The sequence below is a fragment of the Armigeres subalbatus genome, chromosome 2 (genome assembly GCF_024139115.2).
Source record: "Armigeres subalbatus isolate Guangzhou_Male chromosome 2, GZ_Asu_2, whole genome shotgun sequence".
In the NCBI taxonomy this organism is placed as follows: Eukaryota; Metazoa; Arthropoda; class Insecta; order Diptera; family Culicidae; genus Armigeres; species Armigeres subalbatus.
In genome coordinates this window covers 117911792-117983880 of record NC_085140.1, presented here as the reverse complement: position 1 = coordinate 117983880, position 72089 = coordinate 117911792, and the positions used below count along the sequence as shown (strand labels likewise).

General features: G+C 37.2%; 2 protein-coding genes across 4 annotated transcripts; both read right to left on the bottom strand.

Annotated features, from left to right (window-relative positions):
- Positions 1-22976: 22976 nt before the first annotated feature.
- LOC134210720 (TBC1 domain family member 9) lies at positions 22977-38110 on the bottom strand. The gene is made up of 13 exons (XM_062686960.1): positions 37904-38110; positions 37312-37487; positions 35420-36243; positions 35209-35357; positions 35043-35148; positions 34276-34947; positions 34063-34218; positions 33845-34008; positions 33523-33787; positions 33243-33457; positions 23846-24378; positions 23687-23784; positions 22977-23624 (listed from the first exon to the last, which is right to left on the bottom strand). The coding sequence occupies exons 1-13, from the start codon at positions 37945-37947 to the stop codon at positions 23385-23387; spliced, it is 3642 nt and encodes a 1213-aa protein (XP_062542944.1). The 5' UTR covers positions 37948-38110; the 3' UTR covers positions 22977-23384.
- Positions 38111-50351: 12241 nt separating this feature from the next.
- Positions 50352-71465, bottom strand: LOC134210719 (polycomb group protein Pc). 3 transcript variants are annotated; one of them, XM_062686958.1, is made up of 3 exons: positions 71085-71465; positions 70008-70419; positions 50352-52713 (listed from the first exon to the last, which is right to left on the bottom strand). In XM_062686958.1, exons 2-3 carry the CDS (start codon positions 70068-70070, stop codon positions 51619-51621), a joined length of 1158 nt encoding a protein of 385 aa, XP_062542942.1. In that variant the 5' UTR covers positions 70071-70419; positions 71085-71465; the 3' UTR covers positions 50352-51618. The 3 variants fall into 3 exon arrangements, with proteins under 3 accessions (XP_062542942.1, XP_062542941.1, XP_062542943.1); XM_062686957.1 differs by having other exon boundaries at positions 70008-70307; XM_062686959.1 differs by having other exon boundaries at positions 70008-70307; positions 71220-71465.
- Between the last annotated feature and the right edge of the window lie 624 nt (positions 71466-72089).

The window sequence follows — 72089 nt, the reverse complement described above, 5'->3', positions numbered from 1 at the left end:
GAAAAATGAAGAGCAGGAAAAAAACTGTCATGCCTGTTCAAGGCCTACTTAACTCATTCTTGAGTTGGTGAAACTTCATAGTGGGTGAAAATTCAACACGGGAGTAAAGGCAAAGTACTCACCGGATTTTTTCGCATTAAACTTATTTTTGGCTTCTTCCACGCAAGGGCGGATTTGAGTGAAAGGAACCATGAAGTAAGTTGTTTCGCGGTTCCGTCCTATAGGTCGTCCGGTAGTGCTGGCAGAAACATTGATTTCTTGCATATGGTTTGAACAATCAATTTTCAAAACGTAATAACATTTTTTGTAGACTTTCCAGCTACGTACCTTTCTCGGCAAAGTCCTTCGGCATCTTTCAGACTATATGCTAACGTATTAAGACACGTGATTGATGATAAATTGAAGCCGCTAATATCAAAAATGTGAAAAAGTAAGTTTTCCCATACTAATCCCCATGTAAATTTAAAGACTTTTAGCGCGGTGTCAAGTCACGACGGCATCGAGACCCATATTTTATCCCACGCAACTGGAGCAAATTGAGGCGCTTTTGGCTTTTCATACGCTGTTCATTGTTTGCCACGTTTACCAAAAAAGCCGGAATAGTGATGTGCTTGTGGAACTTACTAGAATAGCACACTGTGAAATTGTCTCGAAGAAATTTTTAGAAGTAGGTACTTTTTCGTTATCCCAGGACTCCAGATTGGGGCCCAGAACCTAATACCAATTTGACGCAACATCAATTATTGCTTATTGACAAAAATGAAAAGTGCCGGGGCTAACATATTTTTAAACATATAATACAGAAGCATTTCTCTATAAAATATGTATACGTAAAAACTATAGATAGTAGAATCTATATATTCCACTATCTATTGCAAAAACCGAGTATTTTTGAAAACTCAGGAAAACGAATTGAATCCAAATGTTTGAGGCCTTGGTTAGGAAGACACAATCATTTCGTTGCATTGCATTGTCCAATTCGCAGACGTAAATGTTCCATAGATTCTTAAGCCCCAAACGCAATACAACGGAACGGAAACGGAAAAATTGACAGTTAGCCCATATATTTTCTGTCAAATTTGTCGTTTCCGTCGCCGTTCCGTTATATTGCGTTTGGGGCTTTACTTTCAAAACTTTTTTTTTAATTTCGAATCGTAATATTGAAAATAGTTTTCACTGGAAAACTCAGCATACAAAAAGTAAACAAACAGTTTACCGAAGAACTCAGTAATGCCGATTACTGGCTTGATCGGTATTTTTTGACAATTCAGGAGCATTTTGTATTACCGATTTTTCAGTAGTTGAACTAATTACCGACTTTAGTCAGCTGTTCAAAAACCCAGTAAAATTTTACTGAGTTCGGTAATCGAAATTCACTGTGTGTGCTGATGCGAATGATCTGGGAGGCGCGGCAAGCAGACCATGTTCACATTCGATTGGCCAACATGCGATTTCGGCGGTGGACGTGTGCAAGTTTCCTCCATTCCATTGAGGTGTATTTCCAGTCTGCTGTTTTGGTGAGGTCGAATCTATTTAACGAAATATCTCTTCTATTGGTCCTTTGAATTTTCTTTTAACTAATGTACTGTGTTGATTCGTTGTAGCTATTTAGAACAAGCTAGAACACTTATAAAAACAAATATCAAAGCGATTATTAATGACAACCAGGCCCGTTTGGGGCCCAACCATTGCATGTTTGGGGAATATTTGTGGCCTGCGCTGACTGTAAAACCGTAATTGAGTTAAAGGCGGGATATTATCGCATTTCGATTATATCTCATAACTATAAAAAAGACCCTTCTCCACTTTGATTTTACTTTTATGGTGGATTATTATTTTTCATAGATCTTGGATTTACTCTAGATATGCAGATAATTGTGTTTCAGCCTCATGGTTACTTGGGTAGTGCCTATTTGGACACAATCGCGTAGCGCAAATACATTCTGTTTTGTAAACATACAACTATTCTGATTTTTGCCCATATAGCCGTCAGTATTGTAAATCATTTTTGCGAGTACCGTCAACTGGGGGGAAGATGATCATTGAGGTGAAGATGATCATTTGATGTGTCAGTCAAAACTGCCAATATTTTTTATGAAACGGTAGTCAACAATATTCTCCGTTCAAGTAATGTTACCGCTAGGTAAAAATCCGAGTTTTTCGATTATAATCATGAAAATGTATTTTGTGGAAGAAAGACAGAGATAGTCATAAATGACGCTATTTTCGTTTCAAATATTGACTTCTTAGACTTCTTTACGTAGTAAATTCAATATTCATACAAATAACCTAGTGTATTTTGACTACTAGGTCATAATGGTTTTAGTAGAGCTGTCTTGATCAACTTCACCCCAAACCAGATTATTCAAAAAATGTGTGATAATTTAATTTATTTTAATAAATGCGAACGCACTTCAGAAAACTAAAGTTGTTGATTATTGAAACGTATAGCAGTACATGTTTTAAGAATATTTGTTTCGATTTAAAATGTAAACACACATTGTTATTGCATGTTTTGTCTTAAAAATGATCATCTTCCCCCCAGTTGACGGTACTTGGGGAGATAAAGTAAGGCGAGGAAATTGATGCTTTTTAGGTAATTGTCAAAGTTCAATCAGCACCAAGCACTCGCCAGAAAACATTGAAGCATATTTTGTATGGCAGCTTTTCAAAGATCGACGATTAAATTAACCTGGTTTGTTTGTGCTTTAAATGTCAATATACTGCCGTTAATCGCATATATGTCCCATCTTTGCTGGGTTTCCTATTCATATGTGATAGATATGTGATTAACGGCAGTATAGGCACAATCAACATTTTTTCAAAAACAATGTTTTTAGTTTAAACCCAAAATAGAAACTTATGTATTCTTCTGGGGGGAAGGGGAATTTAATTTCTTTTTGTTCTTTTTTCGTTTCAGAGAGCGAGCAAAGGCGCTTAAACCTAGGCTATTAGCCAGGGCAAGGCTAATACCTTCGTCCCATCCGAGGAAAATCATCGGCAAGGATAATGGAGTGACATAAATTTCTTAGCAAAGTCACTCCCAACGTATTTCCACAAATTTTCTATCATTTGCTTATAATGATACTCCTAAACCACATACCCTACCCACCATCCAATTCCTTGACATCTATGAGGGCGTCGGTGAGTCGCTGGCCTCTCGTTAAGTAGATGTCATATCATCATTTCCTTCCCTTTCCTAGTAACGGAGAAGATGGGCGTGGCCGGCAATGATAGCTTTCATGTTTTATCATTTTGGACCCCCAATTGGATTTCCATTGAATCCCAAATGGAAATCCATAAGCAATTGGGGTAAGAAAGGTAAAGAATGTACATGACAACTATCAGTATGCAATCTACGAAATACTCCGTTACAACGCAACGCAACGCAACGCAACTAATCTCCATGTAAATTTAAAACTCGATGCGGCATGCGAGGTCGCAACCAATCGAGCCCATATTTTGCACAGTTGATTGGGGTCCTAAAACGATTCAGAAAAAACCTTGATCTCACTTGATCGGACGAAGTTTGCGTTTTTCCATACAACTGCGCCTCACTTTAGTACACACGCAAAAAAATGTTGCGGTCGAAACTACCATTCCGAGGGTTAATTTAAGAATACGCACCGACGATTTTCAGCAGACATCAAACCTGTAAAAATCAACTGTGGTCCTGATGGAATGTTGTTACATGAACTGAATCAGTGGTGAATTTGTCCGAATGCATGGTTAATTTAACTGAAAATTTGTGATTGTTTTAAAAACATGGCGCTGGGACGGGACTTGCAAAGAGGAAAAAATGTAACTTCAACTGTAACCAGCAAGCGCTGTCACGAATTGTCAGATGCAACCAGCACCTTTTTGTGTGAAAGTATTAGTATCCCTCGAAAAGTATTCCGAATGATTTTATTTTACGAGTACTTTTTCACATTGAAAAGTATTCTACAATAGCCGGACAGATTATTATTGAACAGTTAAAAATACATGTTTTATTTCCGATAGGAAAATCTTTATAAAAATAAGTTTACAAATTCGTAACTTGCAAACACGTTTATTGTGCTCAGAGGATTCTACCCGGCATTTAGGTGAAACACTCAAGGAAACAGTTGAGAATTGATGATCAACTGTTATGAAAAGAAGAACAAGTGTCAAAACAAGGAAAAAGAAGCCGTCTTTGCAGGTCTCGTCTCAGACATGGCGTAGTCTACAAAATAGTAACTGTTACCATGGAATTTTTTTCTGTGCATGGTATTGGTCATGTCGAATACAGTAGCCGTTCGATAACTGCAAAATGTTTACTTTTCAGTCAACGAATGCCGTTCTAGACGTCAAACGGTTGTCAATCGACGTCAGATGCAATAAAAGTGCATCTAAATGTGCAGCGCAATGCAGCTGTCATTGAGTCTGACATCAGTTTGATGTTTAGCGGTCCGATAACTGCAAAACTGTTGCAACTATCGAATTGCAGTTAAGGGAGCGTACACAAATTACGTAACGCTTTGAGGGGGGGTGGCCAAAGTGTGACGATCCATACAAAATTTTCAGGCGGTTCAGGCAAAAAGTGTGGCAGAGGGGGGGGGGTTGAAAATTCCCAATTTTTGCGTTACGTAATTAATGGATCTTCCCTAAAAAGCATTGCAGTTATCGAACGTCTACTGTACTGCGATCACGAAATCATTAGAATCATGATTTCAAATAGCAGGTAGCCGGGCTTCTTCTGAGCTATTTTTCAACTCTTTCACGGTTATCTTATTATTTCATCTAGTTTCCTGTAGTTTGTAATGTTTCTATAGACCTTAATTTTTTTTGCTAGAGTACGGATGCTGTCATTTGAAATGTAGAAAATTTCGATTTACAAAATTCAATATGAGTAAAATTTATCCATTCAGAAGAGCTTCATAACGGAAATCGACCCAGCTTGTCCCTGCAAGTCCATCGAAGGATCTTGCGTATTAATTAGATCAGGGCTGGTAGCGATGAATGCCGTTCAAAATAGTAACTTTAGTGACCAGCGATGACGAAAAAGTGACCAAATAGTGACTTTCAATTGTGAAAAAAGTTACCAAATAGTGACTTTCGTATGAAGTTTTGAGTCGGGTATAGATCTACAAGTTGCATTAGCATTGTAACGGTATAATTCGTAGATAACAAACTAGTGTTTGATTTTCGAAATCCTTATCTAGAATCCTATCAGAAATCAAGGTAAAAACAACAAAAGCACGAGGATTACTGCTACTGGCCATGCCCATCTTCGTCGTAAAGAGTATTAATACTTAAATGATTAATTGAAGTTCCTTTGAATTTCCCACATAACTTCGAAAAGCCTAAGTTTTGAGATTTTTTTTTCTTATTCCGTTAGCGAATTTTGCTTCAAATAAAACTCTTGGTGAAATCAAAATTAATTTAGCATCATTATCATTATATTCATTCATACTTTGATCTAATTTTGTTTTTTGTTGGAAAATACAAGATTAGAAGACGAGTTTTTTTTTTACTTTATCTTATTTTATTTAATAGAATAGTACAAAATTATTATGTGGACATATACATTTCTATGGCATGGCATTTCTACAAGACTTGACTACCAAAGCAGCTATTGAATAAAGGTACTCCAACTACGCAATCAAACGGGCACCATTACGCATGCACCCGTTTTTGGCCCTCAGATTTGTGTACTATCTAGGTATTCCGATTCCGATCACAAACACGGACAATCTGCATGTTTATGCCCCAGATACAATTTTGAGCTAAATAATTTAAAGCTAAAGAAAGATTCAATAATAAATTACTTTGATGTTTCTATGTATTTGACTTATGTGTACTTTTGGGTCATCTTTTGCGCGTTTTTTCCTATTTCGAATACTAAGTATACGTAAAGGCTATAGGATCACTTTGAAACTGAACTTTTGATAGAAGGCACGGAGACCCATTAGTGTTATATACCAATCGACTCTGCTCGACGAATTGTGGTGATGTATGTATGTATGTATGTGTGTGCGTGTGTGTATAAAAAAAATTGAGACACACTTTTAGCCTTATCCGATTTGCTTACAACAGGTTTTTCGACGCGGAATCCTGCCTATTTTTGGCTATTGAAAATTGGTTCCTTGGAAAAAAAATCAGAAACTACTGCAATGCATTAAAATGAACGCAAATAGACCTAAATTATAGTAAATATAGTATAAATATGAATATAGTAAAGTCTATCCCCTAAAGTGCTAATTCGACCTCTTTTGTGTTTTTCTAGTTTTTAAAATGCGCAACTATTTTTACGTAGATTTTGGGATACGTTTTTACGCAGATTTAGAATTTTTACGCGGTTTATCGAAATCCTTAAGAAATACGTAACAAGTGAAAAAACCCGATTTTAGTTAAAGTCGTTTTTACGCGGATTTCGGGATAAGTAGAGAATGAATATTATCAGAAACTATAAAAGTAGGTATACTAATGACATTCTTTCCTTCAAGATACAATAATGAAACATTTATTCTCTTCACATACAAAAATAATATTTTAAAAATATAATTGAAAAAAAAACTTTCAGCAAGAAGCTATAAAGCTGACGTGCGTTTTTCATTCGAATTGGTTTTCCAGTGTACTATCGAGTATCCATAACGCCAAAACATCTCGTTATTCTTGTACCTCCTCGAGCATACTCGAACGATGAATCGTTTTCAAGATCGAATCGAAAGCCGTAATGCCAAACATGTTCGACTCGATAGAATTTTGTTCGAACCGGGATGCGCAATGCCACCCCAGGCGTAGTTGACCTGCTAGACCAATGGACCTGAACTCCAAAACAATTTGAAGAGTCTGGAACAACTGCATAAAACTAATTTGAACAGAACATAAGGGAAGATCCATTACTACGTAACGCAAAAAAATTGCCATTTTCAACCTCCCCTCCCCCCTATGTCACACTTTTTGCATGAAGCATTACATTTTTTTGTATGCATTGTCACACTTCGGGCAACCCCCGCTTGGACATCAGGCGTAGTTGAACTGTTGAACCAAATAATCTGAACTCCAGAACAATTTAGAGAACCTAGAACATCTGCATAAAACTAATTTGGACTGCACATAATACACAAGGGCTCTAGGGACTTGTATGGATATGCTGGGTTGATTTTGGTTTGATACCAGGCGAATTTGACCTGGTAGACTAATTGATCTGAATTCCAGAACAATTTGTAAAACCTAGAACATCTGCATCTAACCAATATAATACGCAAGGGCTTGATGGGCTTACAGGGACAAGCTGGGTTTATTTCCGTTATGTAGTTCTTCTGAATCGATAAAATTTACTTATATTGAATTTGGTAAATCGAAATTCTGCATTTTAAATGCCAGCATCCGTACTCCAGCCGATCTAGTAAAAAAAATGAGGATCCCTAGAAACATAACAAACTAGCAAACTACAGGAAACTATAGATGAAATGGATAATGGTAAAAGAATTGCAAAAATCTCTTAGAAGACGCTCATGATTCTAATGATTTCTTGATCGCAGTATTCGCAAGAGCATGTACTTCCTAAAAAGTAATTAGGTTTATATTTCCCATAAAACAACTTCCATACAAATGCTGGCACACTTGTTCATTTATTTGATAAAACGGATGTGATGAAATTTGCATAAAAAGTTTAGTCACAAGATGCATCATTGCACAAATATACCATGCGTCTCCATATGCTTTTATGCTTAAGCCCGATCAGCAATGCATAACACAATTATAACAAGGGGAGTTATTTATTTCAGAAAAATATTGTAACAAAATATGTTATAAATTTGGCTGGTTAGTTGTTAAAATAACAAAAATTATATCAAAAATCCCTCTAGCCATAGCACAATTAAATCAGAGGTTGGTACCTTCATATCAACATTATAGCAAATTAACAAACGTTGATCTAATTATACTGTAAAAAATCTACTTTCAAGGAAATTGCCTATATCACGTATAAAAAATGTGGAACACTACACCGACGGATTTCCATCCATAATGTAGCCAATTAACTTTGTACTAGCTATTAATATCGAACATAGATTCAAATTATACTGGAGGTGATTACCTCCGCTTTTTTTCAATATCTATAAAAAATTATTTTGTGTAAATATACACAACTAATGTTGTTATAATTTTGATATGAAATAAAACTGGCCAAGGACACATTTTTATCGAATTATCTAATCCAGAATTATGAATTTCAGATATCGTATTAACTTAGACCAGTGATCCCTAGAGTGCGGCCCGCGGGCCGTATGCCGCCCTCCAAGACTTTTTCTGTGACCCGCGAATGTTTTCTGAGAATACACTACATGTGGTCCTTTGATAAGCATTATATGACAGGAAAAGCTTTTCATCATTCCCAATATCTCGGTAATACTCGGGAAACTATCAACTTCACATCAGTATGATGTTGAAGCACGATTTATATATCGTGAATAGTTTTATCATTGTGATTCATGAAATTCATAACTTCATACATAGATGATATGCAGGCCGACAGCAAATATACTTCGGTGTTATCGCCCCGGGTTATGATAATAGTAAATTTGTTTTAAATCGCAAATTTAATAGAACTCAATGTTGAACTACAGGTAAAACCAATGTCGCCACACACTGCTCCGTAATAAGAATGCTTTTATTTTTCGAAATAAGTTAGGTTTCGGAGAAATTGAACTGAAATGTGGTGGATTATTACTTCCAGAAAATATGTCAACTATCAACAATGGATTCTGTTCGGAATACCATTTCAGAATCGCAAACAGATTCTGTTCAAAACCTTCAATAGGATTCTGTTCAGAATCTGAAACAGAATCCTAAACAGACGCTATATGAAAATGCAAACAAAAAGATTTTTGCCCCGAATTTCAACCGGAATTCTGTTCAGCATCGCGAAAGGATTCTCTTTAGAATTCCAGACGAATTTTGTTAAAAATTCTGATCGGATTCTGTTCAGATTCCTGAACGAATTCCTTTCAGAATCTCCAAAAGGAATCTGTATAGAATGTCAAACGGATTCTGTTCAGAATTCCTGACGGATTCTGTTTAGAATCGCGATCGAATTTTACTCAGAATCTCGAGCTGATGTTGCTCAAAATCCCAATAAAATTTAGTTTAGTTTAGTTTATTGAGAATAATCACGTTTTTCTCAGAATCGCAAAACACGATACTATAGACCAAAATAATGAAATTCTCAGGTTTAAAATATTTTGTTCAAATATGCAATATTCTGTAATACACAATATGAATCGAAAAACAAATCATGCAAATATACTGTTGCCCATTTCAACAGCTCAAAGGCGCTATGCGATAACGAGCAATAAGCAGGGTTGTGCTGAATCATTCTGGTACGATTTATTTATAATTTTTTTATTCAGACTAAGGCCGAAGTGGTCTGTGCGATATATAAGAGTCTTCTCCATTCAGCTCGGTCCATTGCTGCACGTCGCCAAACACACAGTCTACGGAGGGTCCGCAAGTCTCTTCTGCTTCTTGTGCCCGTCGGATCGTTGTCGAGAACCATTTTCACCGGATTACTGTCCGACATTCTGGCTACGTGCCCGACCCACCGCAATCGTCCGATTTTCGCGGTGTGGATGATGGATGGTTCTCCCAGCAGCTCATGCAACTCGTGGTTCATTCGGGTCTTCCACGAATGGCTGAATTGCATAAGGCTGAAAACTTATAAGGCTGAAAAAGTAAAAATCTCTCTTTTTTTCTTTCTTCTCTTTTCTTCCTTTTTCCTTCTTCTTCAACCCTTCCTAGTTCCTTCTTCCTGTTTCTTTCTTCCTTCTTTCTTCATAGTTCTTCCTTCTTAATGCTTCCTTCCTTGCTCCTATTTTCTTCTTCCTGCCTTCCTTGTTCCTTCTTTCTTCTTCCTACATTTTTCTAGTTTCTTCTTCCTTTATTTTTCTTTGTTCTTCTTCTTCCTTCTTCATTCTTTCTTTTTGCTTCAATATTTCATCCTTCTTCCTTTTCCTTGTTTTTTCTTCTTTCTTTATTCTTTCATTTCCTTGTTTTTTCTTCCTTTCTGTATTTTTTCCTCTACCTTCTTCCTTTTCCTATTTTCTTTTTCCTTTTTTCTTATTCCTTTTTCTCTATTTTTTCTTCATTCTACCTTTCTTCTTCTTTCTTTTCTTCCTTGTCCTTCGTTTCTTCATCTTGTTTTCTTCTTTCGTCCTGTTTTCTTCTTCCTTCATTTTCCTTCTTTCATTTTTTTTCTTCTTCATTCTTTTACCTTCTTCCTTTTCTTTTTCATTCTTGTTCCTTCTTCTTTCTCCCATCTTTATCCTTCCTTCTTTTTTTATTCTTGCTTCATCGTTATTCCTCCTTCCATCTTTATCTTACATTTTCCTTCTTCTATGTTTTTCTTCAACCTATCATCTTTTTTATTTCTTCATTTTTTGTCTTCTTTCTTCCTTTCTCCCATCTACATCTCCTGGGTAAAGACAAAAGTATTTCATATGTAAGAGTTCTATACTGATGAACTTTGAAACGACATTAAAGAGAGTATTCATTCAATGCGAATCGTCCTTTTCTGGTTATAGAACTGGTCCACCACAGTTTTATTGATTATCTGCGAATCAAAATCTTTTTTCTCAAGTATTGATAAAATCATCAGGGTGCATCTTGAGGTGCATATTAGTTTTAATCATCATACTTATGTTATTATGTTTATACTGCCTTCCGTCTTCTCACATCATCTTTTCAGCATTCAAGTATTCTATTTCAATTGAAGCAAAACCTATTTGCTGATTTTATCAAAGATATTCCTCGAAGGACAATTGGTTTTCCCATCTCTGAAGACAACTCTCTGAAAACGAACTGGTATTGAAGAAAGGATCTTGTGGTCAAACCAGGTCAAACGATTTGGAATTTGGTGAGAAAATTCCATTGTATTTATTATTAACGTATATTGAAACTATATGACTATGTATTCAAAATAAACCATCAGGGCACCCAATTGAAGCGATTTGGATAGGAAGAGTGGAATTGCCAACTTCCTATTGTTAACATTTCGTGGATAAAGGGCGGGCTCTTCTCCCCATCTATTGGGTCAATCTGGGAAACGAGGGCTAGGCTATATTATTGTATGTACTAACTTTCTTCTGGAAGGAGATTCTCTATTCATCCCGTGGATTCGCATAAGTGTCTCTGCTTATGGAACCACCCCACCCATTTTTGGCCCTTCATACAGGGGTTTGATGAAATACAAACAATTATATAATCATGATCAAATCGTTTGTCAGATATGGCCAGTGCTATCGGCAGGTGCCTTGCTACAATAGATGGTAGTATCATCATCATCATCATCATCTTTCTCCCTTTCTCCCATCTTTATTCTTCATTCTTCATTCTTCATTCTTCATTCTTCATTTTTCATTCTTCATTCTTTATTCTTTATTCTTTATTCATTATTCTTTATTCTTTATTCTTTATTCTTTATTATTTATTCTTTATTCGTTATACTTTATTCTTTATTCTTTATTCTTTATTCTTTATTCTTTATTCTTTATTCTTTATTTTTTATTCTTTATTTTTTATTCTTTATTCTTTATTCTTTATTCTTTATTCTTTATTCTTTATTCTTTATTCTTTATTCTTTATTTTTTATTCTTTATTCTTTATTCTTTATTCTTTATTCTTTATTCTTTATTCTTTATTCTTTATTCTTTATTCTTTATTCTTTATTCTTTATTCTTTATTCTTTATTCTTTATTCTTTATTCTTTATTCTTTATCCTTTATTCTTTATTCTTTATTCTTTATTCTTTATTCTTTATCCTTTTATTCTTTTATTCTTTATTCTTTATTCTTTATTCTTTATTCTTTATTCTTTATTCTTTATTCTTTATTCTTTTATTCTTTATTCTTTATTCTTTTATTCTTTATTCTTTATTCTTTATTCTTTATTCTTTATTCTTTATTCTTTATTCTTTATTCTTTTATTCTTTATTCTTTATTCTTTATTCTTTATTCTTTATTCTTTATTCTTTATTCTTTATTCTTTATTCTTTATTCTTTATTCTTTATTCTTTTATTCTTTATTCTTTATTCTTTTATTCTTTATTCTTTATTCTTTATTCTTTATTCTTTATTCTTTATTCTTTATTCTTTATTCTTTATTCTTTATTCTTTTATTCTTTATTCTTTATTCTTTATTCTTTATTCTTTTATTCTTTATTCTTTATTCTTTATTCTTTATTCTTTATTCTTTATTCTTTATTCTTTATTCTTTATTCTTTATTCTTTTATTCTTTATTCTTTTATTCTTTATTCTTTATTCTTTATTCTTTATTCTTTATTCTTTTATTCTTTATTCTTTATTCTTTTATTCTTTATTCTTAATTCTTTAATCTTTATTCTTCATTCTTTATTCTTTATTTTTTGTTTTTTATTCTTTATTCTTTGTTTTTTATTATTTTATTATTCTTTATTCTTTATTCTTTATTCTTTTATTCTTTATTCTTTATTCTTTATTCTTTATTCTTTATTCTTTATTCTTTATTCTTTATTCTTTATTCTTTATTCTTTATTCTTTATTCTTTATTCTTTATTCTTTATTCTTTATTCTTTTATTCTTTATTCTTTATTCTTTATTCTTTATTCTTTATTCTTTATTCTTTATTCTTTATTCTTTATTCTTTTATTCTTTATTCTTTATTCTTTTATTCTTTATTCTTTGTTCTTTATTCTTTATTCTTTATTCTTTTATTCTTTATTCTTTATTCTTTATTCTTTATTCTTTATTCTTTATTCTTTATTCTTTATTCTTTATTCTTTATTCTTTATTCTTTATTCTTTATTCTTTATTCTTTATTCTTTTATTCTTTATTCTTTTATTCTTTATTCTTTATTCTTTATTCTTTATTCTTTATTCTTTATTCTTTTATTCTTTATTCTTTATTCTTTATTCTTTTATTCTTTATTCTTTATTCTTTATTCTTTTATTCTTTATTCTTTATTCTTTATTCTTTATTCTTTATTCTTTATTCTTTATTCTTTATTCTTTTATTCTTTATTCTTTTCTTTTATTCTTTATTCTTTATTCTTTATTCTTTATTCTTTATTCTTTTATTCTTTATTCTTTTATTCTTTATTCTTTATTCTTTTATTCTTTATTCTTTATTCTTTTATTCTTTATTCTTTATTCTTTATTCTTTATTCTTTATTCTTTATTCTTTATTCTTTATTCTTTATTCTTTATTCTTTTATTCTTTATTCTTTATTCTTTTATTCTTTATTCTTTTATTCTTTATTCTTTATTCTTTATTCTTTATTCTTTATCTTTATTCTTTATTCTTTATTCTTTATTCTTTATTCTTTATTCTTTATTCTTTATTCTTTTATTCTTTATTCTTTATTCTTTTATTCTTTATTCTTTTATTCTTTATTCTTTATTCTTTATTCTTTATTCTTTATTCTTTATTCTTTTATTCTTTATTCTTTATTCTTTATTCTTTTATTCTTTATTCTTTTATTCTTTATTCTTTTATTCTTTATTCTTTATTCTTTTATTCTTTATTCTTTATTCTTTTATTCTTTTATTCTTTATTCTTTATTCTTTATTCTTTATTCTTTATTCTTTATTCTTTTATTCTTTATTCTTTATTCTTTATTCTTTATTCTTTATTCTTTATTCTTTATTCTTTATTCTTTTATTCTTTATTCTTTATTCTTTATTCTTTATTCTTTATTCTTTATTCTTTTCTTTCTTTATTCTTTATTCTTTATTCTTTTATTCTTTATTCTTTTATTCTTTATTCTTTATTCTTTATTCTTTATTCTTTTATTCTTTATTCTTTATTCTTTATTCTTTATTCTTTATTCTTTATTCTTTATTCTTTATTCTTTATTCTTTTATTCTTTATTCTTTATTCTTTATTCTTTTATTCTTTATTCTTTATTCTTTTATTCTTTATTCTTTATTCTTTATTCTTTATTCTTTTATTCTTTATTCTTTATTCTTTATTCTTTATTCTTTATTCTTTATTCTTTATTCTTTATTCTTTATTCTTTATTCTTTATTCTTTATTCTTTATTCTTTATTCTTTTATTCTTTATTCTTTTATTCTTTATTCTTTATTCTTTATTCTTTATTCTTTATTCTTTTATTCTTTATTCTTTATTCTTTATTCTTTATTCTTTATTCTTTATTCTTTATTCTTTATTCTTTATTCTTTATTCTTTATTCTTTTATTCTTTATTCTTTTATTCTTTATTCTTTATTCTTTATTCTTTTATTCTTTATTCTTTATTCTTTATTCTTTATTCTTTATTCTTTATTCTTTATTCTTTATTCTTTTATTCTTTATTCTTTTATTCTTTATTCTTTATTCTTTATTCTTTATTCTTTATTCTTTATTCTTTTATTCTTTATTCTTTATTCTTTATTCTTTATTCTTTATTCTTTATTCTTTATTCTTTATTCTTTATTCTTTTATTCTTTATTCTTTATTCTTTATTCTTTATTCTTTATTCTTTATTCTTTATTCTTTATTCTTTATTCTTTTATTCTTTATTCTTTTATTCTTTATTCTTTATTCTTTATTCTTTATTCTTTTATTCTTTATTCTTTATTCTTTATTCTTTATTCTTTTATTCTTTATTCTTTATTCTTTATTCTTTTATTCTTTATTCTTTATTCTTTATTCTTTTATTCTTTATTCTTTATTCTTTTATTCTTTATTCTTTATTCTTTATTCTTTATTCTTTATTCTTTATTCTTTATTCTTTATTCTTTATTCTTTATTCTTTATTCTTTATTCTTTATTCTTTATTCTTTATTCTTTATTCTTTATTCTTTATTCTTTATTCTTTATTCTTTATTCTTTTATTCTTTTATTCTTTATTCTTTATTCTTTATTCTTTATTCTTTATTCTTTTATTCTTTATTCTTTATTCTTTATTCTTTTATTCTTTTATTCTTTATTCTTTTATTCTTTATTCTTTATTCTTTATTCTTTATTCTTTATTCTTTATTCTTTATTCTTTATTCTTTATTCTTTTATTCTTTATTCTTTATTCTTTATTCTTTTATTCTTTTATTCTTTATTCTTTATTCTTTATTCTTTTATTCTTTATTCTTTATTCTTTTATTCTTTATTCTTTATTCTTTATTCTTTTATTCTTTATTCTTTATTCTTTATTCTTTATTCTTTATTCTTTATTCTTTATTCTTTTATTCTTTATTCTTTTATTCTTTATTCTTTATTCTTTATTCTTTATTCTTTATTCTTTATTCTTTATTCTTTATTCTTTATTCTTTATTCTTTATTCTTTATTCTTTATTCTTTATTCTTTATTCTTTATTCTTTATTCTTTATTCTTTATTCTTTATTCTTTATTCTTTATTCTTTATTCTTTTTATTCTTTATTCTTTATTCTTTTATTCTTTTATTCTTTATTCTTTATTCTTTATTCTTTATTCTTTATTCTTTATTCTTTTATTCTTTATTCTTTATTCTTTATTCTTTTATTCTTTATTCTTTTATTCTTTATTCTTTATTCTTTGTTCTTTATTCTTTATTCTTTTATTCTTTATTCTTTATTCTTTATTCTTTATTCTTTATTCTTTATTCTTTTATTCTTTATTCTTTATTCTTTATTCTTTATTCTTTTATTCTTTTATTCTTTATTCTTTATTCTTTATTCTTTATTCTTTATTCTTTTATTCTTTTATTCTTTATTCTTTATTCTTTATTCTTTATTCTTTTATTCTTTATTCTTTTATTCTTTATTCTTTATTCTTTATTCTTTTATTCTTTTATTCTTTATTCTTTATTCTTTATTCTTTATTCTTTATTCTTTATTCTTTTATTCTTTATTCTTTATTCTTTATTCTTTATTCTTTATTCTTTATTCTTTATTCTTTTATTCTTTATTCTTTATTCTTTATTCTTTATTCTTTATTCTTTATTCTTTATTCTTTTATTCTTTATTCTTTATTCTTTATTCTTTATTCTTTATTCTTTTATTCTTTATTCTTTATTCTTTTATTCTTTATTCTTTATTCTTTATTCTTTTATTCTTTTATTCTTTATTCTTTATTCTTTATTCTTTATTCTTTATTCTTTTATTCTTTATTCTTTATTCTTTATTCTTTATTCTTTTATTCTTTATTCTTTATTCTTTATTCTTTATTCTTTTATTCTTTTATTCTTTATTCTTTATTCTTTATTCTTTTATTCTTTATTCTTTTATTCTTTATTCTTTATTCTTTATTCTTTATTCTTTATTCTTTATTCTTTATTCTTTATTCTTTATTCTTTATTCTTTATTCTTTATTCTTTATTCTTTATTCTTTATTCTTTATTCTTTATTCTTTATTCTTTATTCTTTATTCTTTATTCTTTATTCTTTATTCTTTATTCTTTATTCTTTATTCTTTATTCTTTATTCTTTATTCTTTATTCTTTATTCTTTAGTCTTTAGTCTTTAGTCTTTACAGGGTGTCGACTCAAATTTGAAAATAAAATTCCCTGACTTTCCAGACCATTCCTGGAAAAACTCTAGGTATGAAAAATGTTTTTTTATTTCTTAGAAGCGCATAAAAATCTCTGCATGTATAAACCCTTGAAGTCCATATAAGTTCCTGAGCTATTGGAAGCCTAATCACCTCTTGGAACAGAACATTAAGGATTTGGAGAATATCGTAGACGATTCTGGTCGTTCATAAAGATTCAAGTTAATGCGCAGAACTCCTGAAATATTTTCATAATTCACATCTTTCACAAATTGGCTCCAATTAATGTTATAAGTTTACTGGGGCCTTCATTCACCATTGGGAATTCTCACGGACTCCCTGGAGTCGCAACAGACCTCCAATACTACTGACGGACTTCTTCAAATCGTTGAAATTTTCATTATCTTTCTGGAAATGTATCTTTTGACACGACTTTTGAACTTTTGAACTCTTTCCAAACCATCGTGCAAACTTTTAGAAATCCTTCTAATGCCGTTGAAAAATCTTACGGATTAGGTATTTTCGTGAACATTTAGAAACCTCCATTGCCTCTCAAGTATACTCGAAAGTATGTTTATACACTTTCTGTGGAGTTTATGGACCTTTAAAAATAGTTAAGGACTGCTTGCAATTCTCCAGATAACCATGAATGCAATCCCTAAAAGATCACATAAATCTTTGCAGCAATTATAGTAAGCCCAGCAAAACATTCTAACCACTGCACTACTTGGAAAATGGAAAACTATACAAAAAAATTAGGTGGTTTTTTTTTAAGAAGGGGCATAACTAGTCTCAAATGCTAGGGGAGCTACACCTACTCTATTTATTTTATCGATTATTATCGATATCGATTTTATCGATTTTTAGTTGATTTTTCAAAAATGGTCTTGGAGTTCCAGCATTGTTTTATTTATAGAAAGAGTTTTTTGAATAACTCGTAAAAATATGTTAAAAGATTCCTTTGCATATTTTTTATGTGAATCCCTTCACGAAGACATTCTATTCAAATTTGAGTAACTACCATACCAAGTTTTTGGAGCGGAGCTTTTGAAAAAATCTACTGAACATCCATCGAGGAGCTCCAGGATAAAAACTATCGAGACAGCTTTTTTTTATGTTTCAGTTAGAATTCTGAAGTAATTTCTGGACAAAATTCTCAAAGATCAACCAGAATATTTCCTGATAAAATTGTTTTATAAACATCAAAAGCAGCGAATGTAAAACTGAAACATTACCATTGACAACAACATCATCCTCCTCTTGCGTCCGAGCATAATTATGGAGTATCAAGAAACGTTTAATGTGGTTTAATTAATTGATCCAATTATAGAAAGTAAAAATGTAGGTTTCAAACTTTCGCTCTTGGTTGCAATACCATTGAGCGGGAGTGATTCTTTCCACTTTACCTATCTTCAAATCTTCAAATAAACACCTACCTGAAAATCGTCACATTGCTCGATACAATCATTGCTTAAAGCTGTTAGGTCTGCAGGGATTCATATAAAAAATATGCAAAGGAATCTACTAACATATTTTTACGAGTTCTTCGAAAAACTCTTTCTATAAATAAAACAATGCTAGAACTCCAAGACCAAAAAAAAAAAAAAAATCATTGCTTAAAGCTGTTAATCACCACACAAATAATGCTAAACTCGCGCACTTCAATCTTTCCTATTTGTTCGTATCGCTAGAACTTATATAAACATATTAGAATACATTTAAAAATGTATCGTCAAACCGAACAAAAAATCTCCTCGACCCAAGAACTTCTAGCCGCACCGTGCTGCCAAAAGGCCTTCTTAGTATGAAAATAATTCTTCATCGTTAAGAGGAAAACTGCCTAATACGTTGCCGGTGTCATGTTGTTTCAAATCCTCTCTATTTCAAAAAGTGAAAACAATATTGTTTTTAAGTATTTGGAAGGAATTTGGATGAGTGAATATATTTACTCGACTAATTAAAAATTATTACAAATAATCAGATGGTACCTTGTCGTGGAACGTGTATATTTTTGTTTACGTCGCATTTTCTATCGTCCCGAGAGAGAATGAGAGATTAAGATGTTGAGAGATTGAGTAAAAATCGCTTATGCCGGAAATTGAATTGAAGTATGCCGGAAAAGCAATCGCTGTGACTGAAATACGTGCTACACCTCGTTAATTTAGAGCATATAAAAGCTTTTTCAAACGATGTTCGCGAGGTGAAAAGGCGTATTGCAGCTGCAAATATGGCTTATTACAGACTTCATAACCAGCTTATGTCCCGTAGTCTGCAAATGATGACAAAATTCGCTGCATACTTCCAGTGGCTTTATACGGCCATGAAACATGGACGTTAAAGTAGGCTGAGCGGAGAGCTTTCGTAGTGTTTCGTTTGTCGTAGTCGTTTGCGGACAATACTCGGCGGTAAACATGAGAACGGTATCTGTCGGCGTCGCATGAATCACGAGTTGTACCAGGTGTATGAAGGGCTGGATATTGTTAAACTTATACAACACGGCAGACTACGGTGGGCGTGTCCATTTTTCGTATGCCGGAAGAACGTCAAGCGAATATAATATTTAACCCGGAAGAGGCCGCGGGCTTCGTGGAAGGCCGCGTACACGATGGCTTTTTGCAGTTGAAGAGGACCTGAGGGCGCTCAATGTTCAGGGCGACTGGAAGCGATTGGTCCAGGATCAAGTCCAGTGGAGAAGGATACTCCATTCGGCGTAGGTTCATCGAAGAGCTGTAGCCCATCAAGTATCAAGTAAGTAAGAACCCCATTGCAGTATTACACGGCCCACAAAATTCAGGAAAAGTTGCTTTCTGTCATAAATATAAATTAAATAATGCAGTCGTACGCATGTTAGGCCGGAAATGGGGTAAGAAACCCTAATCTTAAATATGAAAGGGAACTATTTGGATCAGGTCTCAACAGTGACCATTTAAGCAACATTGCTTTGGAAACTCTACTATTGTTTAGTGATTAATAGAAACAAACTCGATTACCATGGAAGACATGAAAAGAGCTCGGAATAGACTCTGAGTCTAGAGACTGCCAACGGCCACACAAAAAATAAGCTTTATAGCTTGATAGTGGAGGTGGTTGTCGACTGTAGCTGCCTCGGACCCGAGCAGAAGCGACGACCTCGATAACAGAAATTGGTATGAACTAGGCTGGCATCAGAGGTAAAATCTTCTTCTTATTGGCATTACATCCCCACACTGGGACAGAGCCGCCTCGCAGCTTAGTGTTCATTAAGCGGTTATTAACTGCGAGGTTTCTAAGCCAGGTGACCATTTTTGCATTCGTATATCATGAGGCTAACACGATGATACTTTTATGCCCAGGGAAGTCGAGACAATTTCCAATCCGAAAATTGCCTAGACCGGCACCGGGAATCGAACCCAGCCACCCTCAGCATGGTCTTGCTTTGTAGCCACGCGTTTTACCGCACGGCTAAGGAGGGCTAAGGTAAAATACCAAACAATAATACCAAAAAATAATTTGCAAAATACTTTAGCCATAACCCCATAACATGCTTAGTAGGGTGGTTCAAAAAATCGATTTTGCTCCACAGTGCTCATCTGATTCTTTACCATGTTCTGAGTGTCCTCTGAAAATTTGAGCTCATTTGGATTAAAACTGATTTAGCACAAGCCGTTGCAAGTTTGCATGCAAATTAGTATGGGGAAATTTATTTTTTCATTATACTGTTAATGACGCTTCCCCATCAAGCGCATGTTAAAAGAAAACCTACATAGCTAAAAGGAATACTCAACAGCTTTCACTCAGTGAAAACCGCGTCTTAATTAATCGTTCCAATAATTAGTAATCGAATTTAATCTATACCGTGGTTTTCTGGAGCTAAATGCATAACTCATCAACAGGCAACATTGCTGATCGTGGCGCGAAAGATAGCAGACACAAATTCGGGCTACTATGTTGCACTGCACATTTCAGTGATGCCCTCAATAAAGTTTTATGATCATGACTAAAGATTCGCAACCTGTCTTAAAATCGATTATTAATTATTGGGACGATTAATCAACATGCGGTTTTCGTTGGGTGAAAGCTGTTGAGTATCCCTTTTAGCTATGTAGGTTTTCTTTTAACCTGCACTTAATGGGGAAACGTCATTAACAGTATAATGAAAAAATAAATTTCCCCATACTAATTTGCATGCAAACTTGAAACGGCTTGTGCTAAATCAGTTTTAATCCAAATGAGCTCAAATTTTCAGAGGACCCTCAGAACATGGTAAAGAATCAGATGAGCACTGTGGAGCGAAATCGATTTTTTGAACCACCCTATTGCTTAGGTCACAGAGAAACAGACGTCTCACTCAACATATGTTCCTGTGTTCACCTTTTTAACGGTAAATTAATTTTTTTGTAGGTGGTCAATCGACCACCAATAGCGCTTCCATCGGATTCGCTTGTGTTTGACGTTTGCACACTACCGCCATCTGGTTGCCGCTTGTCCACTTACAGTGAATTTAGCATTGCGCGATAATGATTCCGTGACGATGATTTTGATTGCATTTTGTTCACAGTGAGACGTCTGTTTCCAAACCAAACGCATCACAAAATATTATTAGTTTGGTATTGAAATACCTAAGCATGTTATGCCTAAAGTATTTTGCATATTAGCTTTTAGTATTATTTTTTGGTATGTTACCTCTTATGCAAGGCTAGTTCATAACAGAGTATGGTATCAATAAAGGAATAAGGTTTTATTGCGGTAATTTCTCCTGCTCGTGGAGTATTGTTTTTCGTCTATCCAGTCTGATGACCAGCAGTTATATTAATTCTGATTCGACGCGTCGTTTCAGTACCTTTATTGGTCCTTTTTCAATGGATTAAAATTGGTTCAGAGTTTGATTGTCATAAGTATCCTTAGTTTAGTATAACGCTCGAATTAAAAAAAAAATCACTATCAATTTTCAATATTGGGTTTTGTGATTTTTTTTCTTGACCTCAATCAAATTTCCCTGACTTTCCCTGATATTCCAGGTCCAAAATGAAATTCCCTGACTTTCCAGGTTTTTCCAGGTAGTCGACACCCTGCTTTAGTCTTTAGTCTTTAGCTTTTAGTCTTTAGTCTTTATTCTTTATTCTTCATTCTTTATTCTTTATTCATCATTCTCTATTCATTGTTCACTATCTAACCACTCAACATAGTTGGTATAATATATCGTATGGTTATTGGTTGGGATTCATTTCATCCCATCAATTTCAGCCTCTCGGGATTTCAGCCTTATGAGTATTTAGCCTTTCGTAGGATACCCGGTTCATTCGCCTCCTCCACGTACCGTCCGCCATCTGCACCCCACCATAGATGGTACGCAGCACTTTACTTTCGAAAACCCCAAGTGCGCGTTAGTCCTCCACAAGCATCGTCCAGGTTTCGTGTCTGTAGAGGACTCGGCGATAACTTTTCAAATTTTGGAATTGATTGATAATAAACAAAAAAATATCAATTAAATGTAAACCTTACCAATACAAAATTTAATGTCAATAATGAATTCAATCTGATGTTTGGCATTATGTTTTTAGTGTTATGTAGAGAAATAAGTTCAATAAGTAACGGTAAGTGTTTAAATCTCACTCGCGTCGCTAGCGAGTTTTTTATCAATTGATAATTTGGATATGTGATTGCATGAGAGTGTTGCTCATCCTCAATTATTGGAAAATTTGATTTTTCCCATCCCTGCATGTAAGTGACTTCAACGCCATTGAAGTTGTGGTGCCGCTGCAAAGGTAGTCATACATTCGAACACCCCCCGGCGTTTTGGATCGCCGTGACCTTTCAAAATGCAGTCATGTTTTCGTCCGGATTGATGCTGTGAAAAAGCCATTAGTTCAGCCATACGAAGGCCCCTTCGAAGTTATCGAGCGTCACGACAAATACATGGATATAAGAATCAACTCCAAAATTCAGCGAATTTCTATCGACCGGATCAAGCCAGCGTACATATGTGATGAAGAGGAAAGTTTAATATCAAATGAAAAGACCAAAATTACACCATCAGGACACAGGGTCCGATTTCTGGTGTAACTGGGGGGGGCTATGTGGTGCCGCTGCAAAGGTAGTCATACATTCGAACACCCCCCGGCGTTTTGGATCGCCGTGAGAAAAGAGATGCAAATATACAGTACTGTACCTTTCCATGTTTTTCAGTTTGAATCGGGTGCGGAAATAAACAAGTTCATTTTTATCAAAGTTCTTTATTTCTCGTGCTGTAAGGAATCCCACAAAGTGATGAGCCCTTTTCTACTTTGTGACCAAATAATTTCGAAAAAAAAAATCAATCAAGTAACCAGTCGATTTTAGAGATCGAGAACTACAATACAAAACATGAGCAACGCGAAAACAAATTTACCGTCGACCAGTGTAGTTTTCAATAACCTTAATGTGCAATGTTTTATAACATTCGGCTAGAAATAAGCAAGATTACAAAATTACTCACAGCATGTGTTAAAACGTGCTATCGGCTTTCGGATTCAACAAGAACAAAGGTTAATAGATACGTTAAAAATATGGCTTCAACTATAATCGGTAATCATCTCTGATATAAACCATAACAATAATATGCCGCACGATGATTACAAGAATATTTGTGTGTTCGAATTTAAAAGGTACACTTTACGGACCGATTATTTAGTAATTGTCTTGTCCCCTTTTGATGCTGGGGATATTGAGTTCTACGTTAGTGTGTGTGTGTTGTATAATGTAAATATTATCATGTTGCTTTCTTTTTTTGTACAATATCGCAGCTGATTACAATATATTCAATAGGAGCCATCTTTACGCAAGAGCACTTTGCCGAATTCCAAACTGAAGCAGAAGAACAAGCCGCCGATTACAAGCCCACTTAGCCATTCCTTCGGTTACGTATATTCCACCTACGCGCGGACAAGCTCAAGCCTACCTTTCTAACTTTTGCACTTCCGTCGATTCTTCTGAAGCATTTCCACCCTTGAATTGATAGAAAACGATTGCGTGAAATGCTCTTCGATGGATCCGACCGAGACCGTCGTTGCGATGAACTGATTTAGCGTAATCTCCCATCCGTCATCATCCGATGAGCGATCCTCTGACGAGTGATGCTTCGGCGTGGAAGTTGACGACGACTCCGCTGCGTTGGAACCAGATGGGTTTCCATTTGGATCCGTCTGCAAACGAAAAAAAAATGTATGAGGGATTTTATCATCACATGTGCCATTAGAACACTTACCTCGCTTTGATTCGGGAATGAAAACTGAGTTAAACTATCGATGCTATCATCACTTTTGTCGATTAATGCAAATTTACCCAGCTCGATTAGTTTGATATCTGAAAGAGAAGACCAGTTTTGAAGACATCCGGGATGATTAGCATACTGACGGTAACTTACAAGCTTGCTGCACTTCACTGTCGGCCACTCTCCTGCCCTTGTTCAGAATCTCCAGCAGCGTAGTCCACAGCACCATGAAGTTCTTCTGCGTCATGTTGGGAATGGTTTTGTTCGTGAAGTTCGAATCCGGTTCGTCGAGGAATATCCGCAGACTGCTGATACTCCTCGACTCATTGCCGTGCCTCCGCCGTCCGTTGGTCGTCGTACTGCTGCTGGCATCTTCGAAGCTGATCCGGTTGAAGCCCAGATCGCTGAGGTCCGATCGCGAACCGTAGGATTCGCCTTCGCCCAGGTTGGCATTGCTCGTGGAGGCCCGATCGGCGTTGCTTCCGGAAGCGGCACCCAAACCGGAACTGCCGGGTAGATCGACGTAGAAAATCGATGACGTTTCGGCGTTGGTGGATGACTCGTCAATCGATAGGTTCGGCGTCCCGGCGTTGAAGTGTGACAGCGAGAGATTTTCCACGTCCGTAGCTTCCAGACTGATGTCGATCGGTGACGGTAGGGACTTGATCGTTTCAATAGGGTTATCGCTGAGATGGAAAAATGATACCAGAATTCCGGATGTGTTAGAAAAAAGCAACTATTAACAACTCAAAATATTCCGCCGTTGAATTGGATTTGGATTCGTTTTATAAAGGATTTTAATTGGATTATGATTAAAAATAGATTAGATTAGGATTAAATTTGGATTGGATTTGAATTGAACTTGGATTCGACTTGGATTGAATTTGAATTGGATTTGGATTGAAGTTACATTGTACTTGGATTGGATTTTGGATTAAGTTTTGATTGGATTGGATTTGAATTGAATTTGGAATGAATTACGTTGGATTGGACTTGGATTGAATTTGAAAAGGATTTGGATGGGAATCAAATTGTGATGGGTTTTGATCGTATTTAAATTGGTTTTGGAATGGATTTGAATTTGATTTGAATTGGATTTAGTTTGGATTTGAATTTGATATAAATTGGATTTGGTTTCATTTTAGAAAAGGATTTGGATTTGAATTACGATCGTATTTGGATTGGAAACGGATTGGACTTAGATTAGATTTGGATGTGGATTGGATTTGGAATGGATTTGGATTAGATTTCGACTAGATTTGGATTGGTTTTGGGAACGATTTAGATTGGAAATTGATTGGATTTGGATTGAATTTGGATTACACAATAATTGGATTTGGATTTATTCTTGATTGTATCTGGATCGTATCTGGATTTGGATTGGATTTGGATTGGATTTGGATTGGATTTGGATTGGATTTGGATTTGGTTTGAATTGGATTTGGATTGTATTAGATTTCGATTGGATTTTGATTGAATTTGGATTGTATTTGGATTAAGTTTGAATTGGATTGGATTCAAATTGTGTTGGGCTCGATCGGATTTGAATTGGTTTTGGTATGGATTTGAATTGGATTTGGATTGTATTTGAATTTAATTTGGATATGATTCGGATTGGATTTGTAATGAATTTGGATTGAATTTGGATTAGATTTGGATTGGATTTGGATTGGATTTGGATTGGATTTGGATTGGATTTGGATTGGATTTGGATTGGATTTGGATTCGATTTGGATTGGATTTGGATTGGATTTGGATTGGTTTGGATTGGTTGGATTGGTTTGGATTGGTTTGGATTGGTTTGGATTGGTTTGGATTGGTTTGGATTGGTTTGGATTGGTTTGGATTGGTTTGGATTGGTTTGGATTGGTTTGGATTGGTTTGGATTGGTTTGGATTGGTTTGGTTGGTTTGGATTGGATTTGGATTGGATTTGGATTGGATTTGGATTTGGTATGAATTGGATTTGGATTGTATTAGATTTCGATTGGATTTTGATTGAATTTGGATTGTATTTGGATTAAGTTTGAATTGGATTGGATTCAAATTGTGTTGGGCTCGATCGGTTTGAATTGGTTTTGGTATGGATTTGAATTGGTTTGGATTGTTTGGTTTAATTTGGATATGATTCGGATTGGTTGTAATTTGTGAATTTGGATTGAATTTGGATTGGTTTGGATTGGTTTGGATTGGTTTGGATTGGATTAGGATTGGTTTGGATTGGTTTGGATTGGTTTGGTTCGATTTGGATTGGTTTGGATTGGTTTGGATTGGTTTGGATGGTTTGGATTGGTTTGGATTGGTTTGGATTGGTTTGGATTGGTTTGGATTGGTTTGGATTGGTTTGGTTGGTTTGGATTGGTTTGGATTGGTTTGGTTGGTTTGGATTGGTTTGGATTGGTTTGGATTGGTTTGGATTGGTTTGGATTGGTTTGGATTGGTTTGGATTGGTTTGGATTGGTTTGGATTGGTTTGGATTGGTTTGGATTGGTTTGGTTGGTTTGGATTGGTTTGGATTGGTTTGGATTGGTTTGGATTGGTTTGGTTGGTTTGGATTGGTTTGGATTGGTTTGGATTGGTTTGGATTGGTTTGGATTGGTTTGGATTGGTTTGGATTGGTTTGGATTGGTTTGGTTTGGTTTGGTTGGTTTGGATTGTATTAGATTTCGATTGGATTTTGATTGAATTTGGATTGTGTTTGGATTAAGTTTGGTTGGATTGGATTCAGGTTGTGTTTGGCTCGATCGGTTTGGATTGGTTTTGGTATGGATTTGAATTGGTTTGGATTGTGTTTGGATTTAATTTGGATATGATTCGGATTGGTTGTGTAATTTGGATTGAATTTGGATTAGATTGGGATTGGTTTGGATTGGTTTGGATTGGTTTGGATTGGTTTGGATTGGTTGGATTCGATTTGGAATGGTTTGGATTGGTTTGGATTGGTTTGGATTGGTTTGGTTGGTTTGGATTGGTTTGGATTGGTTTGGATTGGTTTGGATTGGTTTGGTTGGTTTGGATTGGTTTGGTTGGTTTGGTTGGTTTGGATTGGTTTGGATTGGTTTGGATTGGTTTGGATTGGTTTGGATTGGTTGGATTGGTTTGGTTGGTTTGGATTGGTTTGGATTGGTTTGGATTGGTTTGGATTGGTTTGGATTGGTTTGGTTGGTTTGGTTGGTTTGGATTGGTTTGGTTGGTTTGGTTGGTTTGGATTGGTTTGGATTGGTTTGGATTGGTTTGGTTGGTTTGGATTGGTTTGGATTGGTTTGGTTGGTTTGGATTGGTTTGGATTGGTTTGGATTGGTTTGGTTGGTTTGGATTGGTTTGGATTGGTTTGGATTGGTTTGGATTGGTTTGGATTGGTTTGGATTGGTTTGGTTGGTTTGGTTGGTTTGGATTGGTTTGGTTGGTTTGGTTGGTTTGGATTGGTTTGGATTGGTTTGGTTGGTTTGGATTGGTTTGGATTGGTTTGGATTGGTTTGGTTGGTTTGGATTGGTTTGGATTGGTTTGGATTGGTTTGGATTGGTTTGGATTGGTTTGGATTGGTTTGGATTGGTTTGGATTGGTTTGGTTGGTTTGGATTGGTTTGGTTGGTTTGGTTGGTTTGGATTGGTTTGGTTGGTTTGGTTGGTTGGATTGGTTTGGATTGGTTTGGTTGGTTTGGATTGGTTTGGATTGGTTTGGATTGGTTTGGTTGGTTTGGATTGGTTTGGATTGGTTTGGATTGGTTTGGATTGGTTTGGTTGGTTTGGTTGGTTTGGATTGGTTTGGATTGGTTTGGATTGGTTTGGTTGGTTTGGATTGGATCTGGATTGGTTTGGATTGGTTTGATTTGGTTGGTTTGATTGGTTTGGATTGGTTTGGATTGGTTTGGATTGGTTTGGGTGAATTCGGATTCGATTTGGATTGGTTTGGAATGGTTGGAATGGTTTGGATTCGATTTGGATTGGTTTGGTTTGATTGGTTTGCATTTTGGATTGGTTTGGATTGGTTTGGGTGAATTCGGTTCGATTTGGATTGGTTTGGATTGGTTGGATTCGGATGGTTTGGATTCGATTTGGATTGGTTTGGTTTTGATTTGGATTGGTTTGGATTGGTTTGGATTGGTTTGGATTGGTTTGGATTGGTTTGGATTGGTTTGGATTGGTTTGGATTGGTTTGGATTGGTTTGGATTGGTTGGATTGGTTTGGATTGGTTTGGATTGGTTTGGTTGGTTTGGTTGGTTTGGATTGGTTTGGCTTGGTTTGGATTGGTTTGGATTGGTTTGGATTGGTTTGGATTGGTTTGGATTGGTTTGGATTGGTTTGGATTGGTTTGGATTGGTTCGGTTCGGTTTGGATTGGACTTGGAATGGTTGGATTCGATTTGGATTGGTTTGGATTTTGATTGGTTTGGATTGGTTTGCGTTTGGATTGGATTTGGTTTGGTTTGGTTTGGATTGGTTTGGTTGGTTTGGTTGGTTTGGATTGGTTGGATTGGTTTGGATTGGTTTGGGATTGGTTTGGATTGGTTTGGATTGGTTTGGTTTGGATTGGTTTGGATTGGTTTGGATTGGTTTGGATTGGTTTGGATTGGTTTGGATTGGTTTGGATTGGTTTGGATTGGTTTGGATTGGTTTGGATTGGTTTGGATTGGTTTGGATTGGTTTGGTTGGTTTGGATTGGTTTGGTTTGGATTGGTTTGGATTGGTTTGGATTGGTTTGGATTGGTTTGGATTGGTTTGGTTGGTTTGGATTGGTTTGGATTGGTTTGGATTGGTTTGGATTGGTTTGGATTGGTTTGGATTGGTTTGGTTTGGATTGGTTTGGATTGGTTTGGATTGGTTTGGATTGGTTTGGTTGGTTTGGATTGGTTTGGATTGGTTTGGTTGGTTTGGATTGGTTTGGATTGGTTTGGATTGGTTTGGATTGGTTTGGATTGGTTTGGATTGGTTTGGATTGGTTTGGATTGGTTTGGATTGGTTTGGATTGGTTTGGATTGGTTTGGATTGGTTTGGATTGGTTTGGATTGGTTTGGATTGGTTTGGATTGGTTTGGTTGGTTTGGATTGGTTTGGTTGGTTTGGATTGGTTTGGATTGGTTTGGATTGGTTTGGATTGGTTTGGATTGGTTTGGATTGGTTTGGATTGGTTTGGATTGGTTTGGTTGGTTTGGATTGGTTTGGATTGGTTTGGTTGGTTTGGGATTGGTTTGGATTGGTTTGGTTGGTTTGGATTGGTTTGGATTGGTTTGGATTGGTTTGGATTGGTTTGGATTGGTTTGGATTGGTTTGGATTGGTTTGGATTGGTTTGGTTGGTTTGGATTGGTTTGGATTGGTTTGGATTGGTTTGGATTGGTTTGGATTGGTTTGGTTGGTTTGGATTGGTTTGGATTGGTTTGGATTGGTTTGGATTGGTTTGGATTGGTTTGGATTGGTTTGGATTGGTTTGGATTGGTTTGGATTGGTTTGGATTGGTTTGGATTGGTTTGGATTGGATCTGGATTGGTTTGGATTGGTTTTGATTGGTTTGATTGGTTTGGTTGGTTTGGATTGGTTTGGATTGGTTTGGGTGAATTCGGTTCGGTTTGGATTGGTTGGAATGGTTTGGAATGGTTTGGTTCGATTTGGATTGGTTTGGTTTGATTGGTTGCATTTGGATTGGTTTGGATTGGTTGGGTGAATTCGGTTCGATTTGGATTGGTTGGATTGGATTCGGAATGGTTGGATTCGATTTGGATTGGTTTGGTTTTGATTTGGATTGGTTTGGATTGGTTTGGATTGGTTTGGATTGGTTTGGATTGGTTTGGATTGGTTTGGATTGGTTTGGTTGGTTTGGATTGGTTTGGATTGGTTTGGATTGGTTTGGATTGGTTTGGATTGGTTTGGATTGGTTTGGATTGGTTTGGATTGGTTTGGTTGGTTTGGCTTGGTTTGGATTGGTTTGGATTGGTTGGTTTGGATTGGTTTGGATTGGTTTGGATTGGTTTGGATTGGTTTGGTTGGTTTGGATTGGTTTGGATTGGTTCGGTTCGGTTTGGATTGGACTTGGAATGGTTTGGATTCGGTTTGGATTGGTTTGGTTTGATTGGTTTGGATTGGTTTGCGTTTGGTTGGTTTGGTTTGGTTTGGTTTGGATTTGGTTTGGATTGGTTTGGATTGGTTTGGATTGGTTTGGATTGGTTTGGATTGGTTTGGTTGGTTTGGATTGGTTTGGATTGGTTTGGATTGGATTGGTTTGGATTGGTTTGGTTGGTTTGGATTGGTTTGGATTGGTTTGGATTGGTTTGGATTGGTTTGGATTGGTTTGGATTGGTTTGGATTGGTTTGGATTGGTTTGGATTGGTTTGGATTGGTTTGGATTGGTTTGGATTGGTTTGGTTGGTTTGGATTGGTTTGGATTGGTTTGGATTGGTTTGGATTGGTTTGGATTGGTTTGGATTGGTTTGGATTGGTTTGGATTGGTTTGGATTGGTTTGGATTGGTTTGGTTGGTTTGGATTGGTTTGGTTGGATTGGTTTGGATTGGTTTGGATTGGTTTGGATTGGTTTGGATTGGTTTGGTTGGTTTGGATTGGTTTGGATTGGTTTGGATTGGTTTGGATTGGTTTGGATTGGTTTGGATTGGTTTGGTTGGTTTGGATTGGTTTGGATTGGTTTGGTTGGTTTGGATTGGTTTGGATTGGTTTGGTTGGTTTGGATTGGTTTGGATTGGTTTGGATTGGTTTGGTTGGTTTGGATTGGTTTGGATTGGTTTGGATTGGTTTGGATTGGTTTGGATTGGTTTGGATTGGTTTGGATTGGTTTGGATTGGTTTGGATTGGTTTGGATTGGTTTGGATTGGTTTGGATTGGTTTGGATTGGTTTGGATTGGTTTGGATTGGTTTGGATTGGTTTGGATTGGTTTGGATTGGTTTGGATTGGTTTGGTTGGTTTGGATTGGTTTGGATTGGTTTGGATTGGTTTGGTTGGATTGGTTTGGATTGGTTTGGATTGGTTGGATTGGTTTGGATTGGTTTGGATTGGTTTGGATTGGTTTGGATTGGTTTGGTTGGTTTGGATTGGTTTGGATTGGTTTGGATTGGTTTGGATTGGTTGGATTGGTTGGATTGGATTGGTTTGGATTGGTTTGGATTGGATTTGATTGGTTTGGATTGGTTTGGATTGGTTTGGATTGGTTTGGATTGGTTTGGTTGGTTTGGATTGGTTTGGATTGGTTTGGATTGGTTTGGATTGGTTTGGATTGGTTTGGATTGGTTTGGATTGGTTTGGATTGGATTTGGATTGGTTTGGATTGGTTTGGATTGGTTTGGATTGGTTTGGATTGGTTTGGATTGGTTTGGATTGGTTTGGATTGGTTTGGATTGGTTTGGTTCGGTTCGGTTCGGTTTGGATTGGTTGGATTGGTTTGGATGGTTTGGAATGGTTTGGATTCGATTTGGATTGGTTTGGTTTGATTGGTTGCATTTGGATTGGTTGGTTTGGATTGGTTTGGATTGGTTTGGTTGGTTTGGATTGGTTTGGATTGGTTTGGATTGGTTTGGTTGGTTTGGATTGGTTTGGATTGGTTTGGATTGGTTTGGATTGGTTTGGATTGGTTTGGTTGGTTTGGATTGGTTTGGATTGGTTTGGGTTGGTTTGGTTGGTTTGGATTGGTTTGGTTGGTTTGGATTGGTTTGGATTGGTTTGGTTGGTTTGGATTGGTTTGGATTGGTTTGGATTGGTTTGGATTGGTTTGGATTGGTTTGGTTGGTTTGGATTGGTTTGGATTGGTTTGGATTGGTTTGGATTGGTTTGGTTGGTTTGGTTGGTTTGGATTGGTTTGGTTGGTTTGGATTGGTTTGGATTGGTTTGGATTGGTTTGGATTGGTTTGGATTGGTTTGGATTGGTTTGGATTGGTTTGGATTGGTTTGGTTGGTTTGGATTGGTTTGGATTGGTTTGGATTGGTTTGGATTGGTTTGGATTGGTTTGGATTGGTTTGGATTGGTTTGGATTGGTTTGGTTGGTTTGGATTGGTTTGGTTGGTTTGGATTGGTTTGGATTGGTTTGGATTGGTTTGGTTGGTTTGGATTGGTTTGGATTGGTTTGGATTGGTTTGGATTGGTTTGGATTGGTTTGGTTGGTTTGGATTGGTTTGGATTGGTTTGGTTGGTTTGGATTGGTTTGGATTGGATTGGTTCGGATGGTTTGGATTCGATTTGGATTGGTTTGGTTTGATTTGGATTGGTTTGGTTGGTTTGGATTGGTTTGGATTGGTTTGGATTGGTTTGGATTGGTTTGGATTGGTTTGGATTGGTTTGGATTGGTTTGGATTGGTTTGGATTGGTTTGGTTGGTTTGGATTGGTTTGGATTGGTTTGGATTGGTTTGGATTGGTTTGGATTGGTTTGGATTGGTTTGGATTGGTTTGGATTGGTTTGGATTGGTTTGGATTGGTTTGGCTTGGTTTGGATTGGATTTGGATTGGTTTGGATTGGTTTGGATTGGTTTGGATTGGTTCGGTTCGATTTGGATTGGTTGGAATGGTTTGGATTCGATTTGGTTTTGATTGGTTTGGATTGGTTTGGATTGGTTTGCGTTTGGATTGGTTTGGTTTGGTTTGGATTGGTTTGGATTGGTTTGGTTGGTTTGGTTGGTTTGGATTGGTTTGGATTGGTTTGGATTGGTTTGGATTGGTTTGGATTGGTTTGGATTGGTTTGGATTGGTTTGGATTGGTTTGGTTGGTTTGGATTGGTTTGGATTGGTTTGGTTGGTTTGGATTGGTTTGGATTGGTTTGGATTGGTTTGGATTGGTTTGGATTGGTTTGGATTGGTTTGGTTGGTTTGGATTGGTTTGGATTGGTTTGGATTGGTTTGGATTGGTTTGGATTGGTTTGGATTGGTTTGGATTGGTTTGGATTGGTTTGGTTGGTTTGGATTGGTTTGGATTGGTTTGGTTTGGTTGGTTTGGATTGGTTTGGATTGGTTTGGATTGGTTTGGTTGGTTTGGATTGGTTTGGTTGGTTTGGTTGGTTTGGATTGGTTTGGATTGGTTTGGATTGGTTTGGTTGGTTTGGTTGGTTTGGATTGGTTTGGATTGGTTTGGATTGGTTTGGATTGGTTTGGTTTGGATTGGTTTGGTTGGTTTGGATTGGTTTGGTTGGTTTGGTTGGTTTGGTTGGTTTGGATTGGTTTGGATTGGTTTGGATTGGTTTGGTTGGTTTGGATTGGATTGGTTTGGATTGGTTTGGATTGGTTTGGATTGGTTGGATTGGTTGGTTGGTTTGGTTGGTTTGGATTGGTTGGATTGGTTTGGTTGGTTTGGTTGGTTTGGATTGGATTTGGAGTGAATTCGGTTCGATTTGGATTGGTTTGGAATGGTTTGGGTGGAATTCGGATTGGATTTGGATTGGATTTGGAATGGATTTGGAATGGATTTGGATTCGATTTGGATTGGATTTGGATTTTGATTTGGATTGGATTTGGATTAGATTTGGATTGGATTTGGATTGGATTTTGGATTGGATTTGGATTGGATGCGCATTGCATTTGGATTGGATTTGGATTTGGATTAGATGTGGGTGTGATTACTCACCTAAAGAAACTCTCCGCCTCTGTTGCCACCTCCGTGTCGGAATCCTTCAAATCCGTCTGACTGCTGCTCTCAATCTCCTTCGTCGATAGCAGCGGCGGCAAATGCAGAATGTAAAGCAGTTTCAATTTCTCGGTGGCACGTTTTGAGCAAATAATTCCCAGCGCAAAAATCAGCTGCTTGAATTCCAGATATCCAACGACCTGTTTGTCCATTAGCTTAAGTTTGAAAAGGAAAACCGTCAGGTGGAACGTTTCCAAAGGATTAAAACGAAAAACCTCACCCTAAACAATTTCTCCGCCACGTCAATGGTCTGGACGTGACCCCACGGCGTCAGATCCACAAATAGCTTCCGGAACGTTTCAAAATCCACCCGGAAGCAGTCGTACCGACTGTCCCGGAATCGTTTCTTGGCGTCGTACAGGACGGCTGCATCGTAGACCGGTTCGCTGCCGGCCACCGACGACTGGCGACTAGAATTTTTGAGATTCTGCTTCTCGTCCTTGGTGTAGCAGAGCAGCATGCGCAGTTCTTCGGCGTCGAAATAACTGGAAATAGGATAATGTTCTGGAAGGGAACTTTGAGGAAAGGCGATGGAGACTCACCCATTCTCTTTGAAGTTCTTAACGAAGCTATTTTCCAGATCTTTCTCCAACTGATGCACGGTTATTCGCCTATGTTTGTTTCTTAACTCTTCTATCTTCTGTGAAGTTATTGCTTTTCCAAATCGCATATATGCTTCATAAATCAGTGTCTGCACTGATTGACTCTGAAAAGAAGTTTTTTGTGAGAATCAAAAAAAAATACGCTGAATTTTGATTACCCTCGACTGAATTCGTTCCTTGTCCAACGATTTGAGTTGTTGCGGGTCGTCATTGTAAATTCCTATCAGATAGCTGGACAACAGTTGCATGGCTTCGCCATCGTCGTTACAGTTTAAAAGTTTCTCCTGGTTCCATTCCAGGATTTTTAAAGCTACCTGTGAGGAAGACATCGTTCGTAAAACTAATAGCAACAAGATTTCGGTTTAACCTACTATGAATATCACTTTTGCCCCGTCACAAAGGAAGCAGTCAATTATGTGCAGCGCACTCTCGTACGGCATAACGCTGAGGAAAATGGTCAAGAACCAGGACAGTGAAATCATGCGGATCATGCCCAAGGTGGCCAGCTTCACTTGCAAAGCCGGTATGTGGCTTGCGATCAGCTCGTCCAGCAAGCCCTGATCGATCTGCGCTCCTACCACCTTGTCGTTGTAGTAATCCGGCAGCAGCGATTCGCACATGCAGGTCAGTATCCAAAATGCGTCCTCCTCGTCGCAGTAGATGAGAAACACCGACGAGACGATGTTCATCGCCTGACAGTACCCAATTTCCGGATTGCGCAGAGCATAGGCCTGCAGAACCCGCCTCAGAGCCATGATGCCGATGTTCGTCTGGAATGCCGGATGTTCGGGCAGCGACCGGTGGAGGTCCCGCTCGATTTCTTCGAACGTCGACGACGATGGATTGTCCTTGGCACGCTGGACCAAGTCCTTGTAGAGGCCTGGGTTGGCCAGCTTCATGTGAATGGCACCGGAGAATATCATCCACACTTCGCGACGCAGATGGTCGGGAATGCCGTCAATCACCAGATTGATGGTTTCCGTCGTTCGGAACATCGAAATTCCTCGACCGTAGATGGAGAAATGGTCGTCCCACTTCTTGAGCTGGAAAATAAGAAATAATTTGCTCGATCAATCAGCAATTAAAGTGCTACTTTGTCTAATGGTAATGAAGTATTAAACCTTGAAACAGAACAAACCTTTTCAGCCTGCAGATCATCGAAGGCTTTGTTATCCGGATCCTTGAAAAGATGCATCAACGGTTCTTGCTTCGTCCAATCAATATCGTCTATCGGTTTGGTTGGACTGAAATAAAACAACAGTAATATAGAGAATGGCTAATACCCGTACTATTATAGAACTCACGTGACTGTCTTTGACAACAAATCTGAGATTCTGCCAATCAGGAAATCACGATCCAAAATGTGTGAAAACAGGAATATATTGGCATCCGATGTAGTCACAATGATACGATTACTGAACCGATCGTAATTTTCTTCCTTTTTCTCCACGCTCTGAAAAAATAGTCAACAGTTAACCTGGCTACAATTTTCCATTCCCAGATCAAAATACTCACCACAATCTTATTCAAAGGAATAACAAGCCCAACCAGATCGTAGACGTCACTCCTGAAACACAAATAACCTTGCGACAAATAAATCATCCCATTGGCGTGTTTCTTGGTGTAAGGCGTCCACAGCGAGCTCGTGATCCGCCCGTCCAGTATTTCCGATGCCGGCAGCCGAAAATGCGCTCGATACTCATCTGACCACTGCCGGGTCGTCAAATCCCGCAACAGCACCGTTTTGAAGCCGACATTTTTCTCCGCCTTACGACCCACCACCGGATCATGGTCAACAATAGGCCGATCCGGGTCCTGGATCAACTTCTGCATTGTGATTTTGCTCAGCTGTTCAATCAGATTGTACACCTCCCCAGGCGGATATAGGAACGCAAACGTGTATTCCTTGCTCTGCGATGTCTTGATTGTGATCATCGTCCCGGACTTTTTGATATCGGTCAGCTCGTTGTAGCGAAACCTGAGCTTGCTCTCCGCACCGAAAATGTACGAATAGAAGCAGAGGTGGTTCAGAGACAGGTACATCTGGCCCTGCCGGGGTACCCGTTTGATGTAACTGCACGAGTAGTAGCTGACTAGCTTCTCGTCCTCGGGCATTTTGAACTTGTCCCGAAACTTGTTGACCACGACCTGGAAACTGCTCGGGTCCACCATTTCCTCCGTGGTGCGGGAATTATGAGCCAACAGGGATTGGATTTTGCAGATGGTAAAGTTGGTGATTTCCTCTTCGGTTTCCATTTCGTTGATCACTCGGAACAGGTTCTTGGAGAGCCATTCCCAATCCTTGAGAATCGCTTCCAGTGTGATATCCGAAGCGATTTCTGCGTTACAGAAAATAAAATTAATTGATAGACAAGTACTGTAATGTAACATCTGGACATGTTTTGCCTTTCTCGTATAAAAAGTTGTACCGAACTTTTTATATGACGCTCAGACACCCATACCCAACAAAGCCTTGCTGATCAGTATTGAATTTATAAAGGTAATATATCATTGCGTTTAAAAATTATGAAGAATATGTTCAATAATTGAACCAGAAAAGATAGTGCAGAAATTCACTCGTTTAAGAAAATTTCACTTGAATATTTCGATTTTTTGGTTTTGAATGAACATTTCGAACAATTTTTCATTTTTTTTTTTTTTTTTTTTTTAAATCAAAACGAAAATCCTAAATAACTTTGTTCGAAAGTGATTTGTACGTGAACAAGAATGGAAGACACGCGAGCCAAGCGAGGATGCCATTTCATAAATAAAGGCAAGAGTAACAGAGTAACAAAAGCCATCATTTTTGTTTGAGTTTTATTTTCTCAGAAACTGAAATGTTCTAAACTCAGAACGTTAGCTTTTATTGTTATCTCTCTAACAACTTGGGCCCTTTTTCGTTCAAGAGCTTGATATGAGTAAGAAGATTTTATAATAGGAAACTAATTATGATGATAAGAATAATTTTTCACTTTTGTTTGACGCCCATCTGATAAGCTAGAATGTGTATATGTAGAGCGTAAAATGAAGTCGTTCAGAAAAAATCATCACAACTAATCATAAAATGGTAACAACGCAGTAGAAAATAAAGTGACTCACTTTTATCATTGATCTGTTATCTGTCTGTGCTTCCATTTCACCAGATACAAACACTACTGCTGGTAGGTTGTTGTTAAATTCATATTTTTTGTTGCTTTGTATGTGATAACGCTCACAGTTCTTCAAGCAAAAAATATTAATTGTCGGATAAATTCCCCCGGAATCATATTACAGTTCATCTTCTTCTCAAATAATGCATTACTTTGAACTCTAATTACCGAGCCAGAAAACTGGTCAAGTACTAATACTGCATAGACCCCCCACACTCCATTCAATTAACTTTCACTTACAGACCGTTGCTCACTCACCATAATACAGCCCCGTCGATGGTTGTACATGCAAGATCCGATAGGGCGATGGCTTCGTGTCCAAAACATTGTCCAACGTTCCCACCAGCATCGACGAAAATCCTCGCTGGCTGCCATGGCCTTTTCGGTGTTGCAGCAGGAAGTAGTTCGAGGTGGTCAACGTACTCTCGGTGACCCTAGAACCGGAAAAGCCCCATCATAATGACATAAAAATCGTAAACCGAAGCACAGATCAAGGCAAAAAAAAAATCAATCCTCGTCGCACCATACCCCGTGAAAGTAGAACACAAAGATCGATAATCGCTGATGCCATCGGGTGCATATAGGGTAAGACACCCAGAAATCGCCCTCCCCCCAGTTTTCGCCCACCCATTTTAAAATCTTCATTTCTCGTAAACTAGTTGTTGAAAACAGTTACAGTTAAGGGTTTCCCATACAAGCATCAATCAATCACGAAAAAACCTGAACTTTAACTGTTTGCAACAACTAGTTTTCGAGAAATGAAGATTTTAAAATAGGTGGGCGAAAACTGGGGGGAGGGCGATTTCTGGGTGTCTTACCCTAATACAGCATGAAAATGATCTGCACTTACCACAATGCGAACGGCATAGCACATTCCCGCGGAGGTATCCACATGTTGGCGTGTATTTTCCGAATCGGGAATCAACTACAATTGTAATCAGCTAGTTTTTCTCACTATGTTATGAGTATATTAGCATTTTAATCACTTTAAAAAAAATACAAGATTGAACTCCTATCGAGAAAACGACGAGATGGTGTTTGTTGATAATTTTTGACGTTTTGTCTTTTCTCTCTCGCTTCCCACAGCTGATGATGACGATGATGGCGATGATGGGCAAACAGAGCAAAGATTTTAAAATTAGAAGGTAAACAAACAAACCGGGTCGGGATCAGAGATGCCAGATTTGAAGACATGTCTTCAATTTGAAGACATTTGAATCTCTGTGAAGACATTTATTTCGTGAAGACATTTTGAAGACTTTTCAAAATATATGAAGACTTACCTACTTATTTGAAGACACTTGAAGACATTCAATAAGCCAGCGAATATAAAATACAATTGTATTACTTACTTATAAATTCAGCGATCACTATATGTAAACTAGGTATATGAATATTACAAAAGTTATTGCTTTTTGCATTGAAACTTTTCGTTTCGTCACTGAAACCATTGACACTTGTCTTCAGCGACTGCTTCCGCGATGGAGCATTTGCACATTTTATTCACTCATACATCTATATTGCTGTCAAAATGTGCATTTGACAATTAAATTTTCAGCTAAAAGCTCTATTTTTTGACACCAGTGCACTCACACAACCAATCGACATCAGTTGTCAAAAAATCAGGAGTACCAACTTGACCACTATCTCCTTGTCGCCGAGTTTGGCGCTGAGTGCTCGGCGCGGAAACCCAAAGGTGGGAATAAAATTTTGGGGCTTATGCGCAATATAATAGTCTTTGTCTCAGGCTTAGATTTTTTTCGTGGTTTAAAATTCAGTTTATTTTGTCAAGTGTTGATACACAGCTACACAGTTCACGGTTTTACGAAGTATTTACAATTTAAAAATCTAAATCTAGGTGGAATTTTAATGCATTCACATCGATCCTGTCGTTACACAGTTGATGTAATTTATAAAAATCCTAAGAATTTTCACTCGCATAAGTTTTCCTATACCAGCCAGTACAGGTTTAGAAAGTTCTTCGAAGGAAAATCGTCTCCACCCATTCGTTGTACTTGTTAGCCTTCGTTGCAAAACTGTCCATGCCTGGACGACACGAGCGCAGGAACGAAATTTGTGATGAACCTAAACCCTAATACGGACCTAAACCCTAATAATAAACCCTCATACGCACTTAACTTTGAGCTGTGCGCTGGTGAAAAAATTCCCGATGGTAGCATTTGTTTGAATTTTTCTTGGCGGCGGCGGCGTTTTGACTTGTCTGTAAAAAGGTATTTCGATCATTACATCGGAACGCAATGACCTATCTAATTTTCGGCAAACATAGACTGAATTCTTCTATGACTAGATTTAATCTTTTCAACCGTTGAGCTAGAACCAGTTTTTTCTCAATTTCTTCTGAATGGCATATGCATACCATCATCCCACATTCCTCTAAATATCCGTCGGGTAACTCTTTGAATTTCCCGTGGATTTTTAAAAGACTTTTCAGTGAAAATTTAAAAGAATTTTTCGTGAATTTTTTAAGGAGAATTTCCGATGAGGAATTTCTTGTCTAAATTTAAAAGAATTGAAATTGAAAATTCATTTAAAATTATCGTGGAAATTTATAATAATTTCCGTCAAGATGAAATAAAGGAAATACTCCAAATATTAAAGGAGAAATTCTTCTTAATTTCCACAAGTTCTACTGAGCTCCCACAAAAAATCCCTTTTAATTTCCACAAGAAATTTGCCTCAATTAATTCCCATATAGAAAATTCTTACGAATGTTGAAATGAAACAAGAAATTGAAATAGTTTTGGTGTTAAATAGATATTTCTCGGATCTTCCATGGTAAATTACTACAGGAACATGTTCTTAAAAGAAATCCGGAGGACACTTAATTACACACCATCGCTAAATTCTTCCTTGAATTCCTTTGGTAATTCTTCAAAAAATATCTGATAATTCCTCTATGAATTTCCCCAAAAAACCGTTCTAGTATTGTTTTTGAAATTCCTCCTAAATTTCCACCGCGAATTTGTCCGAAAGTTTCAGGAATTTCTCCGAAAAATCCGCCAGGAATACTTTGGAATTTCTTTTAGGAGCTCCTCCGTAAGGTCGTCCGAGAATTCCATGCGAAAGTATATCCAAGATCCTCCCTAACTACTCCGGTAGTTCCTCCACGAATTCCTCCAGCAATTCTTTCAGGAATTTCTCCGGAAGTTTTTCCAGAAATTCCTTTGGAAGTTTTTCCAAGAATTTGTCTGAAAGATTCTCCAAGAATGCCTCCGAAAATATACTATGGAATTTCTTTGGTATTTCCTCCAGGGTTTATTTCGGAAATTTCTGCAGCAATATCTCAAGAAGCTCCTCCAAGAATTCATCCAGAGCTACTTCCAAGAATTCCTCCGGAAGTTTCTTTAGAAATTTCGTCAGGAATTCCACCGGAAATTTCTTCAGTAATTCCTCAGGAATATCCTTCAGAAATTTCTCCACAAAATTCCTCCGGAATTTATCCTAAAGTTCCTATAGGAATTCTTTTTTAAGTTTCCCCAAGAATTCCTTCTGCAAATCCTCCTGCAATTCCTCCGGAAGTTCCTTCAGAAATTTCTCCAGAAGTTTCTTCACTAAATCCTTTGGGTGTTCCAACAGGAATTCTTCGGAAAATTTCGTCTGAATGTTTTTCAAGTATTTCACGGTAAATTTTGAATCCTTACAGGGTATTCTTGATTAATAAATTTGGAAGTATGGAAATGGAAATGGGAATTCAGTTAAAAATCCGGTGAAATTTTAACCAGACTCCGTATAAAATTCAGGGGAAACTTGTTATACACTATCTCGTAAAAAAATTATAGAATATTCTCTTGAATTCTATCAATTTCACTGTTAAAAAAAAATTATTCCACATCAATAAAACAAGGACATGATTGAATTTACAAACCTATTGGGTTTTGAAATTTCTCGCTGATAATCATAATTTTTATATTGAAGACATTTGAAGACATATTTAAACGCCTGTGAAGACATTTGAAAATATTCTCTGGCATCCCTGGTTGGGATTCTGGACCAGCGATGCCAGATTTGTAGACATGTCATCATTTTGAAGACATTTGAATCTCCGTGAATACATTTTTTTAAGATTTTTCAACACTGACAAAAATCCAATCATATCCATTATGTGTGGCACACATAAATTATGACTATTGGCCCTGGCGGCAGCGCGAAAACAAAATGGGGGCTGGGTGATGCTTTTTTATTTCACCCGGCAAGGCATATACGACGTCAATTTTAAAATGCTTATTAAAACTCTTAAACAATTTTTAACTAAACATAGTTTGATTTTTCGGATTAGAAATTCGATTTACTTTTAGATTGGCAACACGAAAGTTGAATTATTTCGATTAAAGAAACATGTGTTGATAAGTAGCCCATAACATGTAGTTTTCCAAAATTTTAACCCTACGTATTCAAAAGTTTTCAGTATAACTCTATTAAACACATTTTAAAAGCATTTACAAAAATAATTCCTATATTCACCATGTCGAAATACAGTGATTTCACGCGTACGTCCATATCCGCGAGATGGCAGCAGCGCGGCTTCGTCAAGGCGAATAGCATTTCCCACATAAACGGCTATGTGAATCACACATGGCCGGGGTTCTGCCAAATCGCACCAAGCGCCAACAAAAAAATACCCGTTTTTCTAACCAAACTTCCGGTTAGCAGATTTAATTGATAAAAAATCGTATCGGATGTCCCTCAACCTCATAACTGTGGATATCCTTCAACACATGTACGAATGAGTTGATATGAAATGACGTCCGTTTTCTTTTTGCAAGCAAAATACTGGCAGTCAGTCAAAAAGCCGCTTGATGCGTTTTGGCTGAACCCCGACCACATAACCCTTATTAACTAGTAACCTTTATGTGAATTTTTCCATAGCGGGTGGTTATTAGCGCACACATAAAATTTGTTTGTAAATTTCTTTAGATTTTTGCCAATAAAAATGTGTGGATTTTTATTAGTGAAGATGTGAAAATATTTGAAGAGTAATGAACATATTTGAAGATACTTGAAGACCATTAATTAACCTGCGAATAGATAATATTTACATATACAGGGTGATTAGAGTTGCTTGTCAGTGTTTGAAAACAATGGGATTTTTTAATGTTCGCAAAGTTACGTCTAGGGTAAATGTCCTATTTTGGACCCCTAGGAAGTGCTTATCGATATCTGCTTATATCTATCAAATGACACGTTTGATCTTTGATGCAAGCGAATATCACACCATGTCAAGATGGCAGTCTCATTTATGAAATAGAAATTTGAAAGTGGCATCAAGTGTTGATAAATCTCCAAGGATTGCAACTTTCTGAAATGAAAATAATCTTCTTTTTGGACGGTGCAACATATTTTGGAGCCTTAAATGTACACATTTTGGACATCCCTAATTTAGCCTGTTCAGAGTCGAATTTCCAATTTACGCTAGTGAATTGAGCTGAAGCAAAGTCTTATCAATTGGTATGCATTAATGAAAATATTCCTGCGTTTTAAATTCACAATTTCGACATGAACTTATTGTGTGCTTTCTGAGATTTTAATCCAACTAGTAGAGTTTATTCCCACTAGTAGGGTTTTTTATTTATTACCAGACTAAGGTCGGAGTGGCCTGTGCAATACATAAAAGTCTTCTCCAATCAGCTCGGTCCATGGCTGCACTTCGCCAACCACGCAGTCTGCGAAGGGATCGCAAATCGTCCTCCACCTGATCTATCCACCTTGCCCGCTGTGCACCTCGCCTTCTTGTGCCCGTCGGATCGTTGTCGAGAACCAACTTCCGATTTTCACGGTGTGAATGGTGGATGGTTTTCCCAACAGCTGACGCAACTCGTGGTTCATTCGCCTCCTCCACGTACCGTCGGCCATCTGCACGCCACCATAGATGGTACGCAGCACTTTCCTTTCGAAAACTCCCAGTGCCCGTTGGTCCTCCACGAGCATCGTCCAGGTCTCGTGTCCGCAGAGAACTACCGTTTGTAGATAGTCAGTTTGGAACGGCGGCGAACTCTATTCGATCGAAGCGTTTTGCGGAGTCCAAAGTACGTACGATTTCCTGCCATGATGCGTCTCTGAATTTCTCTGCTGGTATCGTTATCGGAGGTCACCAGTGGGCCCAAGTACACGAATTCTTGAACAACCTCGATTTCGTCACCACCAATACAAACTCGTGGTGGGTGGCTTACGTTGTCCTCTCTTGAGCCTCTTTTTATCATGTACTTCGTCTTCGACTGCGACTATCATGTAGGGTAAAGTGCCCAATAGTGGACCCCTAACCAGTAGTGGACCCTCCAGTCTTTTTTACATTATTACAGCACAATGTAAAAGTTTTGCTATCAAATTCCATCGGGAGAACCTACCTAACAGTCTAATGATTTAATTACATGCATTGGAGATGCTATGGAAAGTAAAATTAGAAGATTTTTTACAATTCTGTAAAAAATAAACACGAGAGTGTCCATTATAGGAATATTTTGGGGGTCCATAATAGGGAAGAAGAACGTTCCGAAACGGAACATAAAAATCAAATGAAGTGTCGACTATAGGGAAGCAATTTCCTATTATGGACCCCCAGGGGGTCTACTATAGGACGAGTTCAGTCAGACTTTAAAATGTTAATTTGAACGAATAACGTCGCTTTCCACGCTCGCCATAATGGCGGCTGCTATAATGTTTTTGACAGTAACTGCTTCCGACGCTAGTCGACGCTCAACTGCTTTGGACGCTGTTCGTATCCCAGCAACCATTTTTCATACTGTTTATTTATTACCGCCCGCATAATAAAAAACAACATGTTATATGGTCAGAATCATTATTACGATGTAAGATATAGCTTCACAGTTTACGTTGCGGTTATCGAATACTTTTCGATCGATTCAACCATAACTGCTCGACATCATCACTAAATGTCAACATATAACATGCTGTCTCTAAAATGTTCTTTATTTCCTGCATTATATGTCAACATTTTATCATACTGTTGAGCGAAAATTTTGCACGCGAAAACAGACGATTTTTTATGGTGACATAACTTAACAACCCATTCAACATATTGTTATTTGTCAAATAACCGTACCACAAACTGTTAAAACTTTATATGAGATTGTTCATTTACAGTTGTCAACAGTAAAGAATACTGTTGTCGACCGCACGGGAAAATATCCATGTACAGTTTCTAATTATGCGGGCGTCGAAGAAAAGATTTGCTCCCGTAATTTCGGACAACAATTCGGTTTTAAATTATTATTTTTGAATATCGCTTTAACTTTTCCAATATTTTCAGCAAAGAAATATTTGAATATTATTGTTCTACAAACAGCCCTGCCTTGAGCTAGGCAAATCTCGAAGAAAATATAGTTTTCCTCTTCAAAACTCTCTTGCCTGCAAGGAAGGCCAAGTTGTTCTGTTTCATTAGATTTTTTGCGTATTCAAGACATCTATAATTCCGAGTTTGGCTGCTTTTGAATATATTCGATGTATATATTGAACTGTAAGCTGATTCTTCCGATTGGTAGACATCTGATATAGCTAAGCTCAACCGTGTTAAATTTTAGACTCATACGAGGATGAAAGTATAATGTTCCAGAACTAGCTGTTGTTGCTATCGTGTCTTGGATTTATAAAAAGTGTCCGACATATAAATTACTGAAATCTGAAACTAATAATTGGTAGTATATTTCTCGCCTTGAATAAACTACATGTTTCTTAATTAACAAAGATTTTAGATTTAGAACGTTTTGCAATGTTCAGTGCGCACAATGATACATTCGGAAGATAAAATCTGTCTTATATCTTTCACTTTTAACTGCATAAAGACCCACAAGCTTTATAAAAAAAATCGTTAACATTATGCATGCCTTCTGCCTCCGCAACACCGTATAAACGCCATGGCATATGGCATCGTCCAGTACAAGCGTATAATCCCAATCTCTGATCCCAAAGTCATCGTCGTTGCCGGCCCTTAGCAATTATTCAGGCATCAGAATTTGAATAAAATAGATTTGGATAAGTATAAAAATGTCACATTCAGGTGCATTACTGGATAAGAGTTGTGAATTTTGAAACTTCGTAAATTAGTAAGCATCAGAAAACTATTGATAAATATTCTTCCGAACATATTGGTTGCGGGCGCTATTGCAATTTCTTCGCGACATGCAGGAGCTAATACGAACATTTCTTGTACTCAGGTGCCAGTTCAGGGGACCCAGAAGCACATCCACATTTGTTTAATTGTATAACATAATATTTGGGTCGATTAATTCGTATTAATTCGGAAGCGAATGCCAAAATTTATCTGAAGCACACCACTGTGTTGTTCCGTTAGTTGCATTAGAAATTGATGTCCATGTAACAAATATGAACCGGTGCACCGCGTTGTTTTCTTCTTCAACTTCAACCTAAAATAAAGAAATAATAAAATTTATCATTAAAAAAAAATTATCCTATTATGAAAATTGAGATTTTTCCATTTCGTGATTATGCCCGAAGAATAAATAAACAATGTGAAATGGTTGCATAGTTACCACAAGCGTCGAAATTAGTTCAGCGTCGGAAGCAGTTACTGTCAGATTAATTTATAGCAACCGCCATTATGGCGATCGTGGAAAGCTGGATTTGAGTGTTTTATTTATGTATCATGAAGATGAGTTGCAGAACTTAGTATCAGATGTCAAGCAGAATTAATATGTCAAAAATTTCTACTCCTTATGGCAGGAAGAGCTAAATTCCGCTACTAGGGGGTCCACTATTGGGCATTTTACCCTACTTCGTCTTCTGCGCGGTTCGAATGGACTCGAGAATGCCCCTGAAACTCGAATTACGCACATCATCCGATCCATCGTCACATTGATCAACCATATCAGTTTATCCGGAACTCCGTTTTCGTGCATTAGCTGCCATACCTGGTCCCGATCGATTGTATCATATGCGGCTTAGAAGTCGATAAATAGATGATGTATGGACACGTTGTATTCGTGACCTTTCTGCAATACCTGACGTACGGCGAACACCTGATCTGTGGTAAAGCGTTCACCCATAAATCCCGCCTGGTACTGCCCCACGAACTCTTTTGCGATTGGTGTTAGTCGGCGGCATACAATTCGAGAGAGTACCTTGTAGGCGGCGTTGAGCAATGTGATTGCGCGTTAGTTGCTACAATCCAGCTTATCGCCCTTTTTGTAGATGGGGCACACGACACCTTCCATCCACTCCTGCGGCAGAACCTCATCCTCCCAAACATATCGTCATTCAGGTGCTCTTCGTAGTGCTGCCGCCACCTTAGGATCACCTCACGCTCATTTGTAAGAAGGTTCCCGTTTATGTCCTTACACATATCGTGCTGTGGCACGTGGCCCTTACGTGAACGGTTCATCTTCTCTGTACAGTTCCTCCGTCTCTTCACGGTCTCGATCTTCCTGCTGGCGCTTTTTCCTCCGAAAAATCAAGTTTTGTCTGTTCCGCGCCCGTTTGTATCGTGCCTCGTTGGCCCTCGTGCGGTGTTGCAGCAACCTCGCCCATGCTGCATTCTTCTCCTCGACTAACTGCTCACATTCGCCGTTATACCAGTCGTTTCTCTGATCCGGAGCCACCGTGCCTAGCGCGGCTTCCAATGAAATTTAAACATTTTTAGTAATACAGGAACAGTTCGCTAACTGAGCGCTTTTTAACTGGGCGTTCGCTAACTAGGCCAAAGCCCGCAGATAAAAAGCAGTTAGGGGAAAGTGGGGCAAGATCTCCATATAAGGCAAGACAGCCAACGTTGATTATGACTTAAATGAGCATTATATTCACATTATTATTACTAGGGATGGTTAACACTAATGTAAGAGGTCTATACAACTGAAAAACGCACTTTGACAACCTCACTTGTTTTTGAAATATTGGTTTTAAGATGTTTCAGTTGAAATTCTAATTTTCTTATAATGTTGTATTATTCAGTTTTTAATGATACTTATGTCAAAGACAGGTCATCATGAAGGTTTTTCATGGACAAATCTCGCTTAACTTTTCAAAAGGACCTAAGTAACATTTTTTTCATGAATTAATTTGACTAGTGCAATCAAAAGCTTTCATATTGGCCTGTTGATTGCGCTATTCAAATTAATTCATGAAAAAAATGTTACTTAGGACCTTTTGAAAAGTTGAGCGAGAAATCAGCACACTCTAAATAATCATCACGTCATATTGACGTGAAAAATCACGTAACTGATTTGTCTTGAACAAACGACTATTGTTACGTGACGTTAGTAATGTTCACCTGAAATTCACGTAACTTTTACTAAAAATTTTGGTGAATATGTTTGTATGTATTCGTAAATAATTTAAGTGAGATTGTATTAGTGTGGTTGCAGCTTCGGCATTTGCGGAAGACCAGCATTGTAAACAATCTTCACGTTAGATTTACCTGAAAACAAATATGGTTCTCATCCACCATACTTTTCCCGTGAGAGTGACTTGACACTCACGTGAGAATGAATGACACATAACCTAAACATAATTAGGCTTCGCAGAGGTAAGCGATATTTCAGGTGCAACTTGACGGGGATATTTCGAACTTGTTCCCTGTTTGGAAAAAAATATCAACGGAAACCGGATGAAATTTGTAAGATTCGTAGGAGAGTAATATGGAAGAAGATAAAGCTACATGATTTCAATTTTCAAGGGTGAACTACTTTTTGATTTAACAGCGAAAATAGCAGTAATTTGTCGAGAAAGAATCTAGTTCCAGCATTTCTCAACAAATCTGATAAATTTCATTCGACATTCGTTAGTAACTTAGATTTGTTTTCCAAAAGTGTGTTTGCGTTAACTCCGAAGCGCAATGGCCGAATGACAGCATTTTCTGTCTAATGATAAAAACATCATTCTGCATCAAATGCATTTAAACGCATCAAGCGCCACAACGCGAAGAGGTCTCCTATTTACGGCTGCTGGCAGTCACTAACTTATTTTGCATTCATTAAAAACAATTTTGCAATATCTTTCGAACCATGTAGTGGTTACCTGATATCATGTAGCTTTCACTAAAAGTTCACGTAACCAGTACGTAGAAATCACGTAAGGTTGACCTTATGAAACATGTAACTATTTTCAAACTTCACGTCATTAGTACTGGAAAATCCAGTCAGATCCACCTGATAAATCACGTAACTCAACGAAGTTAAATTTTGTTCAGGTTACATGCCATACAGGTCACTCTTACGTGAAAAATATGGTGGATGAGAACCACATTTGTTTTCAGGTAAATATGACATGAAGATTTTTCGGAGTGCAGAATTCGAAGGAGCTTCACTATTTTCCAAGGGTGGCCATCTTGCCCCACACCCTAACCGTCAAAAAACAAAAACAAAGACTAGGCTGCGAGGGGAGTCTGGTAATCTTTATTAGTGTATTTTTTTTTTCAATAAATATTAAGTTCATCACTGAACTGGAGCGATGTTCTAGTCCAGGGGTATACCCCGTTAGGCATAAGTACGTTAGACATAATGGGCGTTAGGCATAACGGACGTTCGGCATAATGTACATCAGGCATAATGGACGTTAGGCATAAAATAGCTCATGACCAGGGAATCAATTTTTCTTCGATGCACAAAAAGAAGACAATTTTGTTGCTAGCTTTTCATCCCGTTATTTTGCATTATCTCTACAGCTAATTTCGTTTTTTTTTTGCTATCATAGTTTCTGGTTTTATGAAAATTAGCATCGTATTCTTGGAAAAATCAGAGCATGCAAGGTAAATGATTCTTGTCATATTATGCTTGGGTTCTGATAAAGGCTTGTTGCGAGGTGCGTTTGTCAGTATGTAACAAACTCTGTTGACGACAAAGGGTATATTGTTAGGCGTTGCTCGAATATTGATTCCCTGCTCATGACATAAAATGGCAGAATTATGCCAGACGTCCATCATGCCTAACGTACTTTTGCTTAACGTCTTTATGCTTAAAGTCGCGGACCCCTAGTTTAGTTAGCGAATGATTGCTGTAGTATAGTGAAATTATTATATGTAATGCAAGTGATGTTGTACTGACTGCTTTGAAATAAATAAATGAAGGTAATTTATTTAAAAAGTATATTTTTTGTCTTTGAGAAAGCATACACAGACGGCTTGTATTCAATATTCATAAGAAATTGCAGAAATATTTTTTAAATGTAAGACGATTTTTTCCATCAAAAGCTCAAAAATCCTCAAAGAAATAGAAAGTTAACCATTTTGCCCCTCACAGAGTGTAGGGAGAGAGGGACCGAGTGTATGGGTGAGCACACAAGTAAGACTCGCATGGTACGTATGGTCGGTTGTGTTAGAATGACTGAAGTCTAGTGAGGCCTGGCAGGAGTGTCGGGGGCAGATACCTCTGCGGCACCTCAGAAGTAGGGGACACGAAAGTCTCGCTGCGACTGGCAGGAGTGTCGGGGGGGTTGATGCTTCTGCGGCACCTCAGAAATCGGAGACATGTAAGGTAAGTGGTACCACCCCGTTGCAGGATGGGGAGACCACCACACTGGCTGAGGACTGGCTGGGCTTCGAAATGTCAATAGTTGGGTGCTACATGCAAAGTACCTATTCTCGGAACCTATTGGCCGTATCAAAGCCCGGGTTGGTGAGTGTTAGGCACGCGTGACGTGCCGGGTGCTCCACGCCCAAACGATGCACAGGTGGTGCACAGAGTGGATAAAAATGGGAGATGGGGGTACTACAACCCCCACTGAGTGAGTGACTGAATCTCAAGAGAGTGGTGCACAAGTGGTGCAAGCGATTGGGACTGGATGTATGAGCGAGCACACAAGTCAGACTCGCATGATACGTATGATCAGAGTGGCTGCTTAGGCAGTAGTGTGATCCGGCTGCCAGGGACGGAATGAGTGAAGTCTCGCTAGGCCTGGCAGGAGTGTCGGGGGGCAGATACCTCTGCGGCATCTCAGAAGTAGGGGACACGAAAGTCTCGCTATGACTGGCAGGAGTGTCGGGGGGTTGATGCCCCTGCGGCACCTCAGAAATAGGAGACATGAAAGGGTCTGCCTCGTAGCTGAGATAGGAGCGGCATAGGAGCCACCAACCTAGGGTCGCCAACCTAGTTGTTTTTAGTGGGTCGGGAGTTATAATCCCATTCCCACACTACCTGGGTTCGCCTCCCCAGGTGTCTGGTTGCAGATTTTCATTACCTTCGTTAAAAAAAAAATACCCTTGCCAAACAGATTATAAACTAATTTTATAGAGGGTTCGCCTTAGGCGCCAATAAGGAGTAACAGAGTTTTGGATTGTGATATCCCCTAGCGGACACCAACGCCAAGACACCAGCTTGAAATACTTATGTTCCAGCTTTATTGTTGTGTTGCTGTTATACTGATGTAACAATGCCTCTATAAACTAGGAGAAAATACATACAAGTACTTGCTGTAGAATAAGTAGAATATGAATGCATACTGATTTCATGCTTGCTTTCGTATTTATTCTCTGGGGGTTTGTGTATGTGTTGTAACGATTCTATTTAGTCCGGTATGGGTTGTATTAGGTAGGTAGAAGTATTACTTTAGTTGTGCCTGTAAACTGTGTTCTGTTTTGCTTTCTGTATCAATTTTTCATCCTTTATTATTTTTCGATATTGTTATCTAAATGCTGCATTTTGTATTTGATACGATCCTGATCCAAAAGTAGTTTTTTTGAAGAACTTTCGGAAATTCAAAGTATTCCTTTCGTCGCTTCGGATAATAAATAAGACTATAAGAAACTAGACATTCATTTTTGGTCAGAAGAATAATTTAGTCAATAATTAACGAAAATTACAAAAGTGTACAACTGAGAAGTCGCGTTTGATTCTATCCCAACACATTCTTCCCTCTCGATAGATGCCTTGTAAAGGCAATTCTGGGTTTTCGCGTTACATGCTGTTTGATGAACTGGATGGCGAACGGAATAATTTTCATTGTGTGGGATCTTGTGTTTTGTTATGTAAGAAAGAACGCACAATATCTAAAAGCCTATCTTACATAAAATTTGACGAATATCGAAGCCCGATACATAGCTATCAATTAAAAACAACTTAAAATCTATAAGAGACATCTGATGCTGCAGAATAAATAAATCGTTGATGACTTAAAAAACTAATCTCTAATGCGACAAACTTCCTCCGAATTGAATTCAACCAGCATAATTAATGTTTATGGAATCTATCGTGTCTCACTTGGTTGAATGTGTTTTTTCTTGCCTTGCCTATCCCATAGTCGCAGATCACTATCTTGAAGTCGTCTACAAACTAAACATTTATATATATTCAATATCAATAGCATTTTGTTTGTTGCTTGCTTGTTACCAGTAACTACAAGTTATATCGATTATAGTATTTTGATGTTATTGATTTGTATCACTATCACTAGATCCATTATCTTGTAAGCGCTTTGATTCTGTTCTCTGTAGTTCCAACCCTGCCCCATGCTCACACCGGTCGAGGATACCCAACAAACCGAGGTGACGATGCGCACTAAAAAGCTATTTACAAATGTAGTTCAAATTCAGGTCCTTCCGCTGCAAGATTGCGGAGCAAATTTCTCTCTCCCCGCAAGCCGGGCTCAGTTGACGATGTCACTTTTCAGATCTCGCGCCTTGAAGAAGCCCCGCTCGGTTTTACACTCCCGGATGGTGACCGTTTCCAGGTTGACCGTGACATCGGTAATAAATACCTGGTTGGTGGGCTGCGACCGTGGAAGCCATAACTGTGGGGGAGCGGCCCGGGGCGATAGCGTCAGATGCTGGTGCTTGTTTATCGTATTGTTGTTGCTCACGGGTGGAAAGTCATTCGAGATTGGTTTCTTTGGGGCTTTCTCTTCGGGGGGAACGTTGTTTGCCACTCCTGCAGCGGCCGATTTATCCACCAGTGGAATGTTGGACTCCGGTCGTGATGCAGGCGTGTCGGGTGAGAGGGGAGCCGCGGGTTTGATTTCAGTTTTAGGACCGGACGACACCGGAGTGACCATCGGGGGCGCTTCTAGCCGCTGGTTTTTAGCCGCAGGACTCTCGTCCGGAGAGGTTTTGATTGTGACGCCAACTTTGCCTTCTTTTGACAGCACTTCGGCCTTCCGCTTGGTACCAGCCAAGTCTTTGTGGCTCAATGGCTGATCGTCGCTGCTGTTCGATGCCGTGTCATTGTCGTTGTTCTGACCGGAAATTGATATCTTCAAGCCGGGCGAGGAGTACTTTGTTCCGGAGGAGGACCCTGTTGTGTCACTGCTGACCGTAGGCTTGTCTTTAGGAGTGCTAAGATGTACGTTGCTTGTGCTCGACTTGGAAGCAGCCGACGACAATTTAGAACTGTCCACCGTGTCCTTCTCCTTCTTGCTGTGCTTTTCCTCTTTCTCCTTCTTGATCGTTTCCTTGATGGATAATTTTTCCGGTTCAGGTGCAGGTTCCGGAGTGACAACGACCGGCGTTGTAGATGTAGTGGGTACAGGCGCGGCAGGTACTGGAACGTCATCATCGTCGGAGTCCTCGATGATTGGCTTCGTTGGGGTCCTTGATGATTGATTCTTGCGCTTGCCAGACGAGCCGCCTCGTAGTGACCGTTCGAACATGTCAATGAGCCTTTCATCAAGGATGTTTTCCTCCGGCTCCCAGGTGTTGTGGCGTGTACTCCATCCTTTCCATTTGACCAAGTATTCAACCTTGCCCTGTTGACGGAAAGGAACGAATGATATTTATTATAATTAAGACACTATCTATTGGTTATATATGTTAGAAAAATTTTGTTAGGAAAATATGTTTCTGTTTGTCTGTGATTAAAGTCTTACATGTAGCTTTTTTGTATCTTTATTAAGGCGACTCGACAAGGTATCTCGTCTCCGAGATACATGTAGCTAATGCCGATACATTTTTTAAAATAATGTCTGTCCCCTTGGATTTTCTGTTAAAAAATAAGGAAGAATAATAATATTTTAGACACGTTTCACGGTTTTCAAGTTTTTTTTTCACAAATCTCTTTTGGCGTAAACTAAGTTTAAGGGAAATGCTCGGATACAGGGTGTAAAACAAAAACTTTCAAATTCACGAGCATCACGAAATTGGAGAAATTTCAAACGCTGTTAAGCGTCTTCATCTTTTAATGGATTTTCGAGATTTTGATATCAATCGATTCGGAAGCTCTCGATCAATTTGCCAAATCCATCGATACTATTGATTAGCAATGCTAAGCTATTGAAATTTTTATATATTTATTTATTTTATATATTTTTTATTTAAGTCCAATAAAAAAATCAGAATTAATCAATCCCGTTCATCCAAAAAATGTGACAAAGATGGCGTAGCTTGCCATCCCCTTGGTATGTAGCGATTAAAAACTTGATATTTACATGACGCTACAACTATTATTGCACCAAAAGGTTTTTCGTAGTTTGCGTTGGACGGTCGTGTCTTGTACACAACCCTTCTATTTTTTTTCATTTACCACTCAAAGGGCACTAGAATAAAATTGTATCTTTTTAAAATATATATATGTTTTCGTAAAAACCTAATTTATTGAAATCGTTCTTGAAAGGCTGACAACGGGAATTATATAAAGGCAATTGGATTGAAAGTCACTTTTGCAATTAAGCCATTTAATCAATCTCTACCTACTAAATGAAGAAAACAAAGGAAACGAAAAAACGACAATTATTTTCGAAACGAATCAAATTTCTCATGAAGAGATTGAAAACCGAACCAATCAAATTAGACGATATGCAAAGGAAAGCCCACGCCGCATTATAATCGCATCGTCAATGGGCATAGCAAAAACGAACATAAAACCACAGCACAACAACCCTCTCACAAAACGCAACCGGGTTCGGGACGTGCGGGAGACAGAACCGGAGGCCAGGGCTGAAACAGAACAAACCAGTCAAGGTCAACCGCACGATGCGCGATGCAGGAAAACCAATATCCACATACACATTCACGCGACCTTTCACATTCATCATCGAAAGGTACCTCTGTGACGCTGCGCTCTCAATGATTCCACACCAACAACAACAACAAGTGTCCAATTCCATCACCGGTGTCGGTTTCCCCGCCCCAAAGGAATCAAGCCGGCAAAGAAAAGGTAAACAATTCTACGTCTCTGTTTCACGCGTCGGTCGATCGACCGCAGGTGCCTATACAACTCTGTTTATAATCATAGAATCGCACATTTATTGCGCAATATTTTTAGCCATACTGCTTTCAAGTGTGCACACACCCGCCGGATTCATTGGAATATATTATTGCGTTTCTAATTCTGGAAGAAACCAGGGCTAGTAGGGTTTCTTACCCCATTCCCGGCCTAATATGCGTACGACTGCATTATTTAATTGATATTTATGACAGAAAGCAACTTTTTCTGAAATTTGTAGGCTGTATAATACTGCATTGGGGTTCACTTCTGCTTAAAAAATAGCTATTCGTGCTAAATATCGTTCAAAGAAGCTTTTATTTGATTTAAATTAACGAGGTGCAGCACTCATTTCAGTCATAGCGATTCCCAATCCGGCATACAAAAAACCAATTCCCGGCCTAAGCAAAATTTCACTCAATCTCTCAACATTTTACTCTCATTCTCTCTCGGGACGGTAGAAAATGCGATGTAAACAAAAATATGCACGTGCCACGACAACAAGATGCCAGATGGTATTATTCATAATCATTTTTATTTGGTTGAGAAGATACATAAACTCATTCAAATTTCTTCCAAATACTTTAAAACAATATTTATTTCACCTTTTAAAATCGAGAGAACTATAAATAACATGACAACGTCAACATATTAGACGATTTTCCGTTTAACGACGAAGGATCATTTGTATAATCCTGGCCTTTTGGCAGCACGGTGCAGCTAGAAGTTCTTGGGCCGAGGTGAATTTTTGTTCGGTTTGTGAATACATTTTAAAATGTATTCTAGTATGTTTAAATAAGTTCTAGTGAAACGAACAAATAAGAATAATTGGAGTGCGGGTGTTTAGAATTATGGTGTAGTGATTAACAGTTTCATGCAATGGTTGTATCGAGCACTGTGACGATTTTCAGGTAGGTGTTTATTCGATAATACCGTTTTGTAAAAGTGGAAAGAATCACTCCGGCTCAGTGGTGTGGCATCGGAGAGTGAAATTTTGAATTCTACATTTTATTTTCTACAATTGAATCAATTAGGAGTAAAACAAGTGATAGAAAAATATTGAGTATTGTGAAAAATAAATGGAGACTTTTTAAAATTATCAACCATAAACCTACGACTTCCAAACAGTTTAAATCATTAGTTTTCTGTGCAGTGAGCCGGGAACCGGGTCCATAGGCCCAAGTAGTGATTTACCCTATATCTGCGATCGATACTAGTTTTGCAAACTATTTATTCTGATTTTGACGAAGGACTTGCGTTTTTCTGGTTACTGCGTGGTTACTGCTTCTTGAATTTGTAGGTACCTAATTCAATAACAATCGGAAACAAATAATTGAAGTTCAAATAGCTTCATTTCTTAATTTTGAATATGATTCTATCGTTGGAAAAATCCGTCCGGGAAAAGGACCATTTTAGCAGCACCCCCGCTTCCCGTCCTCAACATTACAGAAATACACATTAAAACAGGACTCAGAGATAAGCCTTTCAAATCTTGCCGCTTCCGTCGCCGTCAATAAGTTTCTAATTAGGCACACAAAAAAAAGTTTGAAAGCGGTTATCTATGGCATCGCGGAACAATAATATGCTTTCAGATCGAAAATTTTGGTAGAGAAATTTGTATTCGCACTATTCGTTACTATTCCTAAAGTTGGCAATATTATGTGTACAATAACAAAAATATGATCCAAAATATATTCTACTTTTACATTGATTGACGATTTATGGGCCAAACACAATTGATACGTTTGTGTGCGTTTTGATAGTTTTCCCATGAGAAAACTGTCAAAACGCACGCAAACGTATCAATTGTGTTTGACCCATTAAACATTCGTTTTGACTCATCTGAAAATAAAGAAAAATAATTTTTCACTGAATTTCGGCAAAGCACTCTACCGATCAACTCGGCAACGCACTACCGAACGGTTCGGTAAATTTTGACAGCTGGGTTGAGGCGAACATTTTACGATCAATCGGTAGTTTGAACTTTCACCGAGATATCAGCTGTTAGATTCTCGGCAATTTATTTCGGCGAAAAAAATTAAGTGTGTAGGATTGCCAATCCGGAGAGGGCGAGTTCGATTCTCGATCCGGTCTAAGATGTTTTTGAGTGGGAAACATTCTTGACTCCCTGGGCATATTGTATCCAATGTACTTGCCACACAAGATACATACTCGTGCAATGGCTGGCATAATAGGCTAATAGAATAGTAAATTGAAAAGCAGGCCAAGTTCGAATTGGAATGTAAATTGAAGAAGAACAACTTATATAAATTTAAAGGGCATTATGCACAGGTATTGCAATATCATCTGAGCACAGGATATTATCTTTGCTTCTACAAATATATTATCCCTAATCAAAGAGCACTCTGGAAAGATATTATCATTTGAGCATTTCGTGATGATCCTGATAGCCAGCGCGGTTCGGGGTTTGTTCACGTTACGAGAGCATTGCTACAACAAAGCAGTAAAAATATGTTTCTCCATGGCGAACATTGCACTTTGTTTACTGAGCAGATAGATAACTAAGATCCATATCTCTTCATATCATAAGTATCTTTGCTCAGAAGATCGAATGATGGGATAAATTGCAATTCCTGATTATGCATACTTTAAACTACAAAACGTCATGCCATCCAAACTGGATCTTAGCCCCATGATACAGCGTCTATTAGCTGTTATAAATTAGGGGTTTCACCCCCTGGTGGATTCCTCCTCTTGTTGATGAATTCCATGCCGTTGTTGCGGCGAATAGCGTTCAACTTGCACCCGTTTGTTTTTTTAGCCAGGTTATAGAACTGATTTAACGCATCTAGCAGCTCAGCTTCCGACTTCTGCCTCAGAAAACACGTAATATCTGTTTCCTGCAATAGACCCTTTTCCAAGAGTTCACATACATCTTCGTGAACCAGATCTAGAATTTCGTTTGCTCGTCGCCCTTGCTTGGGAAAAGGTAGACGAAACATTTTGCCTACCGCACACGCCACGCAATTGTTAATTTCCGATTCCTTGAACTGCACCCACGGAGACCAGCCCATTATGCAACTATTGTTTAAGCTTTGCACATTAAAATTGTCTACCCGTCCATGCCACACATTCATGTTCGCGTGGAGACGCTCACGATAGGAGCTCTGTGATATTCGATCTCGTAGAAGACGATCAACCCGCTATCGAAATCATGGCTGCTGGTCGCGATTACACGAATCTGTTACGGTCACCCTTTGGATTGCGAACATCCCTTCGTGACTACGTCGTACCAACAGCAGGTTGTTTGACATTTTACATTATTAACGGTAACAGGGTTTACAGAATAACACTTCGATTTTAGTTTCACGGTATTAGTAGCTACGATTTTAGCTCCTTTATCTGCCTCCATGACAGTAAGTACAGTGCAAAACGCGGATCGTTCCTTAGAATGGCGCTCCCTGGCAATATGTCCGAATCGATTACATCACTTGCATTTCGGTCCCCTCGGCTGTTCAGCTGACCTTTCCTCGATTACGCCTTTCTTTTGTTTTAACAAGAACGATTTCTTTCCGACTAACGCAGCCTTGTCCAGTGACGCTCCGACTTCTTGCAGCTGCTTGATCTTGATACTGTCTCCAGTGAAGGGGTGAACAAAATTTTCCAATGCCATGATCATCGTCCTGTACTGCTCGTTAGGCCCTACGAGGAGCAGAGTTGCAGTTTATCCAATCCACTCTACGGAGATATCGAGCCCAGCCACGTGTAACTGATGAGCAGTGGAAAGGATTTGATTGACCTAATGGACCACATTGTCGCATGTTCCATCACGAGCACTTTTTGCATCCTTCACATAGGCGTTGTTGATGGGTTCCTCCAACAGCACAATTGCACAATTATTTCAGCTTGCGTCTTGCGGTTTTCCGTTCAGCGATGGTTGGTAGGGTTCCATCAACGTCTGCAACTGGCTTCACAGAAGACTTGCCAAGGATTGGACTTGATACCACACTTGCGGATTTTGATGCTGCGCTCGCGTAACCGCTTGATAATCTCTAACTCCATTGATTACAGACAACTTGAATTTTGTTATTCCTTTGCGTGCAATTTTCGCGCGACGTCACGTAGGCGCGTCTACTCTGGCAGGAGGCACCTTACTCTGGCGGGCTGCTTATGGTTATTATGCCAAAAGGCACATTGTATTTGAAACTATAGTTTCTAATAATTACCACAATGGCCCTTGCACATCCAACTCATCAAGACAAATTTTAATTATGGTCTTGCGATGATTATTGTAAGAAAACAAGAAAATGAAATCATGTTTATTTATATATTCTATTTTCTGGGGAACGGTACATTCTGGGTTATGGTTTTCTGGAGAACGGTTTTCTGGGGAGTAGTATAGAACCCTTGATCGTGTATTTTCTTGTTGCGCAGGGAGCGCAGCAGCGTCTGAAGCATTAGTTACAATTGTTAGCAAAGTCATAATGTTCGTCAGCTGTTTCGTTCGCAATTCTAATTTCGTCTGTACATTCAATTTCATCTTTTGTTTCTTGACTGTCTGCATCAAGAACATCCAGCTTATTCCTATGTAGCTACATTATTAGCTTTAATTCACAGGTGATACTTAGCGTTTTTTTCTGGAGAACCTTCTCGTTTAAAAACTGAAAGGTGTAGCCCAATCGGGTTGTACGCAAAGGTGACGTAGGACTACGTAGCTATACCAAATGGATGGTATATTCCATAATAATTTGTGTCTTCATCAGTGGCGTTTCCCAAACCTCAATCTACCTGTGCACTGGACTTAAATTTAAGAAAATGGTGTGCGGAAACGCATAGAATTAGGGTCATAGGGTCAGTGCACAGGTAAAAAGTGAGGTTGCGCAACGCCACTGGTCTTTATTAACATTGAGCAAACTGCTCGGAGGTCAACTGAATCAAGAAGCCGAATAATTGCTCCCAGTTGGATGGACTTTGAGTCTCCAACCGTAGAATTAACATGACTCATTGGCCACATCGCCACTCGACTGACTTTCTGTGAAGGACATCACAAGAATACAACATCCTCAAAAATGAAAAATAAATCAGCAGAATCAGAAGTGGCGCGAACCCAAGCGCAAATATATTTATTTGCAACGTTCGGTTTTCGCCCGCGATGGAAGCGTACGTGGCAAAGTGAGTAGAACTTCAAGAATTAATTACAAACAGTCTTTTTCAGGACTATTCAAGAAGAGGTATTGGCGTCTTCGTCGATTTGGCTGTCATGGGAGGAAAGTGAAATTTTCTGGCAAGATTATTTGGTTTTGTTTCTGTTAGTCATACACGCAGAAAAATTTACGGTAGACTCAAACATATTTTAGGTAAAATCAAACATAATTTCAGTTTGTTCTGGCATCAAACATAAATATGGTTATGAACAAACATATTGCTGCAATTTAAACAAACGTAAATTATATTTGAATCAAATATACATTTTCAGTTGTTTCAATCAGCGGATTGTTTAAAGCAAACATACATATTATTGTTTTGGTTCGGCCGCTAAAAATATTTCCCTATCAATTCTACCAATATTCATATTCTGGTAGCATTAGTCTACCAGATTTCACATATGCGCACGTTCATACTTCATTTACTTACCTTTTTGTACCTAAATTCATCCTCATCAACAATTTAGAAGCATTGAAAACATGCTTCCACTCTTTTGCTGCTGCTTTGGTGCAGCTTCCGAGTTTTTGTTTACATCTGTAAGAGCTAGCGAGGGGCTGCTCACTAGTGCATGCATAATACAAACAGGAATTTTATTTTGTTTTTAAATTAAATATGTTTGATTTAAATATAGTTATCTGTTTGCAAACAAACATGAATATTTTTTAATTCAAATGGATGAAATTTGTATCCGTGTTGGAAATGAAATCGATAATTTTCTCTCTGTTAATGATTGAAAATACGTTTTGTTCAAAAGAGTAACAAAATAATAAACATAATCGCTTGGCGTCTGTCGGTCTGAACGACGATCGCCTGTGGGTGGATACTGTATAAATTTTCCTCTAAAGTAGCGTCTTTATTGATTTGGCTATCATTCGCAAAAGGTGAATTTTTCTAGCAAGATTCTTTGGTTTTGTTTCCGTTAGTAATTGGAAATCAAATCGATTTTTTCGGTCCGCCATTTTATACAAAAGAAGGTTGATCCGAGATTAATTTTCTTCAAAGTGCAAAACTTAATCGTTTGGCGACTACAGAAAGTTGCCCTGGGTAGCGGAATCACAAGCGCGCGTCACAGGGAAATGAGACAATAAATTTGTTCGAATGGATGAAATCACTAACAGCAACCAAGCTACCACGGCGATGCCACCGAAACAGGCCATTTTTGCAATTAATCCTTTCTGTCCAGAAAATGCTGGTCCTGAGAAGATCAAATTTTCTTTTCACCTGAGAAGATCAAATTTGCTTTTCCAATAACTAACTGCAACCAAACTCGATGACTTTTTAGTAAAACGCCATTTGGAAAAAAAAGTTCAGCATCGCTACTGCATCACGTGGGATCGCAACAGACGGCATTTTTGTAATCAAACCTTTCTTCGCATAAAATGCTGGTTCGTTAAGGCTGAAAATGCTGTCAGTACCATCGTGCTGTCATCGTTTCCGCTCCTATGCGTCCGCTCTGCGTGAAATCTTGTTCGAACTGAGGTTTAGATTCAAAACCACAAGTTGCTTGATTTTGATGTCTGTGCTCGCAATGCATGCACAAGATTGGTTGTTTTACTATTTCTAAATTGTTTATCTGTTGTCAATAATAAATAGTTGAAAATCTGTATTTTTGGAACAATACAATGAAGCGTTAACATCATCATTGATCGAATGGTCCAAAAATATTGGCAATCCACCGAGAAATGGCTGAGATATTAACGATCAAAGTCTATTCATATTTTCGTGGCGGTCTCCGATTTTCGCAATCGCAGAGTGTATAGAAAAGACAGACGTAGTCCTACGTTAAAAATGACATCACGATTTACCACCATTTCGAGGATTAAATACGTATCCTTTAGACTGTCCGCTGTATCCGACGAAGACTCCGGCTTCAGACTTAAGCCCCAAACGCAATACAACGGAACGGCGACGGAAGCGCTTTTCTAGGCCACCACGGGGGCCACCACCATCGAACAAAAGGCAACGGGCTTTCTCCACCACCGTGCGGTTCATCCTTTTCGCAAGACCATTTCTCGCGTAACATATGATTACGGCTTATAAACCAAAACCATGATTTTTTATTTTCTGGCATAAACGATTGCTTTGTAAATCAGGGTGTCTACTCATCTGCAAAAACAAAATTCCATGATTTTTCCAGGTTTTTTCCAGGTGTTTTACATTAATTTCCAGGTAAAAACAAACTTGCCATATATCGATTTTAGCAGCAAAATAATCGATTCAAACAAGTAAATATTGCGAAGAACAATTTTAAAAAAATTTGGTTGCCTCACAAGAACAATGTAGTAAATTACTTAAGAAATTCTTCCAGGAATTCCTTCGCAAGTTCACCCAGATACTTCAGCCATTCAATCAAAAAATCCTTCAGGAATCGCATAGGAAATTCCTCCAGGGATCCTTTGAAAATTTCTTCATAAATTCCATCGGAAAATCCTCCGTGAATGATTACAGAAATTCCTTCAAAGAGGGAACTTTAAGAATTGCATCAGAATTGCAATTTCCCTTAGAACTTCTTCCAGGATTACATTTGAAAATTTCTTTCCAAAAACTTTAGAAAACATCTCAAGGAATGATTCCGGAAATTGCTTTAGAGATTCATTTGGCGATTCCTTTGATTTTTTTTTAAATCCTTCTTTGGAAATTTGGTTAAAAATTCTTTCGGAAATTTCTTTGAATTTTATTTCAGCTATTTTTTTAAAAAAGGAACTTAAGAAATCCTCTTAAAGAATTGTTCTGGAAATATGTTGTCAGGAATATGTCAGGAAATCGTTCAGAACTTCTTGCCAAAACTCCTTCAGGAAATGGGTCGATGCAAGAATATGAGATTGCGGGGTCCATGACGTTAGGCATAAGGACATTAGGCGTAATACTACCTTTTTCATGTCTTGGGCTGTTTTTTTGGGCATTTTATGCTTAACATCATTTATGCCTAACGTACTCATGCCTAACGTCCTTATACCTGACACGGGGTATACCCGAGATTACTATTGTTGCTCTTGTTCGCGTGAACAACATCTAGTTTGTTCTAGTTTGTGACCAACATCTAGTTTGTTTAGACCTAGCAGCCAAGGTACCGGTACTATAAGTATCAAGTGGTCAATTTATAGCTTATTCAGATAACGCCAATTATGATCATAAATATCATGATAAAAAACAACCTGATGCCATCCCCATACACGATATTTATTACGATAAATAATGTAATCGTAATCTGAGTAGGTTATTAAGCATATTTTGGCAGAATAATTTCAATGATTACAGCGCTACTAGCCATGGGCGTAGCCAGAGGGGGGCAGGGGGGGGGGCCTCGCCCCCCCCTAAATGGTGGAGAGATTGAACGGGTACTGAAATGAATTCGCTTAAACATGTGCACTTTACGATCCAATCATATTCAGAAATCGGTTTTTGAAATTCAAAAGATTCCCAAAAAACTTATAAGGGTATCCAGGATCCATACTATATGAAATTTAAAAACAATTCGAAACATTTCGGGCTCAAGAATTCTCCTAGAAATCCTTCTAGAAGCTCCCCTGGGAATTCCGGAAAATTATCCACAAATTTCTCTGAAAATCGTTTGAAAATCCTTCTCCTGTAATTGTAATTTCTTCTTATCTAGAAACCCCCAACTAATTTTGTTTTAGGAAATTCATGTGGAAGTTTCTTGAAGATTTCTTTTCTTCCCTTCAAGTTTTACTCCTAGACATTTCTTCGGCTATTCTTCCAGGAAAATCTGCGACATTTCCTTCAGGAATGCATTCTATAGTTCCTCCAAGAATACATACGAAATTTCCTTCCAAAATTCCACTAGAAGTTTCTTCAGTAATTTATGATGGAAATCCTCCGATTTCGCTCCATAATTTCATCTGCTAATCTATAAGAAACTGCATCGGGCATTCCTCCAGGAACTTTTCCTTAAATTCCTCCGGGATAAAGGTAGCCTCACACTTCGGGAATTTGATCCGCGGATTTTTTCCCCATGTATTTTTGCATATGCGATGTTTTCGGGATTTGGGCACGGAAAATCAAAATCCCGGCCCCATTTAAAATGCACGGGGACCAAAATCCGGCGGAAAATTTTCCCGAGGTGTAAGGTAGCCTTAACTTCCAGGACTTTTTTCGGGAATACCTCTATAAATTCAATAGCGAAATCCTCTAGAATTACATTTTGGAATTCTTTCCGCAATTATTTCAGAATATCCTTCAAGAATTCCTCTAGAAATTTCTTTAAGAATTTCTCCAAGAGTTCGTCCAAGTATTTACCCGGAAATTTTTCTCTTCCTTCAGGAATTTCTCCAGATTTTTTTCCGCGGAATTGTTCTAGAATTCTTTCCGGACTTCACTCGGAATTTACTCCAGAATTTAATTCGGAAATTAATGTTAGAGTTCCTCCAAGATATCTTCCAAGAGTTCTTCCAGGAATTTCTTCAGAACAATCAAAGAACAGCAATTCATCTGGGAATACTTTCTGGATTTCATCTGGTAATTTCTGAATTAATTCCTCCTGGTATTTTTTCGGGAATTCCTTCTGATATTTCTCCAGGAATTCTTTCATGAACTTCTCTAATAATTATTTCAGTACTACCTTGTGAGAATTCCTCTGGAAGTGCTTGTGGGAGTTCCTCCGGGAGCTCCCCCAGGAGTTTTTCCAAAAGTTCCTCTAGTAATCTCTCCAGGAACTTTACAGGGGATTCTTTGAGGATATTTGGCAGGAATTTCAAGGGAAATGGGATTTCGGAAGTTCCATCGGCTGATCCTCTGGAAATTTCTTCAGGAGTTCCACTAGTAGTTCCTCCGGAAATTCATTCAGACTTTCTTTCAGGAGTTCATTAAGGCTTTCTTTGGGAATTTATCTACAAATTCCTTCAGAAGTTCCTCGGAAAATTTCTCTGGGAGCTCCTCCGGGAGGTCCTTTAAGAATTCTTGCAGGAGTTTGTCCTGGATTTCATCCAGAAGTTCTTACGAGAGTTCCTCCAGGATTTCCTCCGGAAATTCTTCCTGTAGTTCTTCAATAAATTCATCTAGAAGTTCCTCTGGCAGTTCTTTCGAAAATTCCTCTGATACTTTCTCCGGGAATTCCTACAGAAATTCCTCTGGGAGTTCCTCCGGAAATTACTCCGGAAGTTCCTTCTCAAAGGAACTGCCGGTGAAACTCCCTGAGAAATGCTCATAAAATTGCTGGTGGATCTCCCGGAGGAACTGCCGGAGGAGCTCCCGTAAGAACTCCCGGAGGAACTGCCAGAAAAACTATCGGAAGAACTTCGGGAGGAATTTCCAGCTAATTTTCTGAAGAAAGCCTAAATGATTTCCTGAAAAAAGCCTGAAAGCCTGAAGCCTGGAAGAGCTACTGGTGGAATACCCGGAGAAATTTCTAAAGAAACTGCCGGGAGATTTTTTAAATGAACCTCCGGAGGATCTGCCAGTGAATCTACCAGAAGACTTCTCGGAAAAAATCTTGGAGAATTCATCTTATAGATAAATCTCATCTAGCTGAAACCTTTGTAGGGGTATGTAGCATCATCATAGGGGTATGTGTAGGGACCATCATCATCATCAGAGGACCTCCCGGAGAATTCCTTGAAGAGGTCCCAGAGAAATTCTCGGAGGAGCTTCTGGAGGGATTTCTGTATAATTCGCGTAGGAAATTCTGGAGAAATTCCCGGAAGAATTTTCATAGAGCCCCCGTAGGAACTGTCGATAGAACTACCGGAATAATTCTCGGAGAAAATCCTGGAGGAATTCTTGGAGGATCTGCAAGTTGAACTCCTGGAAGAATTCCCGGAGGAATTTTCGAATGAACTCCTGCAGGATGTCCAGTGGAAATCTTGAAGTTTCCACCGGAATTCTTTCTGGATATCTTTGGGAATTAATCTAGGAACTCCTCTAAAAATTCCATTGTTGATTTTATTTTCGGTATAATTTCTGTATAAATTTTCGGTGGAATTCCTGGAGAAATTCTTTGAAATTTTCACAAGAAATTATTCGAAACTTTCACGGAAAAAAATATGGAATTTACACAGGAAGTTCGAAGATTTTTCGCGGAATTCTCAGGAATGTTTATTGGCAATTCTGCGGAATTTTCACGGAATATTCTTAGGAATTCCACGGTGCAATTTTTCAGATTTTTTTATGAGAAACAGCACGAAAGATTTATCTGAAGAATTCCCTGCAGAACTTATAAAAGAATTCGTGGAGGATTTCTTGGAGTAAATAATGGTGGAATTTTCGGTCAATTCCCGGCGAAATTGATGGTGGAATTCCTGAAGACATTGCCGAAGAAATTGCTGGAGGCATTCCTGGCATTCCGTCACGTTTATTGGCATTACGTTTTAGTACAAAACGCTGACTTCAACGCTGACGCGCAACGCGCTGTTGAGATTCAGCCTTTACTGTTGGTTGTGGATTTGGTTTCAAAGTGTTTGGAGCTTAGAAGGGAAAAGTATCAAGCACTAATATTCATGTGTTTTTATAAAACTACTATAAAACAACGATTCAGAAGACCTAAAAAATTTGGCCAACCCCTAATCGAAATCCTGGCTACGCCCTACTAGCGTTCTATTACTTATGGCCTTACAGTAAAAACAAAAGATATTTTAGTTCAGAAAAAATATTTTAAGCTCTTTTTAGTGGAATGTATTCAACCGTCTAAGGGTCTGTCTCATTTGGAGAATTAAACTTAAAAGTGACAGTTCGAAAATTAGCAAATAACCCGGTAATAAGAATGGCTGGTGCTGCCCAGCAATTCCAATAAGACATCGATGCAAAATGATTCGATATCTGTCAAAAGTAATCTTGCTCTGCGAGCAGGGTTATTTGATAATTATTGAAATGTCACTTTTAAGTTTAATTTCAGTTTAATTCTCCAAATGAGACAGACCCTAAGACGAGTTAAGTAACCTCCATTTAATTCCACCAATTATTTCGATATCTTTGCAGATACGTATTTCGAGTTGGTTGAGTCAAGTACAAGACACTGAAGACGACCACACAGTTGTGGTCGAAATACGTATCTGCAAAGTTATTGAAATAATTGGTGGAATTAAATGGAGGTTACTTAACTCGTCTTAGACGGTTGATATTTTAGTTAACAGATAAAGATTGTCGCCTCGGTTCCCTTTGTTCTGCTGTCCGAAACATGTGTGGTACCTAACTGTCAAATTGACATTAAGATCCCCTATCCTCGCCAGTAAAAGATGTCCCGGACAGCGACAATGTTTATCTTGTAACTAAAATATCATTTGTAAAAACCTTCGGAAAATGCTTCGGGTATTCTTTTAAAATTCCTTGGGTTTTTTAGGAACTCATGCAGATGTATCTTGAGGAAAACTTTAGAAAACACCTGGAGGAGTTTTTCCAGATATTTTGCTTTTAAGAATTCTTTGGAAATTTGTCGAGAATACCTTTAGAAACTCCTTTGACAAATCCATTCGGGATTCATTCGGCTTTTCTTTCAAGAATTCCTTTAACAAAAATACATATATATCAATCAGTGGCGTAGCCAGAAAATTGGTCTGGGGGGGATTTTCCGAACATTTTTTTTTCGAAAAAAAAAATTTCTTCTGAAAATTTTGTCTCTGGGGGGGGTTTTATGCCCAAAACCACCCCCCTGGCTACGCCACTGATATCAATCATTTACACTTTTTTTCAGAAATCCCTTCAGGTGATTTCTTTGAAAAATCCTCAGAAAATTCCTTGGAAAACTGATCCCGAAATTCCTTCGTATGTTCCTCCAGGATTTGCTTTTTTGAAAAATCCTAACAAATTTAGTATGTTTTAATAGATTCCAAAAGAATTTCCGAAAGAATACTCAAAAGAATTTACAAAGCAATCCCTAATTGATTTCCCGAATAAATTCCTAGATTTCACCAAGAATGGCTTCGGAAATTCTCAAGGATTTTTTTTAAGACGCAAAACGTTTTTTGCGAAACAACAATCCATTCATGTTCACTGCATTTTAAATAGATTTGATTGGTATATTTATTCAAAAATTTGTAAGGATTTTTTTCATCTTTTGAGAGAATTTCACTCATGATCACCGGGTATTCAAATTTCCCTGATTATGTCAGGAATTCCCTGATAATTCCAGGTTTTTTCCAGGTGGGGAGAAATTGCCTGATAATTCCAGGTTTTCCAGGTTTTTCCAGGTAGTAGACACCCTGTAAATGATTCTTCATCCTAGGTAACACTCCGTACTTGATTTCTCTTAAGAATCACATTTATTGCTATTTTGAGTGAACGGCTCATGAACCATTTGGCGCCCTTTACTACCATGCGGAATGTATGCTTTGGTTATTAGGCCGTTCACTTTATATTGTTTATTTAGAAAAACTAGCTTCAAGTTATTTTAAAACGTATATTCGTGCTAGGTTTTCAATATATCACATAGCAGAACTGCTCTGGCTATCAAATCTAAACAAATCCGATGGTGTACCTAGCTTTGAGCAAACGGCTTAAAAACCAGACGTGCTGCCGGTAATGCGAGTAAACGGCGCGCTTTTTGTTTTAGCTGAAATTTTGTAGGTTTTAAATGGTTTTTCAATTAATCTTAATCTGCTGTTAAAATATAACCATTTACGTATAGCATTGATGTGGTTTTGGCAATGAAATGAGTTTCTACTTTAATAAATGAATTAAATTAGTGCTAGAAAACTTGAACCTCATTTTCCTTGGTTCAGCATTGTTGGTTTTTCGGCCCTTATCATATGTTGCTCGAGATTTTGTTTCGGATTGTATGAAATAACATGCGCATGATAAATTCCAGATTCCCGTAGACACTTATCTATTGTTTGTGTTGGCTAGCGTATAGCTGCCAGCGCGCATCTTTCTTAACATCAACGGCTGTACGGATGGGTAAGAACACAAACAGAAGAAAGGAAAACAAAAAATCACTATATTGAATTGAAGACAGCGTGTGAATTTCTTATTCTAAATCAATTATAAATAATACTTAACTACCCTATAACTATTAGTGCTACAATCAATCTATTTACAAGCTTAGTACTAGGTAATGATAATGAAATTATGAAAACATGAATTCCTTAACATAATGAACTTAAATCCTAGATTCTTTCCACCAAGTAGCTGAAACCAACCTAACCCTAATCTACTTATGCTGTAAAGTGCACAATCACGGTATGAAACATGTTAAGTGAATTCCCTTGAACAAATCCAAACTCTATTCTAATTAGTAGACACGACAGACAGATTTCGACAAGACAGACTACGACTGACAAACTACGAACGATCGTAAAGGGGACTAAGGGACTGTCTCAATTGGATAATTAAACTGAAATTAAACTTGAAAGTGACATTTCAATAATTATCAAATAACCCTGCTCGCAGAGCAAGATTACTTTTGACAGATATCGAATCATTTTCCATCGATGTCCTGTTGGAATTGCTGGGTAGCACCAGCCATTCTTATAACGGGGTGATTTTTCAATTTTCGAACTGTCACTTTTAAGTTTAATTCTCCAAATGAGACAGACCCTAAGCGTAAGTTGACTATGTCCAAACATGTGATTCATAGAATTATTTTTTTGCTTAAGATTAACAAAAACTGATATGGAACATACAAACACATAGATAAATACTACACTAAAAATGATTACATTAACACAATTTTTGTACAAATTACCCCTCCCCATCAGGAAAATTATAATAGACCGTAAAACAGCACCAAATTCCTGTGTTTTAATACGGCGATTATAATTGCGGAATTAACGCCTTCAGTCCTGTTGGTACGAAACCAACAGTTTGGTTCACGCATTCTAAACCGTTGTCCAAACGTAATCGTTTGATAGACTTTCCAGTCTGGGTTTCTGCAAACGCTTTGAAATCTTTGAAGCAAAGCAGCAAATTCGTTTGTACCTACTACGCACAAATAACTTCTTACTGGAAAGTCAGAAAATATATGCTTCCTCCAATTGCCACATTCTCCACAGGACCACAAAGGTCAGTGTGAACCAATTCAAGTACAAGTGTCTCAATGGTTGGCGACTATGCTTGCCTTGAAGACACGTAACGCCTTTTTTCATACCTATAATAATATGTACTGTCTATGATCGCATATCAGTCCCATCTTTGCTGGGTTTTCTATCCGTATGGGATAAAATTTACATAATTTATAATATTTATTATCCGATTGTGGGTAGTATATCATTGACGCCTTTCTAGAGCATTCTGCGACATATTGACCCAAACGTTGACACTTGAAACCCCCAAAGAGATTCGTATGGTATCCTGAATTCCAAGAAAAGCAATGTTCGCAGTAAATGGTAGCAGAACTCGCTTTCTACACCTGATAAAACTTTCCACCAAACAAGCTCGGATACGCGTATTATTATCGTTAAACAGCGATTCCTTACCAGCCCTGATGTCGTACAGGTGGAAAGAGCGCAGAACGCCACAGCCAACCAAAATAAGGAGGCGGTGGGAGGCACAGAAAGTGACGTAATAGGAAAACACAACACTTACACAAAGCCAGAGTAGGCGCTGACTGGCACAACCGGCTGGGGAGGGGGACGACTCTTGTTCGTCCTGCCGTTCCTGCAGACCGCCGAAGGAAGAGCGGTGCAAGTCAAAAAGGAGAGCATGTTCTGGAAGCTTATCGAACACTCCTCCGCGACACGGCTGGAAAAGTACTACAGCTAGGGCAAGGATGCGGGGAAAACTACTTACCGGTCGAACACGTTTCTTTATGATCTTCTCCGCAGCATAAACCCGATCGTCGGTTATCTCCATTTTTTTATTTCCGGCTTGGCGGTTCGTATCGGTGTTGTTTCACCTTGATCTTCCCCAGTTGCGTTGATTATTACTTCTTATTTTTTGCACACCGCCGTTCGCCAATTTGTTTTACCTTCCAACACTATAGAATTCGCACTCGCACTGGCCAAGTCCGACCGACCGTTTCCTTCGAAGGTGTTCTTCTCCAATGACGACCAGCAGAAGAGTGAAAACACACGGCCTACTACTACCACCCTGCAAAATGTGTTTATTCGTTTATTCTTCCGTCTTCACCCGTCAAACACCCGTTCTTTTCCGTGCTGCTGCTCGCGGCTTTCACGCGATGCGCTTCGCTCGCACGGTGCCTCTGATGCAGAGCAATAATTTCCAAATAAAACTAAATTTAGAACTTCTCAATCTTGTTTAATCAATAATTATTATTGTTTATTTTATCTAATTTTTATTCTATCCGGGGATTGAAATCATAAAATAAAATATATTTCATAGAAAGTTGTTTTCTATCATCGATGAGTCTGTAATTGTTAAAACTTTAATTGCAATTAGAATTATGCTTGTGCTTACTAGGAATATAGATTTTGTGCCTGAGTGCAAATGTTTTACTCAATAAATTTGAACCTTCCGATTCTAATCCTAATAATTCAACTAAATTCAACTAAAAAGCGCTTTTAATCTTTAATAAGAACTCTGTCCTTAGAATCGATAATATATTATATGTGCATTGAACCAGTTTTGTAATAAATTTTATTTGACACGAAAACCTGTATGTGGTATATGGATCACTTTTGTATTAGGTCAAGGATGTTAGCAAAATTATTCAGAAGGAAATCAGAAGTCGACATACACATTTTCCCTATACATATTGGAGACGTTTAACCTTTTGCAGTAAAACATATACGCAAAATTCAATTTTCTAAAAATTTAACAAATTGCATCTGCGTCATAAAAATTATTGGAACAAATGCTGCACCAGGAACACCGTGCTCTTGTTTTCTCGTTGTTGATGTTGCTTACAGGTTTTCTTCTTCACTGCACGCACTAACACAAACACCGAACACCGCCGAGATGCGGCCCTGGCAGTTCTTCGATCCCCTTCGTTTTTCGAGACTCTCGCTTGCGAACGACGGATCGACACAAAACAACACGAACCTGACGACGATGTCTGCCTTCCGCAAGAAACCCACTTTGGGTTATTTGCAATTTTAACACTTTTCGCCACCGGAGTTTTCGCTTTTTTCACACTGCGCTGATGCGCTACACTTTTCCGCACATTTTCGAACAATAATTACCGCACAACGATTGGTTTTTCACCGTTTATCGAGCAATTTTCGATAGAGAAAACAACCGTACCGTCGCGACACATTTGGCGATGCGATGAAAATCGGACACAAGTGATGCGTTTGGTGGATTTTCACCGCTCACACCAACACAGAGGCAATATGCGACGATGATTGTTCGATGAAAGCGATTAGGTCGAAACACTGAAAGGAAAAATAAGTTTCGCCACACATTTCAAAAAGACCTCATCCAAAACGTAAAAATTAAAAAAAAAATATTTCTATTTCTCAGGTTTATGATGTTTTCAAGACATAATTTTCAAAACAACTTATCTGCTTTTGTAAACAAAGATTCAAACGACGATTTGACGAATCTGAAAGCTTTCCCACGCATGCCAACACCACCAATAGGTAGGTGAAGGTTTGCGTGGGAGAGCTATCAGATTCGTCAAATTGTCGTTTGAACCTTCGTTTCCAAAAGCAGATAAGTCGTTTTGAAAATTTTTGCTTCTTATGGATGCAAAAAGTAAACAAGTCGAATTGGAACCGCTTTTGATGGTTCGATTGGAAACAAGATGGCGTCTTCGCCGATCTCTTATTCTAATACATATTTCTAATTAAAACTATTGTTCTCATGTCTAAGAGAAATCTCTACTTTATCTAGAAGATCCGATATGTCAAATCCCTTTCGATTCAAACGGTTTGCTCGTCTAAAACTCAAGGTAGACACCGGTGTAGTTTT

Coding starts and splice junctions, on each gene's coding strand:
- LOC134210720 (XM_062686960.1), bottom strand. CDS start 37,947: ATGTGGATACCTCCGCGGGAATGTGCTATGCCGTTCGCATTGTG. Junction 37,488..37,903: donor GCTATGCCGTTCGCATTGTG/GTAAGTGCAGAT, acceptor TTCCGGTTCTAG/GGTCACCGAGAGTACGTTGA. Junction 36,244..37,311: donor ATCGACGGGGCTGTATTATG/GTGAGTGAGCAA, acceptor TCTGTAACGCAG/AAATCGCTTCGGATATCACA.
- LOC134210719 (XM_062686958.1), bottom strand. CDS start 70,070: ATGGAGATAACCGACGATCGGGTTTATGCTGCGGAGAAGATCATAAAG. Junction 52,714..70,007: donor TAAAGAAACGTGTTCGACCG/GTAAGTAGTTTT, acceptor TTCCGTCAACAG/GGCAAGGTTGAATACTTGGT.